At 44.3% G+C, this 72,089-nt stretch overlaps 2 protein-coding genes across 2 annotated transcripts; both read right to left on the minus strand.

The window, feature by feature from the left end:
• Window positions 1–12,027: 12,027 nt before the first annotated feature.
• On the minus strand, window positions 12,028–28,506 carry c8h5orf15 (chromosome 8 C5orf15 homolog). Its single transcript, XM_056284801.1, has 3 exons — window positions 28,393–28,506; window positions 16,784–17,751; window positions 12,028–14,423 (listed from the first exon to the last, which is right to left on the minus strand). The coding sequence occupies exons 1-3, from the start codon at window positions 28,499–28,501 to the stop codon at window positions 14,289–14,291; spliced, it is 1,212 nt and encodes a 403-aa protein (XP_056140776.1). The 5' UTR covers window positions 28,502–28,506; the 3' UTR covers window positions 12,028–14,288.
• Window positions 28,507–30,049: 1,543 nt separating this feature from the next.
• On the minus strand, window positions 30,050–58,542 carry vdac1 (voltage-dependent anion channel 1). The gene is made up of 9 exons (XM_056284376.1): window positions 58,458–58,542; window positions 50,865–50,934; window positions 44,435–44,484; window positions 43,555–43,707; window positions 43,033–43,085; window positions 42,206–42,433; window positions 35,089–35,239; window positions 33,175–33,232; window positions 30,050–31,214 (listed from the first exon to the last, which is right to left on the minus strand). Exons 2-9 carry the CDS (start codon window positions 50,929–50,931, stop codon window positions 31,123–31,125), a joined length of 852 nt encoding a protein of 283 aa, XP_056140351.1. The 5' UTR covers window positions 50,932–50,934; window positions 58,458–58,542; the 3' UTR covers window positions 30,050–31,122.
• Between the last annotated feature and the right edge of the window lie 13,547 nt (window positions 58,543–72,089).

Below are 72,089 nucleotides of genomic sequence, written 5' to 3' on the forward strand. Positions count from 1 at the left end.
ATAACCGGTTACACTGGTTAATGTAAAACGCATCACCATGCATCACTTCCGGTTAGGGTGAACAGATTTTCTAAATCCCAAACCTAAAAAGTGTACCGCACGTTCGCGCAAGCGCACACGTGTATGCACGCGCTCAAGCTTGTCTGTCTCGCCGGACATGATACATTGAAGGATTTTTATCCCCTCCCACCAAAAAAAGACAGGCTAGAGTAACCAGGACTCGGGACACCCAGCTTGAAACCGAGACAATCCCGGACAAACCGGGACGTCTGGTCACCCTACTTCCGGTACGCCAGCGCGGGAATGTCGCCCAGACACCAGATTTAAAACTCCGGTATACTGCGAAAAACGGAAAGATTTACCTGGTAGTGATAGGCTTAATCATCGTTTTGTGAACTCGTTTGGCAAGGACTTGAATGTCACGGGCATTAATTTATATGTATAAGTCCTACACTCTAGCTTTAATGTTGACACTCTTGGCCTTTCTGCGTGACTCATTTCCACTTGACCTTTCCTCTCAATTTATCGATTCATGATTGTATGACACTCTGACTCTATCACTCTTCCTTTTGTCTCTTACTTTTCTTTCTGCTTTTCTGTCTCTCTCTCACACACTCTCCGTGACTCTTTCGGTCTCTCTACCAACCCACATCCTCTCAAGCATTGAGAACTACTAGTGCCAGATGTCCCCCCACCCCCCAAATAGAGTTGATCACCACAGATCTACATTACTTCTGCCTATCTACCTGAGGATTTAATACCAGGGCAGTTGAGCTTTGTCAACACAGACACGAAATTCGGTATGATGATAGAAAAAAAGACAAATATTCACACTGTACAACAGACAATGTTCTGCGCTTGGATAACACCAGGCACTAACACTGAGACAGGAAATGAAAGTCTTATTCCCTGAAATTCTGTAATCCATATGCATTTCAGAAGACAATTTCTTCGGACATTCTTGACTCAAAATTTCAAATGGGTATCCCATCCACCTCTGGGAAGTTACTGGAGTTTTGTTTGTTTTGTCTTTTATAGATCTCCAAAAAGCTATAAAACTAAGGTAATAAACCACATGGTGGTTTGTTTTCTTGCCAGCAGTCATTTTGTACCAATAGATAGCATATTGCCCAGATGGTTATCTCATTTTGAAACAGAGCATCTCATTTCAAAAAAGCAATCAGATGGTAAAGAGTACTTAAACATGCATTCAGATTATATGATTTTCTCTTCTTTTTTTTCACTTAGCCTTTTCCTTGTCTCTTATGCACATAGAAGGATATAGCTGCCGAGCTTGGGGAATAGCAGAGCAGCCAATTAGACAAGCTAATATCTCAGAACAGGTACATATTTTGGCAAGTCAAAAAAGTACTTTTCATGATAGTCAGAATTAGTTTTGCTCACACAGTTAGTTTTGACATACCAGGAATTTGACCTGGTGTGTTGCTCGCTGTCACATATATAGACATAACACAGAAAGTCAAGAAAAGTAAAATAAAATACATGAAGTTATATATATATATATATATATATATATATATATATATATATATATATATATATATATATATATATATATATATATATATATATATATATATACTATATCCCTCACCTTCACATTGTGGAGGGGTTTTGTGTCCCAGTAATCCTGGGAGCTGTGTTGTCAGGGGTAATAGCCCCTGGTAGGGTCTCCCAAGGCAAATTGGTCCCAGGGGAGGGGCCAGACTAAGAGCGATTCCCAAGAAACCCAATGAAATTACAACAGGAGAATTAGAGCACCTCGCCCGGAAAAGGAAATACGGGGCCCCCCTCCTGGAGCCAGACATGGGAAGGGAACTCGCCAGTGAGCGTCTGGTGGACGGGCCTTGGCCAATGGGGCCCGATCTGGCCCAGCCCGAAAAAACAACAAGGAGCCACCACCCTATGGACCCACACACATGGGAATGAGCATTGGGGTAGGGTGCAATATAGGCCAGGCAGCAGGCAAAAGAGGGGACCTGGGCATGCCAACTTCCAGCAGAGCAGATTGGTCCTCGGTACGTGGAATGTCACCTCTCTGGCAGGGAAGGAGCGGTACCAACTAGATAGGGCGGCACAGTGGTTAGTGCTGTCGCCTCACAGCAAGAAGGTCCTGGGTTCGAAACTCGGGCTTGTCCAACCTTGGGGGGTCGTCCCGGGTCCTTTCTGTGTGGAGTTTGCATGTTCTCCCCATGTCTGCGTGGGTTTTCTCCAGGTGCTCCGGTTTCCCCCACCATCAAAAAGTCATGCAAGTTAGGGTTAATACTCCTGTCTGTGCCCCTGACTGAGGCATGGCAAGACGAACTGGAGTTGGTCCCCTGGCGCTGCACAGCAGCTGCCCACTGCTCCTAGCTACACAGCTAGGATGGGTTAAATGCAGAGGAAGAATTTCCCCACGGGGATCAATAAAGTAATAAAATAAATGAAAAGATATAGTTGGGCTCACCTCCACACATAGCATGGGCTCTGGTACCAAATTCTTGGAGAAAGGCTGGACTCATTACTTTTCTGGAGTTGGCCAAGGTGAAAGGCACCAGGCGGGTGTGGGAATACTCACAAGTCCCCAGTTGAGCACCGCCATGTTGGAGTTCTCCCCGGGGAATGAGAGGGTTGCCTCTATATGACTGTGAGTCGCTGGGGGGAAGGCTCTGACTGTTGTGTGTGCTTATACACCAAATAGCATTTTGGCACATCCAGCCTTCTTGGAGTCTCTGGGTGGTTGCCTGGATAGGGCTCCGCCTTGGGACTTCATAGTTCTGCTGGGGGACTTCAACGCTGACGTGGGCAATGATGGAGAGAACCTGGAAGGGTGTGATTGGGAGGAATGGCCTCCCCGATCTGAATCCAAGCGGTGCCTTGTTATTGGAGTTCTGTGCGAGTCATGGATTGGCCATAACAAACACCATGTTCAAACAAAAAGTAGTTCATAAGTGTACTTGGTACCAGAAGACCTTAGGCTGAAGATCGATGATGGACTTTGTGGTCGTATCATCAGATCTGCAGCCGTATGTTGTGGACACTCAGGTGAAGAGAAGAGCAGAGCTGTCAACTGATCACCACCTGGTGGTGAGTTAGATCAGATGGCGGGGAAGGCCACCGGACAGACCTGGCAAACCCAAACGTGTTGTGAGAGTGAACTGGAAACGTCTGGTGGAGGCCCCTGTCTGTGAGGTGTTCATTTCCCACCTCCAGAAGAAGTTCTCGTGTATCCCGAGGGAGGCTGCGGACATGGAGTCTGAGTGGGCCATGTTCAAATCCTCTATTGCAGATGAGGCAGGGAGGAGCTGTGGTCATAAGGTCATTTATGCCTGCCGAGGTGGCAACCTAAGAACCCACTGATGGCCACCGGCGGTGAGGTAAGCCATCAGGCTGACAAAAGAGGCCTTTCGGACTTGGTTGGACCAGGGTTCCCCTGAAGCAGCAGACAGGTACCGGGAGACCAGAAGGGCTGCGGCTTAGGCGGTTGTGGAAGCCAAAAATTGGGTGTAGGAGAAGTTCAGCAAGGCTATTGAGGAGGACTTTCAGTTGGCCTCAAGGAATTTCTGGCAAACCATCTGGTGACTCAGGAAAGGGAAGCAGGGCTTAACTCAGGCTGTGTTCAGCCGGGGAGGGGAACTGTTGACCCGGACTGGGGATGTTGTCAAGCAGTAGAAAGAACACTTAGAGGAGTTCCTGAACCTGGATAACACGTCCTCAGTGGAAGACGTAGAGTCTGAAGACTCAGGGAGAGCCCCACCCATATCCCTGGCAGAGGTCTCTGAGGTAGTTAAGAAGCTCCTCGGTGGCAAGGCGCCGGGTGTGGATGAGATTCACCCTGAAATGCTGAAGGCTCTGGACATAGTTGGGTTGTCTTGGCTGACATGCCTCTTCAGTGTCGCGTGGAGTTCGGGGACAGTACCTGTGGAGTGGTAGACTGGGGTGGTGGTTCCCATATTTAAAAAGGGGAATTGGAGGGTGTGCTCCAATTATCGAGGCATCACATTGCTCAGCCTCCTGGGAAAGTCTATTCTAGGGTGCTGGAAAAGAGGCTCCGACCGACTGTTGAACCTCCGATCCAGGAGGAACAATTCTGATTCCGTCCTGGCCATGGAACAATGGACCAACTCTTTACCCTTGCGGAAGTGCTGAGGGGGGCATGGGAGTTTGACCAGCCAGTCTGCATGTGTTTTGTGGACTTGGAGAAGGCTTATGGTCGTGTATCCCGGGGCACTCTGTGGGAGGTACAGCGAAAGTATGGGGTACTGGGGCAGTTGCTACAAGCCATCTGGTCCTTGTATAACAAAAGTGAGAGCTGTGTCCATATTCTCGGCACAAAGTCAAACTCGTTTTCGGTGGATGTCGGACTCTGCCAATGTTGTCCCTTTTCTCCGATTCTGTTTGTGATATTCATGGAGAGGCTCTCAATGCACAGCCAAGGTGAGGAGTGTGCCCGTTTTGGGAACCTCAGAATTGCATCTCTGCTCTTTGCAGATGATGTAGTTTTGTTGGCTTCATCAGAAAGCGACATCCGCCGTGCACTGGGCAGTTTGCAGCTGAGTGTGAAATGGCCGGGATGAGTGTCAGCACCTCCAAGTCTGAGACCATGGTTCTCTAACAGAAAATGGTGGAATCCTCCCTCCGGGTTGGAGATGAGTTGTTGCGTCAAGTGAAGGAGTTCAAGTATCTTGGGATCTTGTTCTTGAGTGGGGGTAGGATGGAGCGGGAGATTGACGAGCAGATTGGTGCGTCATCAGCAGTAATGTGAACGTTGTGCCGGACCATTGTGATGAAGAGGGAGCTGAGTTGGAAGGCAAAGCTCTCAATTTACCAGTCAATCTTTGTTCCAACCCTCACCTATGGTCATGAGCTTTGGGTAGTGACCAAAAAGGTGAGATCGCGGATACAAGCAGCTGAAATGAGTTTCCTCCGTAGGGTGTCTGGGGTCAGTCTTAGAGAGGAGGAGGAGCTCGGACTTCCGGGGGGAGCTCAGAGTAGAGCCGCTGCTCCTTCGCATCGAAAGGAGCCATTTGAGCTGGTTCGGGCATCTGATTAGAATGCCTCCTGGGCGCCTTCCTTTGGAGGTTTACCGGGCACGGCCAACTGGGAGGAGACCCCAGGATAGACCCAGAACTCACTGAGGGACTACATGTCCAATCTGGCCTGGGAACGCCTTGGGATCCCCCAGGAGGAGCTGGAGTGCATCGCTGGGGAGAGGGACATCTGGAGTGCCCTACTTAGCTTGCTGCCACTGCGACCTGGCCCTGGAGAAGCGGCTGAACATGAATGAATGAATGAAAAAAGTTATATTAAAACTAAAAACAAAATGTCTCATCATGTTTGCATGAATTTCCCCCACATTCCAAAGTCATACATGTTTGTTGAAGTGAGGACTCAAAATTGTCCATTGTTGGACATGAATGGACTGATGACCTGTTCAGGGTAGCTCCCTGCCATCCACCCAATGCCTGCTGGGATAGACTCCAGGCCCCCGTCACCCTGAATTGGATTAAGCAGGTAAGATAACTGAAGGATGGATGGATGAATGGATGGATGGATGGATGCATGGATATTACTGCAGGGGAAAGCAAGCCCAGTTTCTACAGTGGGTTACTGAGCACGAACTAAGACTAACTGATTTACTTGTGCTACTTTAATTTTCATGTTTGTTTTTTTTTTATTTTCAGCATCACGAAGATGAGCTCTTTCACAGTTTCACTATTTACACTCATTTGAAACCAGTATACATTACACTGTCAAGCAATATTTCTAAAAAATATATATATACATTTTTTCCCAGATGCAATTCCTTAGCTAATGGGAATAGTGCAGCCCTATACAAAGGAAAGTCTACTTTGGCTTCTAAGTGACAATTCATTAACTTTGATGCTTTGTGAGTTGAGGGGAGTCGATCTGGAGTCACCTCACTTCAATCAAATCAGACATTGACGCTACCATTCACTGAGCGTGGATGGAACCTTTACATTGAGTCATTTCTTTATAGACAAAAAAAGATATGAATGCTTAGTTTTTCTGATACCACACTGTAGGTATCCTCCTGGATTAGATGTAAGAACATTTTATTTTCATAGAAAAAGTATCACTATCCTAAATTGTGTGAGTCACAGAGCCGTGATCAAAGTGTTTCCAGTCCTCTCGATGAAGGATGTGCCTGGCCACACCTCCGCCAAAATATGAACATTCTGCCGCGAGCATCTCCTAAATCATGAGTAAAAAGACTTTTAGTCTTTATCACAGCTTTTATTTCTTCCCTGAATGAGCCCAGTTACACTGACCCTAATGTTGAATGATCCATATCAATTTTGTCTCACTGTTTTAGGATGTGTCTACCGGGCAGAGGGCTGTTTCTTCCTTTTTCAGTCTGCAATTGAAAAACACTAACAGCGAAATCCGAGCCAATAAACTAAACTGCTCAGGGATTCCCTTTTCAAACAGGGCATTAGCCACTGAGGCTTGTCAATGAGAGACATATCCTTGACCCCTGCGCTTTTGATGAGGTAGGTCACACAGGCCGGGCCGTATGAATTGGACGGCTACAGTAGGCCTATATGCTTTGATAAGCCCTGACGGTAACCCTGTTGTTTTATCTGCACACTCTCACCCCTGACGTCTCCAACCACTCGATATATTGATGTGCCTGTGAAACACCATCACCCGTTGTTAAGAGGTTACGCAGATGTTATACCAGAAGCCTAAATGCTTGATATTTTCTCTGTGTTGTCCTTGTCCTGAGATCAATTCCTTTTATCCATGGGCAGTTTCTGAAAACCAATCAGAATATGGCTAAAACTGTGTTGAGGATTCCCACAAGGCAGGACTAGCTGTACTTCATCGCTTTGCTAAGTCTTGTGTTAATGTGGGAGCTAGAACAAGTTCCTGTTCTCTTGTTGTGATGTATGCATACTACTTAAAAGACGACTTATCAGTCAGCAAGCTTGCATTTGTGACGGTTGAATAAAAGCCAAAGTGCCCTTGACCCTTCTCAAGGCAGAATTTCCCACCAGTGGTAAGCTAAATTCAGCCATATGCATCAATGCTGGTGTGTAGAAACATGAGAAGCACAGTATGGACAAGAGACAAGCACATCCCCGCCTGTCACCAACTCAGCTTTCTACCTCTGATATCACAATCATAATTTCATTTGTTGTGCACCATGTCTTCAAAATAGACATTATTGTTTGTTTCAGTTTGTCTTATTTTAATGGTAGCATGGGTTTTACACCCAACATTCATACAAGTAATTAGAAGGGTGTTTGACTGGGGCACCCCGGTGGCTTACCTGGTAGAGTGCGTATCACATAAGGCTGAGTTCTAACCCTTTGCTGTATGTCATCCCTTTTCTCTTCCCTGTCTCTCTCTCTACTATCGCTATCAAATAAAGGCGGGAATGCCAAAAAAAAAGAAAGGTGTTTGATCTCATAATGCCCAGATGTTTACACTCCGGAATCACTTCTGTTTAACTTGACACTCATAGCAATAGGCAGCTAGTTGCTGCACATGGAAGCATCCCAGCCGGAGATCCATTTGAAATAAAGTTGCCTATGCTTTTATGTCAGCACCTTCTCTACCACTAAAATGGTTAGCCTAGATATGGCTGAACCGAGTTTTAGCCGGTGTTGTTGTGGTCTCTCTTAGTAAGGGTGGGTGTTCATGAGCTTTTCCGCCACACACTTCTATTCACCAAAACAACTTCTTCTTCAAATTGGGAGCTACTGTTATAGAATTTTCTGACTCCCCTGCAGAATTGGACTCCCCTTGGCATGCACGGGTTACCATTAGGGTTAGGGGGTGAGGGTTGGGGGGGGGTTATGGTTGGGGGTAGGTTTGGGGGGTGGGGGTTAGAGTTGAGGGGTAGGGGGTTAGGTGAAGGGGTGGGCAATCTTATCCAGAATGGGCGGGTGTGGGTGCAGGTCTTTGTTCCAACCAAGCAGTTACACACCTGTGTCTCCTAATCAAGTTCCTCAGCAAAGACTCTAATGGTTGATTAGTGGGATCAGGTGTGCAACTGCTTGGTTGGAACAAAAACCTAAACTCACACTGGCCCTTTCTGGATAAGATTGCCCACCCCTGGTTTAGGGGGTTGGGGGCAGGGTTGGGGGGTTAGGGTTGGGGCGTTAAGGGGTTAGGGTTGGGGGGAGTAGGGGATTAGGTTTAGGGTTAGGGGTAAGATTTGGGAGGTTAGAGGGTTAGGGTTGGGGGTAGGGGGTTAAGTTTAGGGGGTTAGGGTTGGGGGCAAGATTGGGGTTTCGGGTTGGGGGGGTTAGGGGTTAGCCTAACCTAACCTAGCCTCACACCAAGGGGATACAGTTTCTGCGGGGGAGTCGGTTAATTCTATAAAACTACCCACTTTCTTCTGTATCTGTATGCCATACTGGAATCATCAAATATTCTTTTTTTCCTATCCCACAGACACCAATAAGATTAAGCGCATTACTACCAAAGCGTTCATGATTTGGAGGTTTTGGGGATAAGTTATTGACATATTAAAATATGTCAGGAATGGAATCGATGTGTCAAACAGGACATTTGTTTACACGTAAATCCTCAAGATTGTAGCTTTGAGTTATAAATAACTTAAACAAACTGAAAGGTCATGGTTATTTTCTCTAGTTAAGAGTGCAAAACCCAAATGATACATTCGATAATGAATTTTGAATAGCCCTATTTGTCACTTACTTAATTTACTCAACTTGCTTACTAAACTCGTTTGTTTGTTTGTTTGTTTGTTTGTTTGTTTGTTTGTTTGTTTGTTTGTTTGTTTGTTTGTTTGTCTGAAACGTGTATTCAGAGCTACTTAAGTGGCCTATGTAGGGCATCAGGATCTTGGAAAAAACAGAACATGTTAGTTTGTCTTTGTAAGTAAACCAGTTGACTTTGAGAGAGGCTGATCGGCCAGTCCTCCTGTCCCTGGCCAGTTATATTATCTATAAATCAAAGTACTAAGCCATTGAATAATACCTGACTACCACAATATGGTGGTCAGATTGATTTTTTTAAATATTATTTTCTTTGGTAAGCCTATACAAAAAAAATCTGTCACTAATTGAACAAGGAGTTATTATAATTCTTTGCTATCACCATTTGAAATCCTTGACAAACTCCCATTAATTTCTGTGTTGTGTTTGAAGAGTTTACATTCATAAAATGATGCTTGCTGTGAATTGCTGGGAAATAACGACTAACACTGTTGAGTGTAGCTTTAATTTGCTTTTCCTTAATAAGTGGGGTTTTTTCCCGAGAAAACTCGTTATAGTTTTAAGAGATGAATTGCATATGTGCAATTAGACGTTATAACTGGAAGATTCTCCACCAACATCCTCATAGCAAAATTACATTGATTTTAACAGCCAGCTAAAATCTTTCCTTGAGCAAGTCCTCCAAGGAACAGGCAGGTGTTGAAATTGGCAGGTTTTAATGTGGAAAAAGTGTGAAATTGCAAATAAAGTGTAAATTAATGAATAAATGAGATCATATTTTTGTACATTCATTTTCTCATTGATTCTCAGGAACAAGAAACCATCAGAGGAAGTGTATATGGCAGGTAGTGCACTTGATAGAATTCAGTTACTGGCCTCAAACAACAGTATGACATTCTCTTAACTTCAGACGTGAACTTACTAATTATAACACCATCTTATATATAAGAGGGGTCGGAGCAGATAGCGAGGTGTTATTTCCAAATAATGTCAATTCCTGACGGTTGGCTCGATGGAGCGAAGCGCCCTCTGCTTTCACAATAAGAGTCCCAATCCGATAGTATTTTGATCACCTCTAATGGTCTGAATCTGAGTCGCATAAAAATATATTTTTTTAAAAATCTCTCTCTCTCACCCCCCCCCCCCACACACACACACACACGGTAAAATGGAAACAACACAAGTTCAACAGTTTTTAATCAGTAGTCTTGTTACGCAGATATGTCAAGTGTTGGTCATACACGTAGGAAATAAAATGATGAAGCAATGCCTTAAAGTTATGGCGGTATAATTTTCCATTAGTAATCCATTACTAATTCAGTGGCACATCCACACCTTGAACACTTCACGTCACCGGTGAAGGAAGGAAGGACGTCCGTTAGTGAACACGAGAGACACTCCAGCGCGTCTCCCAGTGTCCGATTCATCTATTGGTGTATACTGCCATCTAGTGGTCAGAACGAACGACGGCATTCACTGCTTCCCATCGCACATCTCTTTAAATAACACATTTCCCATTTTATTTTCTATCACTTCCTCCAGGTTACACATCAAATTTTACATAGGTGCTTCATGTTAAACGTTACGTAAAATGACTACGTCTTTTTGGCAATAAGTAAAGGATTAAGGTTATACAATTTGGGTTTAATATTATTATATTCTTGTATGAAATTTCCATGCTTGAATCGTCACGCTGTTTTGATTTTATTTGGAGAAAGTGAGTCCGCTATTCTTACCTGTCAAATGTAACTGCTATTTCTAGCTTGGGAATCAAACATTCACACGGTTTAACAGCCCTATTGGTGGGCTATAAAGCTACTCATGTGACAGCTTGTAAAAAACAAAAGGAAATGAGAAAACACTATCAAAACAAAGCCTTACACTACAATAACATGACATTATATACACTATGGCCAAAAATATGTGGACACCTCTTCTAGTGAGTAGGTTTGGTTATTTCAGCCACATCCATTCTTCTATGCATAAAGTCAAGCACACATCCATGCAGTCTCCATCGACAACCATCAGTGGTAGAATGGGTGGTACTACACAGTTCAGCGACTTTCAACATGGCTCTGTCACAAGATGCCGCCTTTCCAACAAGTCAGTCGGTCAAATGTTGGGCCCTGCTAGATCTGCCCCCCGGTCAGCCGGGAAACTCTTATTGTGAAGTGGAAACGTCTCAGCTCATCAGCAGCTCAGCCATGAAACAGTAGATCACAGAACAAGACTGCCGAAGCGCGTAAAACCCGCCTGTCCTCCTTCCGTACTCACTACTGAGATCCAAACTCCCTGTGGAAGCAACGCCACCACACGAACTATTCGTCGGGAGCTTCATGAAATGGGTTTCCATGGCCGAGCAGCCGCATACAAGCCCAACATCACCATGTGCAAAGCCAAGCGTCAAGCTGGAGTGGTGTACAGCACGCCGCCATTAGACTCCGGAGTGATGAATCATGCTTCACTATCTGGCAGTCTGATGGACCAATCTGCGTTTTGGAGGATGTCAGGAGAACGCTACCTGCCCAAATGCATAGTGCCAGCTGTAAAGTTTGGTGGAGGAGGTGTAATGGTCTGGGGCTAGGTCCCCTGGTGCCAGTGAAGGGAAGTCTTAATTCTACAGCATACAGTGATATTCTAGAGAATTGTGTTTCCCCCCATTATGGCAACTGTTGGGGGGGGGGGGCTTTCCAGTATCAGCATGACAATCATGCCCGTGTACAAGGCGAGGTCCATGAAGACATGGTTTGCAGATTTTGGTGTGGAAGAACCTGACTGGCCTGTACAGAGCCCTGGCCTCAACCCCATCCAACATGCTGACTGAGCCAGACCTTCTCCCAACATCAGTGCCCAACCTCACTAATACGCTTGTGGCTGAATTGGAGTGAAACCCTACAACCATCTTCCAAAATCTAGTGGAAAGTCTTCCCAGTAGAGTGGAGGCTGTTATGGCAGCAAAGGGGGGGACCACCTGCATATTAATGCCCATGGTTTTGGAATGAGATGTTCAACAAGCACGTGTGTGATGTTCGGCTGTCCACGTACTTTTGGCCATGTAATGTACGTCAACAAAAATGTTCACCCCTTTGGTCACAATATGAATGAGTGATCTTTACATTGTTTTTCTTTTTTTTCAGCTTCAGCCCTGCAATTAAAATATTTTGGCAAAATCATATCGGACTGCACTGCAATGTAACGTTGAAAAGTAAACTCCCTCAAAAAGGTACCAAAATCAAATTCATCTTCATCACATTCACCATTTTAGGGAAACAGAAGAAAAAAACCAATAATTGTAAATGAGAAATAATTAGTGGGCTCCACACATAATTGTGCTTTATTGACAAAAAAAAAGATTGTACAATGTATATATCGTTTATTCCAAAAGCAGTTTCCTTGCGCAAGAGCTTTGCAGAAAACACCACGTATCCAACAGTACGCTAGCTAGTCTTATTACATGGCACAGCGCACCTCCATACAATCTGTCTGTGTGCAGGTTTTCATTACAACAAAACATGACAAATTCAGCCAGCTGAGTGTTTGGTTGGAGGAGAAACACCTGCAAGCAAATGGCTCTCTGTGTCTCACGGCTGGAGACGAATGAGCTGTCAACACACTGTTCACTTTGTACCTGGACAAGACCAGATGAGAACTGCATGGGATGGATAAGATTATAGATTCCTTTCATTGATGGCATTACAAGGGAACACATGATACCATAATGGAAAAGAAAATGAACAGTTGTGACTAATGAGGAGAGGTAAACTTGTCTTTCCCAAGTAGAACAGAGAGCTACAAATGAATGACAATGATACAGTATAGATTTCAGTGATTATGTGCATGTTAGGCCACATTGAGAGTGCAAAATTTCCATTGAGCAGACAACAGTGTGCCCAGAGTCTATACTGACAGAAGGTAACTGGGTGATTGTATAGAAAAGGAAAAAAAAAATCTCAAGGACAGGAGTCATAGCCTTAAACCTGTACCAGTGAAGACCATACACGATGGCTAAAGACTTCATCGAAGTCATAAAACAAAGAGGGCCAGCCCTGGGACTTGTGCATAGCAAAATCTGGGCAGTGATGGGAGGTGTGTGTGTGTGGGGGGCGGGCTACAGTGTTAGAAACATCAAAATTATATGTGAAGGACCAAGGTAAAAATTCTGGCATCTGAACCTTCTTCCAAAACAATGTTAGGTTTGCGAGCTCTAACCATGTCAATTTATCCGTCTCCACTTAAAAGGCCATGGCTTTTATTTCACCAGAGAATCAAAAGTATTCATCCTCCTTGACTTTACACTTGCTCTGTTGTTTCCATAGTAAATCTTGTTCTATTTAAGATCGCCACAAAATATTGATTAAATTCTAGCAATTTAGCAAAATGTCTGATGGCAGGGACAGAACTGGAAATTTATAGACGAGAGTGTGATCAAACAATTTCTTTTGAGCTACACATCATATCAGGCAGACTTTTACTCCTGGTTTCCCATCCTGGATCCCCAAGACTTGAAGTCTAACATATACAGTTTTGGGTTTGAGCGAATATTTACTCTTAAACTAGTTTTCAATAGCAATGGGAAAAAAAGACCTAAATTTGTGCAAAGATGAAGAATGGGCAACATGACATGACATATTCGAACAAAACGTGAATTAGTGCTCTTTACATACACCTTTTTAAGTTTTCAGCTTGAGCCCTTCATTTATATATATATATATATATATATATATATATATATATATATATATATAGATATATAGATAGATATATAGATAGATAGATATAGATAGAGATATATATGAATGGGATTCTGTATTTTTCAGAATTTTGGACAACCTTAACTGCATCATGACTCACTTTGTAGCACAATTCAATGAGCTAAAAATCAAGGACGGTGAATAGTTCTTGGGGTGACTGCACAGGCGTCGGCCGTCTCTGGATTGCTACTTTAAATGCATTCCTGGACTTAAATGCAAACCATACAAAAGTAAGCAATCTTTAATTGCTGTATGAAGCAAATGCTTTGTGCATATTTTCATATGTTGATTAACTGCCACAGAGAGCAGTGTATTAAGCTTGGGGTACATTACAAACTGTGTAAGTGTTATATCTCTAAGTTATATTCACATGAAATTGTTCCTATTTTTAAAGTGAGCATTGGGCACAATACGATCAAGTGTGCAAAAACAACAGATGTGAATAAGGACCATAAGGCGGAAACCCATTAAGACACAAATCAATATATTATATCATAAATCATTAATTTAGAAATATTTCTCTCATAGATAACAATTATGACAAAGAAGAGCATTACAAAAATTGTATAACGCACTGTAGCAACAAAAGCGTAAAAAAAGAAAACCATTTCCATACAACATGGACCAAAAAGAACAAATATCTTTTTAAGAAAAACAAAATTCACCCCATCAACATTTCAGCTCCAAGTTTGCCTTTACGACAAGCAGAGGTGTAAAATCAAACTTCAAGCCAAAGCAAAGCATCTCAACAAAATAAAACTGACAGAAAGGAAGGCTACCCGGCTCTGTTTAGTCTGTATGTGTAGATTATCTTAAGCATTGATCAAAAAATGTAGTCTCGCGTCATCTTGAGCGAAGGCATGGCCTCGTTGACATTTTGGTCCAGGCGGTGGTACTCCACAGTGTTTCGGGAGCAGAGACTCTCTCTCCAGCGACGACTCTGAACCAAGAGGAAGATCTGATCGAGGGAACAGCAAAGAAAGAGAGGGAGAGACAATGGTAAGATTTCCGGTTGTTTTGATTGTGGTCCGGATTGTGTGCTTAACCGTTAAACGCTCTCTGTGTAGGCGTCACCTCCTTTTGTTTACATGACTTATCTGGATGAATGGATTAGGAAAAACTACTATTAATGTTGGTTTAAGGAGTGTTAGAGGGATAATCCTGAGGACTGTCATTTTTGATCGAATTGCAGACACCCATGGTGATCTTGCTAACCATGTTGGTGTCCATCCATCCATTACCCAAGCCGCTTATCCGAATTCGGGTCACGGGATGCTGGAGCCTATCCCAGCAGGCACTGGGCGACAGCCGGGGAGACACCCTGGACAGGCCGCCAGGCCATCACAGGGCCGACACATTCACACCTAGGGACAATTTAGTACGGCCGATTCACCTGACCTACATGTCTTTGGACTGTGGGAGGAAACCGAAGCACCCGGAGGAAACCCACACAGGGAGAACATGCAAACCCCACACAGAGGATGATCTGGGATGACCCCCCCCCCCCCCAAGGCTGGTCAACCCCGGGGTTCGAACCCAGGACCCTCTTGCTGCGACGCGACCGCGCTAACCCCTGCGCCACCGTACTGTCCCCATGATGGTGTTTGACCGCTAACTCCGAGAAATACACTCAAAATAAAACAGCGACGCTAATGTTGTTGTGTCACCACCTTCACCACCACTGAACAAATGGTTGAACCTCAATTTTAGTTACTGATGTTGTTGCATCTGTTGATAAAGGTCTTCTATGAGCTTGGTCTGCCATATCTGCTTGTTGAGCATCAAAGTGGTCCAAATCAGGGGCTAATTGTTGAAGTTGCCAATGAGTTCAGTTTCATTTCATGCAATATCTCTAAGCCAGACAGAATTTGTAAACAAGCAAAACAATTATTCTAATGGCAGCTGGTCCAGGGTGCCTCCCCGCCTGCTTCCCAATGACTGCTGGGATAGGCTCCAGCAACCCGCAACCCGACTTCGGATAAAGGGCTTGGACAATAGATGGATGGATGGACGGTCAAAATTTTTGTTGCAGGAATTTGATCATCTTCCCCAATAAACACAAGCAGTCTATTTTCATTAGTTAGCAGCAGTTTTCCCCTTTTGACAGACTGACTGTAAAATGGAGCATCAGCGCCAGCTGTGTCAGTGGATCATTGCCTTTGCGGTTATCATCTGGTTTACATTTCAAGAGTTTTGTATACAAGCAACATACATGTGAATCAAGGCAGTGTGTTGAAAACACTGTTGTGTAGCTGCATTTCATTTGACCGGTATGTCCGCAGGAGGCGGCTCTAATGAACACCCTACCATTTCACAGCGAGGTGATTATATTTTGTATAGCGATTTCATGAGCTGGGTCAGATTTCAATATCACTGCAGAAAAGAGGTATGACAATTCCCTTAGCCACTACAAATTTGTTTCTTCTTCTTCCAACCTCAACCACATGACTTTTTTTTTTTCACGTTTTGCTGCTGTGGTGAAGACATGAAATGCCATGCACCATCCTACTGTTCACAGGAAAATCCTCCCAGACAGTAACCATTAAAATGAGCAGCTATATAAGGATTTAGAATTTGGATGTTTATGGATTAGTTACATTTATATATATATATATATATATATATATATATACACACATACACACACACACACACACACACACACACACATACATACATACATACACACAGTGAAGGCAAACAGGAAATGGGGCATGAAAGAGAGGGGTAAGACATGCAACAAAGGTTGCTGGCTGGATTCAAACCAGCGACGGTTACGACCATGTGGTATGCCCGCTAACCATTCGGCTACAGAGGCACCCTAGGATTAGTTACATTCATAAAATAAGTGATAAAGCATTAAAACACAAACATGCACACATGTAAATGTGCAGGATCTTAGCTTTGTTTCCAAATGTAAATTGAAGGTATATACACGTATGTGTATCCATGGTTGTTGAAGTTCAAGAATAATGGATAAATAATTTTAATTTACCCATAGTATCTTTTTTTCTAGTGTGTATGAATTGATTTTTTTATGCATTTCTAGATTGTTTTTGTGCATGTGTGTGTACATGTGCCCACCTAATAAGTTCCTGTAGATTCGCCCATTGCCATTTTCTCGGGTTCTGAGAACATGTATATCTGCCTACATACACATGTATGTGTGTATGTCGGTTCTACGCTATGTGACAGAGAGAACTGGGGGAAGAGTGTGTGTGTGTGTGTGTGTGTGTGTGTGTCTCCAAGTGCCTTCTGGCGGTCCGCCTGCCTTTCTAAAAGGATACACGTCACTGACCTCAAAACCCCTGCACTCACCTTCCTCTTGTTGTGGTAGGTAATGTAGACTATGGCCACCAAGAAAGCCAGGACAACAAGATGAAAGAAGAAGTGTGAGTCCTCATCCTCCATGTTGTAGACATCAGAAGCTTTATACTGTGTCACCTCCATCCTTCCGGTATCCTGCTGGCTGATGGCTGCCAGATCTTTGCTCAGGTCGTTCCGGATCGGATCCAAGTTAAACTCGCCACCATCACCAATATCATCTGTATTTGCAAAGTTACCATCGAGGCTGTCGTAGCTTTCATCGTCTCCATCGTTGTTGTCTTCTTCATCATCTTCCTCTATGTCGCTGGCGTAGTCGTCTAAGCCGATATGACGTTCCAACGGCATGTTGGTAGCCTCAGGAAGTTGGGGAGCGGTGTCCTGATTGGGGTATAGGTTCTGTGGGTTGGTGTTGAAGTCAGAAATTGGCATCGTTTGCTCTCCCTGGTCAGGTTTGGTAGGTTCTGGGGCTTTCACAGTGGTTGCAGTGGCAGAAGGGTTTGTGTTGGCTGCAGACTCTGTAGAGGTTGCTAAACTGTTGGTATTGCCAGGGAGCATGTTCATCGGCTCAACACTAGCGAATTGGCTTTTAATGTTTGATACCCCGCTCTCATTTTTCTTAGCCGTTTCCATCTGGGAAGGAGCTGATGTACCAATGACAACAGTGGAGCCATTGAGTGTTTGAATAACAACGCCCGGTTTGGAGTCTTTCTCAGGGGTTACTGTAAGAGGATCATTTCCATTTGATGACAAAGCAGGATTCTGAACAGGTGCCGTGAGCCTCTTCTTCCCTGTAGGGTCATTTGTCTGCAGGACTGCAATGGTTGGGTCCGTGGCTGATGGATCTCCAGATTTGCTTTGTTCTGCTGATGTTGTACCCTTAATTGGGAGCAGTGTGGTTACCTCATCTACAGGGGCTGCAGAAGTACTTGGAGATTTGCCCATCGCTGCGCTCTTGGCATCTGAGAATATGCATGATGCAGAAAACAAGCCAATATTCATTAGTAATATTCAGAGGTGGAAAGTAACGAAATACATTTACTCACGTTACTGTATTGAATACGTTTTTGTGTATTTTGTATTTTTTAAGTACAATTTAAAATCGGTATTTTGTATTTTACTTGAGTACGTTTTGACTCAAGTATTGTACTTAGTTACTTTATAAATCCTATCCGTTACTGAGTAAAAATAACAATTCAACCTACAGGGGAAAAATACGCACCAGAACCATAGACAGTAAACCAATGGCCAGAACCAACGGTGACAAATGATGATGTGATTAGCACTGGCGCGTGAACATAGAGGGCGCGCGCAGACAAGCTAGGTTAGTGGGCATTAAGTTTTTAGTTTCTAGTGCTAGAATGGAGGTTGACAAAGCAGGCACGGCCAGCGGTCGCGGTCCAGAAGACCCGGACCTAGAAATAATAGATGAAGCTCAAGCTGAAACATCGAAGTCTGTAGAACTAGATGCAGAAAAAAATCCTTGGCCACATTTGGAAGATTTCTTTTTGTTCAAGCGTAGGAAAGGCAACAGCATCACCATGCAGTGCAAGATGTGCCTCCCAGCAGTGAAGTACCTGTCTGCTTTCAACAACTCCACTTCAAATCTGCAGAAGCATGTTTTGGTAAGTATTTCTGCTGTCTCATTAGTAGTTTTATTTAATATAGCCAACCCAGGCTCACCCCATTTCGTGGGCATTTTTATGCTAGCACCTGCAACCACTGACAGTAGAAGAAACCCACAGCTAGCCAGCACATTCTAATTAGCTGCTATGCTAACATAATCAAACGTGACACATCATTAAGTACCAAATGAACTCGCTCCAGCCGACAATCCGCATGTTTATCGTACTTCAAACAGATACAAAACGCGTAATGTATATTTGCAGTCTGTTTAAGTCTTTAGGACATTGGCTAAATTTGCATAACAGCTAGCCCCTGGTACTTGAGTGTGTAAAGGCTAGCTGTTAGTTGCTAGTAGTCTTGAGTGGACTCGGGGAAATTAGCCTTGGTTAAATTTAGCTGCTATGAATAGTCGGTGTTACCCCGTCGAAATTGCCACGGGTTTCAATTTGATTGTGTCTTTGAATTTACAGTCAAATCAAATGTATCAACTGTGTTAACAGAGAGGGTTGTAGTGTGAGGCACTTTGCCTAACCAACATTACAGGGCACTCAGCGCTCCTCCACTATAGGCGGGGAGCTAAGGGGCCTTACCGTGCACCCTCCTTACAATCGAACGAAACCAACTTTTTTTAAAAAACGTCTGACCATGCTGAACATGTTAACAAATGTTAACATTGAAAATTTTGGGTTGCATTTCATGTTTCAGGTACTCAATGCATTTCAATGTATTTCCCTCCATTGGAAATGCATTACAATTACAGGAACATGACTCTCCATGAGCAAGGGGAAAGTGTGACATCTGTTTTTGCAAGTTTAATCACATCTAGTGATAAATGTATGGTTTTAGTGGTATTATTGGCTTTCTCTAAATAATAAAGGCCAAAATGTGAAGTCTTTCTACTCGATTTACAAGGCAAATCAAGTAGAAAGACTTTAAATTTTGGTCTCTACTATTATGGAAAGCCAATAATACCACTGAAACCATAAATTTTCCAAAAGCTTGTGTCCTCTAGATGTGATTAAACATGCAGAAACAGATGTCACACCTTCCCCTTGCTCGTGGAGAGCCAATGGAGGGAAATACATTGAAATGCATTGAGTACCTGAAACATGACGTGCAACCCAAAATTTTCAATGTTAACATGTTCAGCATGGTCAGACCTTTCAAAAAAAGTTGGTTTCGTTCCGATTGTAAGGAGGGTGCACGACTGCACGGTAAGGCCTCGTAGCTCCCCGCCTACTAGGCAGACCCAGAAAAGATTGTTTTGACTCCTTCATATCGACGACAAGGGATTAGATCACTAGTAGGCAATTGTTGCTCTGTGTGCATGCAAGCAGCTATGATGATTACACATGCATTGATATGTCTCCTTCCTCTGTATCATAATACTGGTAGGCTATAGAAACACATTGGCTTTTGATGTTGATTTGAAATCTCAATTTTAGCATTCAAATCCAAATCATTGATTTTGTTGGGAAGGGTGCAGCATTGTAATGCCCTCTGGATTGTGGCATATTGTGCTTAATACAATGTAATAGACAAAATGTGATGACTAAAGAAATAGAAAACTTTTATTTATCAAAGTTTTAATTTCAGTGTGTTTAATAAGCACCACATTGATTCCTCTACTGATAATACCCTTTTCTTTTTTTTCACAGAGAAAACATCCATCGAAACAGTTGGCCTTTAGCCGAGCAAAGCCAGGGAAGCGAACCCACCAAGCAAATCCACCAAGTCCAAGCAAGCAAACAAATATAAAAGATGCCATGACAGTGGGAGGCAACCGCCGTGGGCCACACGGCAAGATCGACAAGATCATCATTAGGCTAATATGTGAGGGCCTTCATACATTTAGTTTGGTTGAACAACCTGCGTTCAAAGAACTTTTGACAACGCTAAATCCACAATGCAAGGTCATTTCCAGGCCCACTGTCCGGACAAGATTAGAGGCATCTGCCATTCAGATGAAGAAGAATGTCATGTCCCATCTCAGTAAAGTGAGCTACGTTGCCACCACTACAGATTGTTGGACTGCACACCAGCAAAGTTTTATTGGGGTGACCGGTCATTGGGTGGATGAAGAAACCTTTGAGAGGAGATCAGCTGCGCTTGCATGTAAGAGGTTAAGAGGGTCCCACACCTTTGATGTCCTTGCAGGGGCACTTGACGACATACACTGTCAGTATAGAATTAGGGGCAAAGTGGTGAGAACCACAACAGACAGTGGCTCAAACTTCGTTAAAGCTTTTAGTGTCTTCGGAGAACAGAGCCAGTTTGAGGATGCAGAATCAGATGCTGAGTCGGACAGAGATTCAATTGATGATGAGCCCACAGCCAACTACCTGGACACATTCAGCATCCTGGAGCAAGACAATGGCCTGGAGTACCAACTTCCTATACACCAAAGGTGTGCATGCCATCTTCTCAACTTAGTTGCCACAACAGATGCTGAGATAGCAGAAAAGAAGATGGACACATACAAGAGACTATCACGTGCAGCCTTTGGGAAATGTCAAGCCATGTGGAACAATACGGGTCGTTCATACATGGCAGCAGAAGTTGTGGAAGATCATTGCCGACTCCAGCTCATCCGACCAAATCAAACGCGGTGGAATTCAACATTCATGGCTGTGGAGAGAATCATACGGATCATACAAGAGAAAGGGGAGGAGGCAATCAGGAATATTTGTGAAGAATTCAAATTGAAAACGTAAGTTTTAATTTGCATTTCAACAGTATGAAAGTGTGAATGTGTGTTTCCATACTTGAAACTTAACTTTTCCTGCTTGATTTCCTAACAATTGTTTGTATTCTATTTATGCCAGGCCTACTCAAGCAGAAATTGCTTTCCTGACTGATTACTGCTCGGTGATGAAACCTCTGGTAAAGGCCTTGAACATACTTCAGTCAGAGACCAACACACACCTAGGGTGGCTTCTTCCAGTGATATGTCAGCTACAAGCAAAACTCAAAAGGCAGGAGACCTCATCCAAGATGTGTCCACCACTCAACAAAGCCATTCAGGATGGTGTCCAAAGCGTTTTGGTGAGCTGATGATGGACCCAGAACTGATTGTGGCAGCAATACTTCTACCGAAGTTCAAGACCACCTGGACAGAGAGGCCTGATGTCATAGAAACAGGTATGATTGCATCTTATAATAAACTGCTTTTCAACAGTTTATTGGAGATCTACTTTGTTTTATACTCAATACAATGTGGTCAGTGCTATAAGGCATTATGCATTATGGTGCACTCTTGGTAAATTAATCAAGTCTTAATTGTCAGAAATGTGTTGTCACTCGACAGGTCTGGCTTATGTCAGACAACACCTTGACCAGATGGCAGAGGTGGAAGTGGAGCAAGTTGGACAACATTCCTCAGATGAAGATGATTTCTTCTCCTCAATGAAGTCCAGAAGGTCAGAAGGTACAGGGGAGTTGGAAGGGTACCTAGCCTGTATCCCAAATGATATGGATCTGCTAAACTCCTTTCCAAATTTAAAAAAACTCTCTCTGAAACTCAACACTGGCCTGCCTGCTTCAGCTGCCTGCGAGCGGCTTTTCAGTTGTGCTGGATTACTGTTCACTGCAAAGCGAGCAAGGATGGGCTCAACTAACTTTGAAAATCAGCTGCTGCTTAAACTGAACAAGAAGTTTGTAGACTAGGTTATAGGTGATTTAGGGTGTCACAAAACTAGTGGCCTTGATTTGCAATATTCCTCTCTGGAATATTGCTGCTCTTTTATGTTAGTTCCTTTAATTTTGTAACACTTGTGAGCATCATCATGTGGACATTACTTTGTAGTTTGTACCTCTCTGAGAGAGAGAGAGAGAGAGAGAAAGTAGGCATGCACAAGCCTGTTTAATGTTTTTTACCACTAAATGGATGAGCTCAATTAACTTTGAAAATCAGCAGCTGCTTAAACTGAACAAGAAGTTTGTAGACTAGGTTACAGGTGATTCAGGGTGTCACAGAACTAGCGGCCTTGATTTGCAGTATAACAGCTGTTGCTGTTGGTGTTGACATGTATGTTGTTGTAATTACACTTACATTTGTGTAGGTATTCTTTGTTGTTATCGCACTTACACACACATGCCCTCTATAGCGCTCTTGCAGCTATGGAGATGGCATTAACACATTCTCATTCTCTGACGGTTAACAAACACACACACACACACAAGCATGTCTCCTCTGGAATATTGCTGCTCCTTTGTCAGTTTGACTTTGTAGCAACACTTATGAGCGTCATCATGTGGGCATTACTTTGTACTTTTTACCTGTGTGTGTGAGAGAGAGAGAGAAAACATGTTTAATGTTGTACCACTAAATGGATGAGCTCAACTAACTTTAAGATGCTACTTAAACTGAACAAGAAGTTCAGTTGTTGTGAAGTTGTTGTTATTGCGCTTACAATTGTTACACTTGTTCTTTAATTAAAAACAAAATAGTTATGGATTTCTGACCCCTTGTCCTATTTTTACTACCCTCACACCCCACACAAAGAAAGTAACTAAGTAACTCTTACTTAAAGTACATTTCAAATGAACTACTTTTTACTTGAGTACATTTTCAGATGAGTACTTTTACTTCTACTTGAGTAATATTTCATCAAACTATTGGTACTTTTACTTGAGTACAACATTTTTGTACGTTTTCCACCTCTGGTAATATTATTATTATTATATTAGGTTATGATAAAACAAATCCTAAAGACTACTCACAGCAACGACATCAATGTTTTTTGGAATGACAGCTGCTGGTATTGAATGCTTTGTAAATGATGTCTTAGCATATTTAGAAACCATTTCTTCCACCCAAATGCATGACATAAGGGGCAGCTCTACTCACTTTTTTAAATAGGCCTTTTAATTAGACCTGATCAAGCTGGTTAGTAAAACCCCATACTAGTTCTGGTGCTGATTAATGTGTGAATAAAAACTGTTAAATCCTGTTTACCTTGTTTTATATGGGCTATTTTGAAAATGCAGCTAATATGATATGGGAACCTTAGTAAAACTTTGAAGAAAAGGAAGGGCTACTGTCAAATAACAGTAATTCAATTGACTCCAGAAAATGTTTTTTATTTTGTTCTAAAACATTCTCGTACCTGACCTCTTGCTAAAACTTCACGTTACAACATACTTCAGTCAAGTGAACTGGTTTAGGAATACCACTTCTACTCAACTCAAACAAAGGTGATATGACATAACTATCGGACTCTGGCTGAAAAAAAAACTGAATAGGAAAAGTGAGTGAGATGCACTCCACTCTTACTCTACAACTACTGTGTAAAAATAACTTTGAGCAAGAGATGTGCTTATTGCCAGGGGGAAAGTAGGGAGAACCTTAATCAAAAACAAAACCGAAACCCTCTTGACACGTCAACCCCAGTACTCTACTGACTCTGTACTCTTTCTGAACAAGTGTGAGATATTTTTGTGCAGTGAGACAAAACCTCACTAGAGCCGAGGAAAAACACATCAGTAATTTAGAGTCAATGACGGACATTTTTCATACCTTGACTTCATGTCAAGTTAAGAGGAAGCAGCACGGAACATACTGTGGCTAGGCCAACCACAGTGTGATTACTCTGCTTTCTTTATGCTGTAAAGAGTTTTTGAACACTTCTTTTAAGAAGTGCAACACAGGCGTCCAGGTAGCGTAGCGGTCTATTCCGTTGCCTACCAACACGGGGATCACCGGCTCGAATCCCCGTGTTACCACCGGCTTGGTCAGGCGTCTCTACAGACACAATTGGCTGTGTCTGCGGGTGGGAAGCCAGATGTGGGTATGTGTCCTGGTCGCTGCACTAGCGCCTCCTCTGGTCAGTCGGGGCGCCCATTGGGGGGGGGGGGAATTAGCGTGATCCTCCCATGCGCCATGTCCCCCTGGCAAAACTCCTCACTGTCGGGTGAAAAGAAGTGGCTGGCAACTCCACATTTATCGGAGGACGCATGTGGTAGTCTGCAGCCCCCCAGATCAGCAGAGGGGGTAGAGCAGCAACCGGGACAGCTCAGAGAGCAGGGTGACTGGCCAGGTACAATTGGGGAGAAAAGGCCCAAAATAAATAAATAAATAAATAAATAGGTGCATCAGAAATAAGGATAATCATTATAGATTATTAAATGGGCAGCAAATCAGATCAAACAACTACACAAACACATAGCCTAAGCCTATAATAACATACAGTCCTTCAAAACAGGATACCAACTTCTCATTTATTTGTTCACACTTGACAATTGATCTTAACACAACAATAAGCAATACAGGCCTATGAATGCATAAATAGTAAAATTGTATTCACTTGTTTAGTACTTTCTCATATACTGCAGCCAATGCCCCTTCCACACTAGCCAAAAAAAACCCACTAATGTCCGCCTTTGGTCAATGTAAAAAGGCAGATGTTAGCGGGTTTTTTTGGCCATTGTGAAAGGGGTATAACAGGCAGCTATTGCCATTGCTACACTGCTTGTTCTTCTGGTTGCATCACCAACATGTTTTTCAATGCACCCTCATCTTTTGGTGATGTCTAGTTGAGCCTGGAGGTTTAAAACGGGTCTGCCGGAACTGAGCTTTAAGGGAGGGGCTGTTTTACAATGCAGAAAAATAGAAACAATGAGCCAAAGGAAAAGGACATGAAACCATATGGGAAATGAAGAGATTAGAAATGTGTCCCTCCAAACTTGATACAAATACAAATGATTCCAGTCTTTAAGTGAACGTCTTACTTGGTCCGCTTTAAACCTTCCAACATCTCGAGTGAAGCCCCTCAGAGGGCAGTTGTGCAAAACACAGGGTTTACTGTGCAGCTCCCAGGTGGGAGTGTGTGAGGGTTTGTATGTGTAGAAACAACCCTCCACCCCCTCGCAACCATGCCCAGTCCTGAAGGCTTTGCTGTATTTGAAAATGTGCCCCATTAGACAAACTCCGTGGTTAATGACACTGTTAATACCACAGCTCACTTTGGTTGTATTTCTATTCATTAAATTGACGACCTTTTCCATTTTCGCCCATATATTTTCATCTATTTTGAGACAACAAAACAGACTGTGGTAAATTATGAATCAAGATACAGTCAGTCAGTCATACAGTCACAGTCATTTTGAAATTTCCAAAAACCTTAATATTCCAAGTTCACATCAAACTCTGGAAATCTTTGTGACTATACCCTGAAAATTCATGTGGCCAAATGAAACCCAGATTGCAGTTTTACATAAGCGTTGAAACCTGTATGACTCTTGGCCAGTCCTCTTGAATCAACAGAACATTCTAGTCAGCAAGAGACATTATTTTGATCCTATGGGACTGAAGAGTGTTGCTTGGACTGAGATGGGAGGAGAAACACCAGGGACTTGGGACCCTGACTAAGAAGCCCTTGTGAAAAGAAAGAGACTATTCATGCCAATAAGCTGCAGCCAGCAGTAATACTCAATGAACAGGAGAGCTCTGTGGCAAAAACACTTAGACTTTGCTGCATCAGTCTGCTATGAAATACAATGTGTGAAACCAACAGACTGGTGGATCACACATTTTAACATTTGTAAATCAAAAAGCAGAAATGTTTCATCAATTGCTTAACTCTGACAAGAGGACATCTTCCATGACTACATTTCTTTCACTTCATTTTATTTATTTTTCTCCAGTAGAAGTCATATGAAAGTCCTAAATGTAAGACTTGCAAAACATAAATTACTTTTCCCAGACAAATTCAGAGATTAACAGTGGCTACCAAACAAATGCAGTGATATAGTGGATGTGGCTGTCTCAAGCAATTTACGTAGCATTTTGGCTGGTAACCAACCATAATTTGACATTCCTATTCCATCTAACTAAATGCAGTGAGATAACAAAAGTGGCTGGAGAATATCAGGATGAACCAAGTACAATAGTCAGTGGTTTTCAAACACTGGGGTGGGTCGCAGGATGTCTACAATTTACACAATGTTAAACATTGGCATGCCTTGTCTGTGTCATTTGATTAGTAAGCTACGACTGAAGACTGAAAAGGGGAATACTGCACTGAGGCTACAACTGAAGACTGAAAAAGGGGAATACTGCATTGATGAACAAAATCGAGGCTTGTTAATTATCTGGCTGCTTGACAAGTAAGACAAATGTACAGCTTAATTTTACTGCACAAACATTTGATGGTCCCAGGCCAGAAAGTATCTCCACAGGTGGGTCTTGGCATGAAAAAGTCTGGAAACCCTTTCCATAGTAGGTGGACCAAAAAAAAAAAAATCCAACCCTTCAACCGGATTCTTTGTTCTGTAATTAAACACACAAGATGGATACAAAGAGCCCTTCTATGCTGTGACTCAGAGAGCCTCCCGGAACTGTTAGTGTCCACATCACTACAAGTTAGTCTTACTTCACGACGACAGCTCATTTGGAAACAATGTTATCATAAAGAGGATAATCTCAGAAGGTTAAATAACTAATTGCTTTTAGATTCCGCGCCAATTCAAGTGTACAAACAGGGCATTGGTATCAGAGTCCTCCTCTATTACTAGAATAAGACCACAACAGCAATGTGTAAGAAGTCAGGGACATGGCAAACATACTGATGCTACAATTACTTCACACGCTATGGATGGTGGAGATCGCTGGGAGTGAAAATGTCCGAATCAAGTCCAATGTTACATATTAAAGGCAAGAATTTAGGCTTACAATGTTTGGCAACACTGTTGAACAAGATTAATATTTAGCCAATACTAACCCACGTCTCTAGTGGCAACAGGTGCTTGCTATTTGAAACCATAACGTCAGTGTGATGGTCTAAGACAGAGATGGGCAACTTAGATGATAGAGAGGGCCACAAAAATTTTATCCTCACTACCAGAGGGCCAGATTGTGACCATCCACTTCCACCAGTGGGATATTGTAACCCCATCATTCAATTAACCAACTATAGCTATTAACTTAATGAAAATAATTAAATATATAGCAGTAATCAAAGTTGATTATACCAACATTTCGATTTACTGAGCTTACCACAGAAACACAACGTCCACATTCCTGAGTGATGTACCATTATTTCAGTGCAATGGGGTCTGGAAATTCAATAATGGTACAAAAGTTAACATTCACACTAAGTACAACTAATATTCATGTTTGTAGTGCATTTCTACTCTGCGCTCCCATTCCATGGCATGTTTCAAATAAACATGCATTTAGCTCAAAAACGTCACATCATAAAGAACTGTACTTCAGGCTTTACCTTTCCAGGTGAGGAAAAACGCTACAACATATTGAAAAAAGCACGTCTAGTCAATTACGAGCCAACGCTGGTATCTACCAATAAAGAATGCGCCTTGAAGCGGGTAGGCAACAGTAGATACACAAAGTCCAACAACTTGCTCACAAAAGGCCCATCGCTGAGACCTGTTTTACGGCCATCATCATGTTCCAAGCTCAGGGCCGCAGGTACTAACGGCCAACTTCAAAGGGGATGTACCGTTGGGCTGTGGTCACCGAGCTGACAGCCTGGTTATTACCACCTCAGATATATGACAGGGACCTCTGAACCGAGACACTTCTCTTTCATCCCCCGAAAATACTCGTTGGGAGACGCTCAAGGGGAATACCTGAACCAGTGGACCGGGCAGCTCTCTCACCGGCCAACGGCGCTACTTAGCCCTACCACCCCAACAGCTATTTACGGCCAATCGCTTCACTGTTACCGCTAGCTAACTCAGGAGCACTAAACGCTACGGTTTAGCGGCAGCTTACGGGGCAGGGTAGAAGAGTATTAAAAAGTTAAGGTAATGGAGGTTTTCGTACGAGGGGGAAATCCGACACAGGTCTGGCGGCTTGGTTTGTCGTCACGGCACTCGTCTCGACACTTGGACGTCGTTTGTTAACGTTACGCACTACCCTACGCCGCTAGCATTTCTGCCCAGCTGATGTCGATTTGCGTCAAATAAGCACCCAAGTTTATCGACAGGGAAATGTAATAACCACACACGTTACATACCGCCATGCACCGGAACCGCCACACAAACGTTGGTAAATAGCCGGAGTAGAATAAAAAAAAGAAGGTAGACGTTTCTGCTGCCGCTCCCCGTCATCTTGTATATCGCCATCTTGATGCGCGAGTAGCTGAAGAGGCGTGGTTACCAGCCGGGCCGGATACACCGTTTAACCATCGTGCGTGTGCGTGTGTGTTCGTGAGAGGCGCGCATGCATACACACACACACACACACACACACACACACACACACACAAAGAAAACACGGTATGCTAGGTGAATTCACAATAGCTTGCAACCAGCTCTAGATAGCCGGCTTTAAATTGGCACAACTGAATAAGTGATTCAGTCATCAAGTCTCCTTTTCCTTTACAATGCAGGGATATCTGTTCATTTGTAGTGGTCTAAGTCATGGCGTTTCCCAAGTTTACACAATTTACTTACAACAAAACTGAAAAAGTAAAGACGGGCAGCGTGAGAGTGTATGACGCACATCTGTTATTCTGTGTAAACCACTGGTCATGTTGCTTCTGACCTATGTAAACGTCACCCTTCCTTTGTTTGCAGAGGTGTACCTGAAATCTTTGCCTTGGCTCAAATAAAAAGTTGTTAATCACGTTAGACAGGATGGACAACATGGTCCAGCAAGGGCCGGTGTGGGTGCAGGTCTTCGTTCCAACCAAGCAGTTACACACCTGAGTCTACTAGTCAACCAATAGTCTTGTTGCAACCAAGCAGTTACACACCTGATTCTATGAGTCAACCAATAGTCTTTGCGAAGGATCTTGATTAGTAGAGCCAGGTGTGTAACTGCTTGGTTGGAACAAAGACCAGCACCCACACCGGCCCTTTCTGGATCGTGTTGCCCATCCGTGTGTGCGTTGAGTGGCTGTTGCAGCTAGAAAAGCACTTTATAAAAAACAATCCATTTAACATCCATCCATTCCATTATCTGAACCGCTTATCCTGCTCTCAGGGTCACAGGGATGCTGGAGCCTATCCCAGCAGTCACTGGGTGACAGGCAGGGAGACACCCTGGACAGGCCGCCAGGCCATCACACAGGGCCGAGAGAGAGAGAGAGAGAGAGAGAGAGAGAGAGAGAGAGAGAGAGAGAGAGAGAGAGAGAGAGAGAGAGAGAGAGAGAGAGAGAGAGAGAGACACACACACACACATACCTAGGGACAATTTAGTAATGCCGATTCACCCGTCTTTGGACTGTGGGAGGAAACCGGAGCACCCGGAGGAAACCCACGCAGACACGGGGAGCACATGTAAACTCCACACAGAGCACGACCCAGGACGACCCCCAAGGTTGGACTACCCCGGGCCTCGAACCCAGGACCTTCTTGCTGTGAGGCAACTGCGCAAACCACTGCGTCACCAAACAATCCATTTACCATAAGGGAATTACTTCACATGTACACAGAAAAAATTTCCTCAAGTTTTAAGCCTGTTTGACTCAAAACAGTTGTTCCTGTGTCAATAAATTATCTGCTTCGAAACATGTGTTTTTATCTGTCATGAAATTAGCCTTTCAACATGGTGGTGAAAGCACTGTAAGCATCATGTACATTCAATTAATTTGGATAAACTTGAAAAATTCTCAACTCTAAATCTGGTTCAACATTGTCTGACAACTGACAAGAGCAAATAAAGACTGGTTCAAGTTGTTTATTTATATCAGGGCGTAACAATACTGTCAAGTACACCAAGTTCAGTTCAGATAACCATTTTTGGAAGACTACTATTTCCTTCAAACTTAATGATTTCTCTTCCATGTGCTCCAAAGCAACTCTTTTAAAAGAGGTTGAACAGTATGCGAGACAGATTTTCTTCCCTTTATTCAACCAGGAATGGTTGACACGTCTTAATTCTCTTCACAGGTAGGTAAAAGTATGCAAGACTGTCAGTAAAATAACATTTTTGCTATACGTAACAAAAGACATAATTCACACCAAATGCACAGACACAAAAGACGAGTGTGACAAAAACATAACATATACAACAGGGTTTAGTGTCTCTCTGAGCTAACCACAGCTGCTTACATCAAGGACAACTAACCCATCCCATTGTACAATTTCTTAAGACAGATGCTAGAATATAGCAGACTAGAACAGAATACAAGAACTCTCCAGTGTAGAAGAAGGGTTGGAAAGTTGGTCAACCACAGAATGCTGTGATCAAGGAGCGACGACTGGCATCCGCAACAGCAACATCGAGTGGTGCAAATTATGAACTGTGTGTTTAATTTGTTCGGCCTGTTCTGTGTCCCCACAATCCTGCTAAAATGTTAACCCATTTTATCTGCATCGCATGAGGAAAGATAAATAAATTAGAGCATTCTGCATGACTGTACTGGAATGAAAAAAAAAATCTATCAAAGTGAACTACAGGCTACTTTTCCTTTGTAAGCTACACACTTCAGACTTCCAGTTTTTTTTAGTTTTTTTTTTTTTAGCTTTGCTCTTAACTGGGTCCCATGTTTTTAGAATGTTTGTTCCCTTAACGTTGTCCTTTCAAGTAACAGATCATCATCTCATATATACTTCTGCTAAGTTGCTTCCTTTCAACGGCAGCACATCTAAGGGAAACAGGATTGTGGTTAGAAGAGGAGTTATTCAATAGCGGATTTGGAGGTTCTTTGGGTGTGGAGCATGGAGATGTGTGCACGTGTGTGTATGTGTCTGCATATGTGTTGGTGTAGAGGGGGTACAAGAGGTGTGCCTAAACTTTCCTATGCCTGGAACTCGAGGCCAAGGCCAAGCTTGTGGCCACCAGCGTTGATGTTCTTGCCATCAAGGAGGGCAGAGAGTGTTAGCTTGATTCCTACACAGAATGAGAGAGCAAGAGACGGACACACAATGACTGAATGATGCATATTGTTCTAAAAAAAAGGTCAAGGGTTTCAAAATCACCTATTTGTTCAAAATGGATTGCCAACAATACAAGAGAAATGACAGTCACTCTCACATAGGATTGCTTTTACTAAGCAATCCTATGTGAGAGTGACTAAAATGCTGAAGTTACAAATTTCTTGGAGCGTTTTACGAAAAAAAAAAATCCCAAAACTATTTAATAAAATCCTGAATAGACCAATGTTCTTTAGTAATTTCATTTCTTGATATATGTGTACCTTTTCTAATATTTAATATCAAACATCAACTCAATAACAACACCAATAGCATCACCATTGTAATGTAAATGAAATGACAGCACAGACAAATTTCTCTATTGTTTAACACAGTGAATAATTCCTTGCATAGTTTTAAAATTGGCATGATTTAAAACGTAATTACTGACAGAAGTAGAAAAGGAAAAGGCATAGCAAGGGATTTCAAATCTTAGGACCTAAGTTTGAGAAATTCATTTGTCCTTTTGCCATTCTGATAAAATCATTGTAATACACTTGTCCGATTAGAGACCAGCTACGTATGTTATATGGTTTGGAGATGGTGGCACTGACGAAAAGACAGGAGGTGGAGCTGGATGTGGCAGAGTTGAAGATGCTAAGATTTTCATGGGGAGTGATGAAGGACAGGATTAGGAACGATTATATTAGAGGGACAGCTCATGTTGGACAGTTTGGAGACAAAGCAAGACAGGCAAGATGGATATGGTTTGGACATGTGTGGAGGAGAGATGATGCTGGGTATATTGGGAGAAGAATGCTGAATATGGAGCTGCCAGGGAAAAGGAAAAGAGGAAGGCCAAACAGGAGGTTTATGGATGTGGTCAGGGAGGACATGCAGGTGGCTGGTGTGACAGATGAAGATGCAGAGGACAGGTAGAGATGGAAACAGATGATCCGCTGTAGTGACCCCTAACGGGAGCAGCCAAAAGTAGTAGTAGTAGACTTGTCTGATCAGAAAAAGCCCTACTGTGCATGTAAGGGCTTGAGCTAGTTTAAAAAAAAAAATCCATCCATTATCCAAGCCGCTTATCCCAATTGGGGTTGTGGGGATGCTGGAGCCTATCCCAGCAGGCATTGGGCGGCAGGCGGGGAGACACCCTAGTCAGGCTGCCAGTCCATCACAGGGCTGTGTCGACACTTTAAGGACAATTTAGTATGGCCGATTCACCTGACCTACATGTCTTTGTACTGTGGGAGGAAACCAGAGCACCTGGAGGAAACCCACACAGACACGGGGAGAACATGCAAACTCCACACAGAGGAAGACCCGGGATGACCCCCAAGGTTGGACGACCCCAGCGCACGAACCCAGGACCTTCTTGCGGTGAGGTGACCGCGCTAACCACCGCGCCACCATGCCAACCTATTTCATTTTGTTTTAAGTCAAAAATAAGGAAAACATATAAAATTGATTTGGTTTTAAATTCCTTTTTGAGTCCAGTTGAATGTTTTAATGATTTCTAATTTGATTTCCTTTCTCCTCAGTTTAATACAACCCTCGCTCACGTTCCTTATTTTTCTTCACTGTCAAATAGAAGTACAGTTGGAAAATGGCTTACAGGTTTCATTTTGTGCCGTTCTCTTTTTTTTTTTTCCTCTAAAAGGAAACAATCAAAAAAGGAATAATAAAGATTAAAAAAAAACAAAAAAACAAGAGAATCATAGTGGCCCCTTAACAGTCTACTAGTTAAGATGCAACTTAAGTCTCTGTGGTGCAACGAAACAAAGGTACAGCTTTAATTTCAAACTATCTAGTTTCACCATAGCCATTGGTGTGGACTTTACACCCAAACTAATGACAGAGGATACGTTCATAGCTGGTGCAACAGCTGAAAGAAAGAAAAAAAAATCAAAATCAGGCTACTAAATACTCACCTGGCTTCAGAGTTTGAGTGTAGCCCAAACCTACAAGGCTAGAGTTGTTCACCTTGGCCTGCATAGGAAAAGAGGAACAAATTTGGAGACCACAGTTAAAACCATGTTAAATGATCAAGTGGCCATTTGTTTATCCTCCACTGAGAGAACTATTTCAGGGTAGTAAGATTACATCGTGTCTTATTTTGCATTCTATGCATCTGTGCAAGCATGCATACACGCAAAAACACAAGTGGAAATTAAGGACTACGTTAGAGAGTGGACTATGTTAGCATAGCCTGTTTCCTTTAGGAGAGGACTACCCCTAATAACCAAGTCCTGCATTCGGACATTTTGTCCCACAGAAGTTTTTCTTGCCTATTTGTAAAGCAAGTGGCATTGCTATTGTACTTAAAAGTCAAAGAGCAGAGAGTGACAGGAAAATGGGAACAAACCATGGATATTGTGATTAAGTGGGCTACCTCTCGTCCCCTGAGACACCAGCAAACACATCCCCGAAGCAAAATCGCAGTTTTAGAAAGCTGCTATGCACAGAAGAGGCTGCAGTGACTAGAAGTTGAACATGGACAGTTTCTCATAGGCTTTAGCAAGAAATGGGTTACCCAACAATCTCAGATGCGCTCACCGTTCCCAGTCTGTACACAAAATATACTCTTACTGCAAGAAGTTGGACTTGGAGTGTGTTCCATATCTGTGTTAATTACTGAATTACATAATTCATGGATTTAGAAATGTTTACCCATAACATTTATGATGCACCTAAGGAACCAGTAGTATGCTGCCATGCTGCATTCACATGGAATCCAGGAGACGGTAAATGGCAGTTGGTAAAATGGAACGGGAAAAACCACAAACTTGGCGATGGAATGGCAGGACGGTTAAAAGAAAAGAAAAAAAATACAGGTTGCTATGTTGATGTATTGTTTGCAGAAAAAAATTAATTAAATTGTACAAATGTGTTTTGTGTTTGTTTTATTTGATTATATTCCGTATTTCTTTCAATTCATAGACCTATAAAATTAATCCGCCATCTTTTTTTGTTTTGTGATGTGCGACATAAAATCCGGTTGTAAATTCCATTGCTGAGGATGGCAAAAAGCTATAATATTTTAACTTTGGCAGAGCAGTCTGCCATTGCCGTTGTCGGCATAATTTGCTGGTGTAGTCTGATTTTACCATCCTGCTGTCATCCATAATAATGACTTCCGGTTTGCCGTTTACTGGATTCCATATCAAATGCAACATTAGACACACTCACTTGCTGTCTACACCTGTGCTTGGCTATGTAAAACTCTCCATTGACCTTCTATCCTACTCTACCTCATTTTTCTGTGACTGACACCTGTTGGTATGGTCTTTAACCGATTGTCATCTGCAGACTTTCTACTTTGACTAACTTCCAACCAGATCTGAGAATCAGAAATCTGATTCTGATTCTCAGAAACTCTTTATTGCCTAAAAAGCTGTATTATGCAAATTATAGGTAAAATTTTTAAAAAAAAACTGTATAAAAACCAACAAAATAGTTGTTTCTGTTTGGTGGTTGAGGCCAATTAATCTCTCTGTGGACATGGTGAAACAAGACTAGGCTATCCAAACCATTCAAGAGAAAAACAGAATGGTTGACAAGAATTACTGGATTGGAAAAATTCAAAAATGTACCTTTCCATCACACATAATCATTGCATATCACGTAATATCTATATACACGCCAACTGAATGTACTTTTTTCGGTATTCAGTAATTTTAGCAATATTTTGTCATTTGGATTCAGTTTTTTCCCTATGTGCAACTCGGAAATTTGAAAATGGAAATCGCTTTGTAGAAAGCAGCTATGTAGGTCCTGGAGCTTAAAGCCAATAGTATAACTGCACAGGGAGAGAACAGGTCTTCCTTTGATTAAGCTCTACTCACAGAGAAGGAAGCGTCGGGATCAATCTGGTATTTTGCCGCAATGCCAAAGCGGGTGTTGCTGTTTCCAGCTGTCCACGCCAGATTGACAGCTGTCTCCAACTGGTCATTCACCTTCTGGTAGATGGAGCCTCCAAACTCAGTGCCATCATTACTATGAGAAAATAGATAAACGAATAAATGTAAATTTTCCAGTGCTATTACCAAGCATATATGGCCTCCATCTGAAACTATCTTTAAAAGTTTTGCAATGCGCCTGTGTTCAACAGAAAAAAAGGGACGAGCTTAAAGAAAATAAGGGGGGGGGGGAATTATTGCAAACCCTCCACCGCTGTCTGAAATTCAAGTTGCTTGAGTGAATGTCCGTTTCCTCGTTTTTCCAGGTAGAATAAATATAACCTAAGTGAAATAGCCAGCACAGCTCTAAACTGTAATGCTGAAATCAACTGTTATAGTGGACATGTTCATTTTGCTAATGAAGAGAGTACCATTACTGTATGTTGCGCGGTATACCACAGAGGCTTAGTTCGGCATCCTGTCACAGGCGTAAAACCTACTTTACTCTTCACCTGACCTCGCATCACCACGTCAGGTGTTGACTGAAAGAGAAAGGCTCGGCCATAAGCTCAGCAGGAGACAACACGAACACGTACTCTGTGTGCCCTGTCTGTCTCTCTCTCTCGATTACTACCGCCATCTTCCTCCTCGCTGTCCACCCCCATCTTAATGCCTGCCAGCTACTCTTTCTACTTCACTCTCATTATGGTAAATCCCATCACTTGAGTGCAAAAATAACAGGCAGGTAGTCGTTAATGGGCAGGCAGCCAGCCCCACAACCGGATAGTAAGTAAAAAGACAAGCCAACAAGGACAAGCAAGGCTTCTTTTGAGTCAAACTCAAGAGGCTCTAATCTAGCTAGAGCGCACACAAAAAGGACTTTTGAATTTCTACCTAGTTTTTAAAATGCAGGACATCACACGTAACTGTGGACTGCCTGGATGTTTTGTCACTCAGACATTAATGCATTCACACTCAATAACTGGGCAAAAACAAGTTATTACACACTTAATGATAAAACCCATCTGAGATTATCCTGACGCGTCACTGACATCAAGGCACCCAGTCTCACCGGCTAACCTTTGCCAAACATTGGTCCCGACTAAGCCTGAGATCAGGAATATCCCCTTCGTTTGTATGGATCGGCTAATTAAGGGATACATCATCCTGATTATCCTGTAGCGTTTTCCCAGCCTTTCGGTCTGTGTTTGGATTTGTGCCCTACAAGTGAGACTCTATATCACTAAGTATGCCAACAACGCACAGCATCGTTTCCTAATATCTGTATGTGAATACACAAAAGTTTAGTGCAAAGTAGGGCTGTCAATAATATTCTAAATTCGAATATATAACCAAATTGTTAAAAAAAAAAAAACAGAAATTAAGAGTGTGAAAATTATTATTCGTTTGTGGAACAAAAAGCAGCACTACCAAATTCTTGCAAGGGCCTTGGCCGCTGCTCTGAATACACTGCACGATGGACAGGAGTCACACTACGTCACTTTCATTGGTTGAAAATTAAATTTAGGTCAAGCTGAAACGAGCGAATAATTCAACAGCAACCATGTGGTAAAGATGGCAGAGAGCTCACAACCCAACTTGGCCGCAGAGAGAGCAATTTTCACTCCGAACAATCTAAAAGGTCCCGTTCGGAAATACTTTGGATTTTGGTCAGAAAACAGAAAATTTGTGGAACCTTGAGATAAAGTCGTATGCAAACCATTTAAGCTACAGTTAACTTGATTAGTAAGATTCAGTTAACAGTAAGCTACAATTAGCTTCATTAGTAAGATTCAGTTAACAGTAAGCTTCATTTAGTGATCATTGAATACAACCAGCCTATATTTTGGGACAGGAGTCAGGACCTTTAATTCCTTTCGCACAAAACGCTTGCTCAGCAAAGATGGAAAAATACTATCAAATTGTTCATTTAAACCAGCATGAATATTATCTAATCTGTATAAAAGTTAGGCTTTTGAATAACACATAATGAATCATTCATCTCGCTCCAAGAGACAGCCGAACCTCAGCAGAGAAAGAGAGAGAGAGAGAGAGAGAGAGAGAGCGTGAGAGAGCGAGAGAGATCGATCTATGGTCTTTAAATGAAGTTTTACAGAATAGGACATTATTTCATTTTTTTGTATTTTGTAATGTGTACGTATGTAGATCTTTTAAGACATGTTTACATGTTTACACGTGTTTTATTTAGAAGAAATAATCGAACGTCACTTTTGGCCCATTTTGACAGCCCTAATACAAAGTGAGGTCAGCACAAAATGGAAAAAACCTGTGTGCAAAAAGGGCTGATGTCATCACAGTAGTTTATCAAGGACTGTTACTGATTTTCTTCTGGCACACCCATCTTAGGTCATTTGTCCACCAGAGAACAGTGCTAGCACTGGAGTTGAGTGCTTCGACAGAATGACGGTGAGTTGTTGCGCTACTCAAAAATATATATTTCATGCTAGGAATATTCCCCCATGCTGTAGCGGTTTGACTCCTTTTTATTAAGTATATGCTGGGGAGACAGTCAGGCCAAAGCCTGACAATATGTTTGTAAGTCCAGAAGAGTCACTGTCAAAATAAATAAATGTAAAAGTCAAACCCAACAAAGGGTGCAACATAAGCATTCATACAACCAGAACAATATCCGAATAAGGCAAAGAAACAAGCCAATACAACCTTTTAGACAAAGAAAAATTATAACCAAATGATTCAGAAAATATACAAGATTCTCGAGCTGCATACTGAACTGACAACCACAAACGTGGTTGTCAGTTCAGTAGGCAGCTGAAGAGTCTGTTGTATATTTTATTTTCTGTTCAAATAACACAAAATACCTAAATTAAATCAAGCAAATTTTAGTTAAATCAAGAATGATTCAACTCCTCACTGTCAGGTGAAAAGAAGTAGCTGGCGACTCCACATGTATCAGAGGAGACATCCCCCCCAGATTAGCAGAAGGGGTGGAGCAAAGACCGGGACGGCTCGGAAAAGTGGGGTAATTGGGGAGAAAAGGGGGGGGGGGTCCAAAAAAAAAAGAATGACTCAAGGTCATACCGGGATCTACCAGCGATTATAACAAAAACTCAAAACAAGGGAAGAAAACCAGCAATACGGCAGTTCCATATTAAACAATGAAACGGCACTCCAAAAACACCCTCGATTCAAACATGACTCATGGTACAGAAGTATCAGTCAGTATGTCCATCTGTGAGTCGGCCCACAGTCTGCATTAATTCCAAAGGAGTTTGCGCAAAATGCCAAAAAAATGCCTCTTTGTCCTGATTGTCCACCGAGGGAACCTCAACTCCATTACAGCTTAATGAAGGTGACTTTCCCTCGGGTTTGTTGAACACTGCCAATCAAAGCACCATCTCACCCGTGTTAGCTGCTCCTGATCTTTCTGGCAATCATAACCATTGAAATTAGAGAAGGGGACAGATTAAAACAGCATGGGAAAACTGGAACAGTGAGTTGATTCAGGGTTGAGTCTGGGTGGTGTGTTTATAGAACTTTAAACCGCATTTGACCCTGAATGAACGGCATTATTATAGGGAGATACAAGGGCAATTGCCATGCCATTGTTTTTTCTTTATGACAATCCAAAATTGCAATATCTAGGTTTAGTCTTGTTGACACTGCGTTGTTTTAATTTTGCTCAACTGTTTGCATTTCTCTACTCAGCTTTTTTTGTGGGTTTTTTCCCCCAGTTTTCTCCCCAATTCTCCCCAGCCAATTACCCCACTCTTCCAAGCCGTCCCGGTCACTGCGCCACCCCCTCTGCTGATCCGGGGAGGACTGCAGACTACCACATGCCTCCTCCGATACATGTGGAGTCGCCAGCCGCTTCTTTTCACCTGATAGTGAGGAGTTTCGCCAGGGGGACGTAGCGCGTGGGAGGATCGGGCTATTCCTCCAAGTTCCCCCTCCACCCTGAACAGGCGCCCAAACCGACCAGAGGAGGTGCTAGTGCCATGAGCAGGACACATACCCACATCCGGCTTCCCACCCACAGACACAGCCAATTGTGTCTGTAGGGATGCCCGACCAAGCCGGAGGTAACATGGGGATTCGAACCGGTGATCCCTGTGTTGTTAAACAATGGAATAGACCACCACGCTACCCAGATGCCCTCTCTACTCAGCTTTGAAAAAATAAATCTAGCTTGTACTTTCTCTCTGGTCCCACCTCTTCTTGATAATCATTGGAGGCAGAAGTGACATTGATGAGTTGTACGCTTCAGCAAAATTTGAAGTTATTTATTTAGTTAACTTTGGACAAAGGTAGAGAGAGCATAGATGGTGCTAGGCTCTAAAAAGAGGTCAGGTCTCTTCATTGGGTCAAAAGCACTCAAGGCAAGACCTTTACATCAGAAGCAATACAAAAATACAGGTGGTGTTTCTTTACGGTTTCCAGTCCACACACAGCCAAAGTCTGCGTATCCCGCAGATACTGCCGGACTTTAAAGGCGCTTTGTGAAATATCTGCTTGAATCCTGACCTCCATCATTCAGAGAAGAACAAACAAAGCAAGTAAAACATATTCCTAGAGAAAGGTAGCAGACACTCAGCACATTGCAGAATTCTGCCATTTTTGAAAGTCCTCTGTAGACACTGTGCGCTGGAATTGTTGTACAGTTTGCTGAGAACTGAGTGCGACTCGTGTCTTTGGGAAGCAGGGTGTCAAACAACACCAAAAAAATAACTCGGCTAACACGGCTCCCTGTCCTAATGCAGCAATCAAAGAGGCAGGGGGCTATGAGTCATTGGCTTTATTTTAATAAGTATCACTCAGCAACTCCTTATACTTACTAGTTGTATTATGCTTCAGGAAAGCCAAAATACTGCACATAGTAGGAAACTGAGTATTGGGTCCTGCCAGAGCGATAAACAACATTGCTGTCAAACTACACAAAACCATACAACTACTTATCACAACCTGTACCAAAATCGTTTCAGTAAAAAGACTTCAGTAAAAACAGGAGAGGCAATAATGTTTTGAGAGCACTTGAACGGCATCCATTGCCCACAGTGGAGATATGAGCTACATGCCAGTGAGTTCTTCTTGAATGTTAAGAGGCAGACCTAGGGTGGGGTCTACATTTTACTCCAAGTTAAATAACTAAAGACACTCTAAAACCAATTTTGTGAGATTTTAACAGGTATTTCTGGCTCACATCAAGGGGCACTTCGACATTCTTGCCATTTCTCCAGTTCCCACACCACGCAACCTTCCAGTTACGACACCACCTGCTCTACCTCTGAGCTACTGGCACCCTATTATATTTCAAGAACTACGAGGCTTGTGAAATATGAAACAAAAAGGCAATGGTCACACAGTCAATGTAATCGGTCATGTTAGATTGTTATGTACAGAAAACAACAGTAGTTCTCTCAAGACCCTAGCGTTTCTCCCCTCCTGTGTCGGAGGTGGGCTTCTCAACATGAGAAGCTCAGTTGGGAGAAGCTGCCCACTGACATCCATTTATTTTGGGTTGCCTTTAATAAAAAAATAAATAAAAGGTAATTTTGAAACGTTTTTGATTTCTTTCTTTTTTTATTTTGATATACTTTATTAATCCCCATGGGGAAATTATGCTCTGCATTTAACCCATCCTAGCTGTGTAGCTAGGAGCAGTGGGCAGCTGCCGTGCAGCGCCCGGGCACCAACTCCAGTTCGTCTTGCCATGCCTTGATCAGGGGCACAGACAGGAGTATTAACCCTAACATGCATGTCGTTCTGACGGAGGGGGAAACCGGAGCACCCAGAAAAAACCCATCGCAGACATGGGGAGAACATGAAAACTCCACACAGAGGACGATTTGGGGTGACCCCCAAGGTTGGATGACCCCGAGGTTCAAACCCAGGACCTTCTTGCTGTGAGGCGACAGCGTTAACCACTGGGCCACCATGCTGCCCATTTTATCTTGTCACATGCCCTTTTCTTCTAAAGAAAATTAGCAGTTTATCATTTTTATTTACAACCTTGAAAATCACTTTATAGCTTCAAAATAAGTCTTTTTCTGTGACAGCACAAATATCAACAACATCAACCTGCATGAGAGACCACGAGAGCTTTGGCTAATGAGCCTGTTAAGTTACGGCTCTTTAAATTCTGTCTCAGCTTGGGTGATGTGCTCCATATTCACATCATGTGAGCTTCACCATGTTAGATCACCATGTCCGATACTAATGTTCCCAAATCTCCATGCTTGATCTCCCAGTGCACTAAAGGAAGAATGGACTGCCATCTCTCCATCTTGGAACGAACAAACATGCAATTGACTTCAAATGCGAAGGTAAACAAAGACACCATATTTCACTTTCCCAAAAGTGGAAACCAGGACTAGATTTTTTAAACACACTGGTAGAATATACTTTGGCTGTCTCCAACAAGTGCAACTTTGAGACCTGTGCCATTTGGCAATGCCACGACTAAAAGGAGAGAGGGGAAAAAACGCAGCACTATCTTCCTACTACATCTCACCAGGCACAGCAATAACTGCTCACGACACAACCGTAGCATCCAAAATATATCTGAGCTCATGGTCTGTGATATTCTGACAGGTAAATATGATGAACTGACACTTAGTTTTGGCAAAAAAATTACTTTTTGGTGAGTTAAAACATTCACTCCTCGCTGGCTAACAACTCCATACCTGGTGAATGCAAATGCTAATTGAACTCTGTGATGAAGTCTCGATCTTAGTAATTTTCAAACAATGTAGGATTAGCTTCAGAGCGTTGGTGATTCACTCAACAGCAGCACACACTTTTAAGTAACTACTTTAAGTAATGACAGCCTGTTCTGCCTTAATTAAGATCACTAATGATGCTCTGTAAACAATGCCAATGGCTTCACACATCGCCGATTTATGGGGATTTACGTCGATTACAAGTCTAGTTGTGACAATGGGTGAGGGCTTTATGTCAGTGGTTCTAAATCTGGTCCTCAGGAATCCCCACTACTGCTGGTTTTTCCAGGCAGTTTTGGGATCTGGCACCACATGTGAACATAATCAATGTTTATCTTCACCACACAGTGTGATCACTGCCTTACACATTTGTGTGAAGCTGGAACTCATCGGTCTTGAAGCCCACAGCAAAGTTGCTCTGAGTGATCCTGTTCCTGCCAGCCTCAAAGGTCATCTGGTAGCCGGCTAGCCAGCCCTCATAGCCCACCACCGCTGCACCATGGATGGCTGTGCCATTGATATCATAGTCAACGTCGCAGCCAAGGTTGATGTGGTCACGCTTGTACGCTGTCTTGATCTTGCCACTCTTCTTGCTGAGATTGGCAAAGAGAGAGAGAGAGGTGTTGGGGGGGGGGGTGTACAGGTGAACATAAGAGGAACCTCACTTTTGTAGAGAAATGTTATTCAAAAAATGAAATGTTATTCTAAAAGAAGAATCCACAAAACTAATGAAACTAACTGAAAGTGCTTTGAAACGACCAACCACTGAACATTTACTATAAATAGACACTTTCCTGGTTTAAAAAAAAAAAAAAAACAAGAAAACACAGTGCTTGCTCTACATGAGTCTCAAATCAGGAAAAAATAAACTGCAGCTAAGAATGACTTGCTATGATCAGTTATATTGCGAAAGGGAGGGGGAACTAGCTGTCAACCACAGTCTGTTGCCTACGTTTATTTGACATGACAGGCGGAGTATTGCAACAACACAGACAGGGTTTTGGGCTCCATTTCTCATGGGTCAGCTAGAAATGTATGCAGCCATAAAATGATGAAAGACTCCTCCAAATGAAATACACAGACAAAAGATAATCAGTCCTTATTGGTAGAATGCCTTGATTATACATTTAATGTTCTTCTAACTCCCAACATTATTAGTGAACAGGGGTGGAGAAAAGCTGGCTGTTCTTACCCAGTGTTTGGCGAGAAGGAGGAATCGAACGTCAGCTTCAGGCCATTGGCCAACTGTGGGAAATGGGAGGAGAAAGATTTGTGTGGTGAAGCAGCTAATAGGACATCAGTGAGGACAAGGGTTTGGTCCATTTAAATCGATTTATTGATCCATTTTTCATCATAAAATCCAGTTTAAGACCGAGTACTTTGTTGACATAATGATTACTGGTCTGCTAGCTGGCTGGCTAAGAAAGAGAGTTGTGGCCCTGTTTCAAATCAAAATGTTAAAAGGCGTTATGTGTAACAGTTTGACTTTTCTGAAGCATTATGACTAGTTATGATTAGTTAATATCAGCAGGGGTCACTGACTGAAACAATGATCGTGATCATGTTCAACTACATATTAGCTTTTCATTGCTGATGACACACCTATCTCTGGGGATTAAAACATGACTCAATATATATTGACATATGCCTGTTTGCTGTCTCTTATCAGTCTGTCAGCACACACACACACACACACACACACACACACACACACCTGGTCCTCAAGGGTGATCTCAGTCCCCAGGGTGTTGTCGGTGTTCCACTTCTCGGTGAAGGTGAGGCCATGCTCTGTCCACTTATATTTGGTCTCCAGGGAGCCGGAGACCTTGCTGGTTTCTGTGTTAGCAGAGCCTGTGCTGGTGAACTCCTACAGGTGGGAAGGTGGGGGTCATACAGATATGTTAAAAAGGGCCAGAGAACAAGTAATTTGGCAAAATTTCATTTGTACCGTGTTAACCCCAATTCTCCATTTTCCATTGCAAAACAGATTTGCAGTACTTCACCAATTCATGCTGTCTGCTAGCTAGCAGATGCAATGGCTTTTAGAAGTGACACTGTAACCCAAAATATAAATAATACTTTTCACTAAAACTGTTTATAAGGTCTCATCAGGTGCATCAGGTATTAATGTTAGGCATCAGGTGCTCCTGCCAGTGCCTCTGATTGCCCTCTGCTCCTCTCAGTAAGACAGATCAAATGCAAAGAATACATTTCCCCACAGGGAATAATAAATTTCTTTTACTAAACATGTATTTTTCTGATTTTTCTCACTTTTAACTGCGATTCCTGGTCTGCTGTTTGACTTTGTTATTCTGCTGCTTAATATAACAACAATATCCCACTTTTTCAAGCACAGGATTGCTGCTTTTTCAACTAAGTTAACAATGGCAGCAAAGATGAGATTTTTCCACTTGATATCTTCACACACATCCTGTAAATGTGCACCAGTCAAACGTTGGGAGGACAATACATAACCAGCCACTTGACTATCAGTCTGACAGCACTCAGAGGTTAAGAGCCTCTTAGTCAGAGTAGATGGCAGGGGTCTGGAGTGGCGGCGCTGATAATCTCATAATGACTCAACGGAAACCTACCAGTCCGTTTTCCGACTTAGTTTTCAGGTCCAGCTTGATGAGACCAAAGCCTGAAACACAATGTTGAAAAAAGAATAGGTTTAAAATAAATGTTTAAAAATTAATAAGCTCAAACTGTCATTTGAGTTGTGATACCAACATTAACAAAAAGATGATAATCATCACATCAGAGACTGGGAGATATTTCGACCTTAATGACACCTCGTCTTTTTATTTCACACAACTATGCAAAGGCTTAGGCTTGCGTTGGATTCTTTTGCAAAGGGAACCTTTTTTTCTTTTTTTGAATGGATTTATCTACTGGCCTGAGCAAAGCCATTCATCTGAACACATATGACCTCAATTAGATAAGCTGAAAGACCCTCTAGAGATTGTAACGCACTTCATACACCCATGAAAACATTGTTAAATGCTGGTGAAGTATCAAACAGTCAGTCATTCAGTTCCCCGTCCATTCAAAATCAGGTGTATTCCAACTACTGAATATGTGTATTGATTTGACAAGGACTGAGAACATTTGGTCTGTTAAATGTGGGTAATGTCAGGGTGGCTGGTTACAGTTTCAAGGCTGAAACTCCTAGTACTGTTGCTAGCTCTTCCTGGCACATCCATCACAATGTCTGCCTATGCTTTGATCCATCTATTCATTCTACATAATGGATGAATCCTCTGATTAATCCATCGGTCCTCCATTATAAATATGTTGCATTCTAATCAAAATGCCGTCTTCTGTCCGTCTTGAGTCAAGGTGGAAAGCCCAAAAATGCCTGGATAAGACAAGGCTATCAGTCAAAGAGTGACTCTGTTCAAGCTTTTGTCAATTAAGCGAGCACTTCAATGCCCCTGATTCCTTGTCGTATCTCCCTCGTGTAAAAGATGTATGTTCCTAGCTTCTCTCATGGAATATGTCCCACGTTCCCACTCTCCAAGAGGTCACTGAGCAAAATTGGTTGTGCAAACAAATATGAGATAATTGTATATTCCCAGTTATATTCCCAGTGTATATTCCCAGTCCAAGACATGCAGGTCAGGTGAATTGGCCATACTAAATTGTCCCTAGGTGCGAATGTGTGTGTGTGTGTGTGTGTGTGTGTGTGTGTGTGTGTGTGTGTGTGTGTGTGTGTGTGTGTGTGTGTGTGTGTGTGTGTGTGTGTGTGTGTGTCGGCCCGGTGATGGACTGGCGGCCTGTCCAGGGTGTCTCCCCACCTGCCACTCAATGACTGCTGGGACAGGCTCCAGCATCCTGCGACCTGAGTAAGGATAAGCGGTTTGGATGATGAGTGAATGTATGTATATTCCTGGGAAGTTCATGTTCAATAATTAAGTGTCTACATCAACACTTTCTGGTTAGTCTTTTACAGACATATGATGTTCTGTCTCTGAGGCTTGTGTCACCATAAGCATAAGTTTAGGTGAGGGCATGTGCTTGTTTGGGGCTTTGCTATATCTTCACTGTCAACCATTTCTAAAATCCCTAACAGAACACCCTGCCCAAAAAGACCATGAAATAGATTTGACTAGTTAGTTTTCACTCACTTGGATTGTGTGTCAATTTTTGGTGGGTTCCAGAGGACAATCAAAGCAGTTTTGAATGATGAGGTAAAAGAGAAAGGGGAACAGCTTAGACATGATAGGACCAACCATATTGTAAATAATGTGTAATGCATTACTTACAGAGACACAAATAAGCTGACACACAATGTATTATGATAATTTATCTCGTAAAAATATGGTAGTAGGCACTACATTAACAAAAACGTTTGTGCTTGTATGTGTATAAGCGAGCAGGTGTGAACATGTACTGCATGTCATATAATATTCTGATGCGACAAGTTAAAGGATTTATGTACCAACCAAATTACTAAAACAACACCCAAAGTCCAGGATTGTGTTTTATATCATGTGTTGTCCTACTTGGGGTGTTCCACTGACAGCCATTTCTAATTGTGGCATCAAGGTACTACCAAGGTACTACCAGCAGCACTACCAAATGCCACCATGCCATTAGGAGTGCATAACTATGGGATGTATTTTAATGAGCTAAGTGCGCATGCCGCAAGTGCATTTAGAGTGTGTCCAAATCCACTTTTGCTTGTTTAAGGGTGGATAATCTAAACTCAAAGTAAGGCACAAGGCACAAAAGGATTGTACTTAGTCTCTTAATTAATGGTAGGTGTGTTTTGGACATAACATGAAATAAACCAGAATGGTGTCTCCCATTCTTTTAAAATCCGGGTGCGCTTGCACCTTGGCGGATTGCTAATGTAATTACACATTTGCCAAGTAGTCAGAAAAATATTGTGTGTTGTGCACCCGCTGATGTAAGCTCATATTACTATGTTAAGAATGTGCCATTAAAATAACAGGAAATTACTGCGCCATTGACTTAAGACCAGGTCTTAAGACCAGGTTTTTGTCGGTCAATCGTGCAATCGATTTCCGCTGCCTCACAGGCCACACCGCCTACCTGAGCAGCGACTGAGCGCCGTGGAACCTCTTGTTTTTCATTTTGGCGCCCAGCAGCCACACAGCCCGCGTGAGCAGCGTAGCTCAGGCGCGGCTCTAGCCACGCTGCAGTGACGCAACTCTAAAGAATAGACGTGACACCTATCTTTCTCTGCATGAGGCATACGGTTCAGCAAAACTAGTAAAAATTATATGGTGATAGTCATATTGACACGATACCAGCAACAGTACATAACTGACACCTTTCACTGTAGTTTCAATGTCTATATCTGTAGGATATGTCACAGAGATGAAAAAATATAAATATTACTTTTTTGAAGCTTACAATGAATATAATACTTCGGGGCGTCTGTGTAGCGTTGCAGTCTATTCTGTTGCCTACCAACACAGGGATCCTGGTTCGAATCCCTGTGTTACCTCCGGCTTGGTCGGGCGTCCCTACAGACACAATTGGACGTGTCTGCGGGTGGGAAGTCGGATGTGGGTATGTGTTCAGGTCGCTGCACTAGCGCCTCCTCTGGTTGGTCGGGGCACCTATTCGGGGGGGGGGGGGCTGGGGGGAATAGCATGATCCTCCCACGTGCTACGTCCCCCTTGGCGAAACACCTCACTGTCAGGTGAAAAGAAGCAGCTGGCGACTCCACATGTATTGGAGGAAGCATGTAGTAGTCTGCAGCCCTCCCCAGATTAGCAGAGGGGGTGGAGCAGCGACTGTGACAGTCCAGAAAAGTGGGGTAATTGGCTGGATACAATTGGGGAGGAAAAAAGAATAATATAATATTTTTTATAATAATAAAAATGTATAATGAAATGAAAATTCACTTATTGATGGCCATTATCCAAGGCAAACTCAATGCAAACTCAATGCAGAAAGATAGGTCTGGGCGTCCAGGTAGCATAGCGGTCTATTCTGTTGCACCAACACGGGGTTCATCAGTTCGAATCCCCGTGTTACCTCTGGCTGGTCAGGCGTCCCTACAGACACAATTGGCCATGTCTGCAGGTGGGAAGCTGGATGTGGGTATGTGTCCTGGTCGCTGCACTAGCACCTCCTCTGGCTGGTTGGGGCACCTGTTCAGGGGGGTGGGGGAACTGGGGGGAATAGCATGATATTCCCATGCACTACGTCCCCCTGGTTAAACTCCTCACTGTCAGGTGAAGAGAAGCGGCTGGTGACTCCACATGTATCGGAGGAGACGTGGTAGTTTGCAGCCCTCCCCGGATCAGAAGCGGGGGTGGAGCAGCAACCGGGGCAGCTCGAAGAGTGGGGTAGTTGGCCGGGCGCAATTGGGGATAAAAAGGGGGACAAATGAAAAAAAAAAGATAGGGCTGGCAGTAGCAGCCCTCCAGTAGCAATGCTGTCTGTGTGGGCACCACACGCATGCGAGTCACATCAGTTCAGCGAGGTAGCCATCAAACATATGAGTTAAGTGGTGCGGACCAAGATAGCAATGCGCCAATAATGCGCCTAAACACACTTCATTTTAAGACCAACATGCCCATGGGTGCCAAGATGGGTACAAGTACATTTGCTATTTAAACAGCGTGGGCAGTGGATGGGAAAATGACAACTGCATCGGTCGGAATTAACAAGGACATTTACAATGCATTTGGCGCTGCTTTGTGCTAGGAGTAAGATAGAGCCCTAGCTAGAGCCATAGAACTACATTATACATATTACATATTTGATTTTGTTATAATTTTAAATCCATTCTAACTGAAAGTTTAAATGTTCTTACACTTTTTTATCTTCTACAGATCACAGTAGTTGAAACGCGGACAAAATACACAAAAATGCACGACCCAATATACCTGCAGTCAGCTGAGATCAACAAAGCCACTAGTGATGGGAATTCTGGCTCTTCTTAGTGAGCCAGATCATTTCACTCAGCTCAGCAATAAGAGTCAGCCCTTTTGGCTCCCAAACGGCTCATCATTTCATGCCACTTCTGGCTTTTAAAATTCAGCCAAACTTATCAATGTTTTGACCTATGATTGGTATGTGTGCACATATAGCACTTAAATTAATCACTGTAATTATACTAATTACCTTATATTTTCCTGAATACCATAATTTTATGTTATCTTTGGTATAAAAACTGTAAATAATGTAAAAATATCAAACCAATTACACACATGTATTGAACATTTTATTTATATTGAACTAGCATATTTTGTATGTTGGTGACCGGCAAAAGTCTTACCATGCCTGGCTCTTAATGTTATTACCAAAGTGAGACGTTTCTGAATCGTATTTAACAAATACATTATAGGATAATCCTATTATTCTGTCTTGTATTAATTTGCAAAAAAACAAAAGAAAAAAATAGAGAAGTCAGCTGTCAGATGGGAGCTGGCTTCCATCGTTCACAGGAGCCGGCTCAGAGCCAACTCGTTCTCGACTAACATTACTAGAAGTCACTTAGGTAAGTGATGAAACGTTTCTCCCATTAAACTGTGTCCAGATGAACTGATACAACTTTCTGGGATTTCAACATGTGTCATGATGCACAACCCAATAAATCCTGTTTCTAATGTCATATAGAGTTGAATTAAGCATGCAAAATTCTTCATCTGGTATTTTTTTTTAATCTTTTTTAAGCAAGTCTTGCCGCAAGAGAAAATATAGCTCCACCTTGACCTGAGGCCCTAATGTGTAAACAATCTGTGTGGTAGAAGTAAAAGTTGGCACCACACTCCTAAGTAGAGAAGTTAGCATTCCTCAACACAGCACAGTAATCCATCAGAGCAGCACAGTTAGGCAGAGCAGGCCAATCATAAAAGTAAGTATATACATATATGTTATGAAAGTTAATCTCTGTGTTTTTGACATTTATCTATTTAATTTCAGTCCTTGAACCAACAACTTACTCTGCTCTAACAGATGCTAGTTTCCCACTGCAGTGACCCAGTCTCAATGCTATGCATGGGTTATGATCTCCAGCGACAAACTGGAATGCCCAACAGAATTACTGAACCACACAGCCCTCAGTGCAGCTGTGAGTGTGAATAAACAGTTTAAGGAAATCAAGTCCCACTGCATGATCCTTCCGGGGCATGTTTTCAGACATGTATCTAAAATAGGGGGGCAAAAGAGTCTGTTGCCTCCCAACATGGGGATCGCCAGTTCGAATCCCCATGTTGCCTCCGGCTTGGTCGGACGTCCCTACAGACACAATTGGCCATGTCTGCGGGTGGGAAGCCGGATGCGAGTATGTATCCTGGTCGCTGCACTAGCGCCTCCTCTGGTCGGTCGGGGCTCCTGTTCGGGGGGAGGGGGAACTGGGGGGAATAGTGTGATCCTCTCAAGCACTACATCCCCCTGGCGAAACTCCTCACTGTCAGGTGAAAATAAGCAGCTGGCAACTCCACATGTATCAGAGGAGGCATGTGGTACTCTGCAGCCTTCCTCGGATCGGCAGAGGGGGTGGAGCAGTGACCGGGATGGCTCGGAAGAGAGGGGTTGTTGGCCGGATACAATTGGGGAGAAAAAGGGGGAAACCCCCCCCCAAAAAAAGAGTCTGTTGGTTACTTTATCACTCTCTTCTTACCCTCTGGTTGGGTGCATGGTAATCTAGTGCCAATTATAAGGTTGGGGTGAACTATCTTATTGAAGGATACTATGACAGTTAGGCCACGCAGACTGGTAACCCCAGATCGTCCATTTGGTGGACAACCATTACACACAATGCCTTCCTGCCCCTGCAACAGGGATCACTGAACTGCTTCATTTGGATCATCAGTTATAATACCCCAGATGTGCATCTTAAACTAAAATCAAGGGGCTGTCCAGAGAAGTTAGATGTGACCTACTTAGATTTATGGCGTTTGTTCACAATAGGTTTTGGTCAAGTATGTACTTCATCAATAACCAAGGACCTAGACTGCTGTGAGGAATTAGCTGCTTTGGACCGCCAAAAATAAAGATGAAACAGGCAAATCTGGTTCTCTTCAAAGTGCTCACCGTATCCCTTAGTGAAGACATCCTTGGCAGACTTTCCAAGGTCAATGTAGGTGGGAGGTACAGCCATTTTCTGCAAACAGAAAAGAGGGGGGTTAGGGCTAGGACTACGAATACAATGAGGGAGGAAACAGAGCATGTGAGCAGTAATCTTCCCACAGAAATGATTAAAATTATTATTCCAAGCAGGGCTGTGATGATAACCGCATGACCGCAATGTCATGGTGATGCGGTTATCATTACCGCAACATTTTTTTTTTGTATTTCTTTTTTTTTTTGCTGGTGAAAGTTACAGGAGTGAGTAGTGTGTGGTGTAAATATAAACACAATTATAATTAAAGCTGCAAGCGGCGTTGGGAGGGGTCCAAGCATTGGCACTGTTGCGCCCCCCATGGAGCAATTTGAATGGTTTTGTCCTCATGATCATATACCTTCACCCAACGTAAATAATTAACGCTATGATACGTAGGGGCCTTTTATACACCTAGACTGTAATAGACTACCGTTTCAACATGAAACTAAACCGCAGTTGGCAATGTAATAAAGATTGAAGAATCTTGCTTCAGAAACAGTAGCCTACCCGAGTTTCCAACTAGATATGACAATGTCGGATTACTTGGGTCGCCTGTGTCCTAGACGATTACCGTAATTTTTTAAAATGTCGTAACGCTTCCATTGCTTCAGAAACATGTGCCAGAGTTTCCAAAACTGGACCAGACAGTGTCTGATTTCTTGCGCCCTAGCCGACTGCCGTAAAAAGAAAAAGTATGTCATTATACCCAGGTGTCCTGGCGTGTGGTATGTAGAGCTGCAGCGCTTCCACACCAAATAAGTCAAAATAGCGGGCAAACTATATGACTGACATAGGTGGTCCCATAAGTAAAGTTGTTGAGCACATTGAGATGCATGGGTCGATTAAGTTTTGTGTTGATCTGACTTATGTTGTGGGAGTTATGGCCTTTTAAGCATGACCCTTTGTTATAGCGCCACCATCTGGCTGACATGGGTGATTTGTAGTGCCAGAGTAGTGGGGGGCCGTATGAGTCCACCTACCAAATTTGGTTGGTCTAGGACTTATGGTTGCTGAGCCTCAGACACTTTTAGCTGAGAAACCGCGCCCAAACTAATACAAGTCAAAATGGCGGGCAAACTATATGGCTGACATATGTGGTCCCAATAACAAAGTTGTAGAGCACATTCAGATGCATAGGTCTGTGCAGTTTTGTGTTCATCTGACTTATGGTGTAGGAATTACGCATGACCCTTGGTTATAGCGCCACCATCTGGCTGACATAGGTGATTTGTGGTGCCTGAGTAGTGGGGGGCCATAGGAATCCACGTACCAAAGTTGGTTGGTCTAGGACTTACGGTTGCTGAGCCTCACACACTTTTAGCGGAGAAAAATAATAATAATCCTAACAAATACAATAGGGTTGCACCAGCTTCGCTGCTTGGACCCCTAAATATAGTTATCATTATTGAGTCTTCCATCCTATGTTCAACAGCTTCTGGAGAAACACAACCCAGTTGCCAGAATAAAATGTTGGCCTTTTACATTTCTGCAAACCACGGATACGTTAAATTGAAGTTGCTGAACCAAAAATACATTTCATGTCAACATTTCAACTTATAGTCAATGTTGGTGGAGCCTGCTTCATGTCATGTGACTGTCAATTTTCTGTCTGCATAAAGAAAATAAATGGCTGACCTTTCTTTTATTCATGGTAAAAAAAAAAACGCAAATATTTTGCAAATAGTTTTGGCATTAAAAGTTTTGATGAAATTTCTAGCGAGAAATTTAACAATTAGACATTTAAAATATGATCAGACAAATGTGTTTCCTATCCACTTAGACCCCTCAGTGTACACTCAAGATTCAAGATAGTTTATTTTCATTTCATGATGTACCTGCGTACATAAAATATGAAATGCCGTTTCTCCCAGCCCACAGCAGTGCAACAGAAAAGATAAAAATATATATCTAAATTTTCCCTAAATACGATGCCACTCAAATCATATTAAAACAGAGAGAACAAAACAAAAAAAAGCACTATTGACAACATAGCCCAATCCAATTTAGTATTTACAATGTGTGTGTTTGTGCGTGCGTGCGTGCGTGCGTGCGTGCGTGCGTGCGTGCGTGCGGGCCCTGTGATGGCCTGGCAGCCTGTCCAGGGTGTCACCCCTCCTGCCGCCCAATGACTGCTGGGATAGGCTCCAGCATCCCCATGACCCTGAGAGCAGGATAAGCGGTTTGGATAATGGATGGACGGACAATAATATATTTTTTTAAACTACAATTTCCTTGAGCCACGCCATACAGCTCGATACAAATCAGCACCAAATTCGCTAAATTAAAATTTAAAAATTATAATAAATAAATAAATAAAAACTTAAGTAAATTCACTACCTGTGACCCAATGTAGCATTATTCGCTACATTGGTGTCAGAAGTGAGATGGTGAGACCATGAGGATCAGAAGCATGTGCGCCCAGAGGCGTGAGGGAGCTGATATGCTGAAGCGCAGGGACACGCTTCCCGAAGGAGGAGGGTAATGTAACGACCAAGGAGGTGGAGACTCGCTAGCCCTTGGCTAACGGGTCGGACCCTTTAGCTGACTGGTTAGCACAGTCACCTGTGGTGCGGGCTATCCGGGTTCGATTCTAGTTGTTGTTCTTCTGGTTTGCAAAATAGGGTTCCAAATAGGGTCATAAAAAGATCTATCTACAGAGTATATCAAATATTTACCTCAACCGAAACATGAATTACACTGCATGTAGGTGGCTAACTTGAAAAAAGCATACAAATGTTGATTTATTTAGGATAATTTAGCAAGTATTAGCAATAATAATCCACCCATCTATCCATTATCTTAACCGCTTATCCTGCTCTCAGGATCGCGGGGATGCTAATCATAATAATAATAATAATAATTTAGCAAGTAGAAACGCGTTTTGGGGTTGTATTCAATGTCGGAAACATTGCATTCCAACAATTTCCTGGTGAGACCTGAAAGAATTTTTGTAATAACTCAAACTCAAGATCATATACAGTCACTGAAAGAAGATTATGAAAATAAAATTTACAATTCTTGCTCAAAATATTATCAAAATGCATTTTAATGCAGAAACTATCTTGAAATGTTGCATTTTCCACTGAGAATAAAAGGAATGTCAGCCATTTCTTTTCTTATCACAGACAGAAACCTGAGTCACATGATGTGATGCAGACTCCACTAACATTGGCTATAAAACATATTTTTGGTTCAGAAACATCGAGATTTAATGTATCTGTGGTTTGCAGAAATGTAAAATGCCAACATTTTATTCTGGCGACTGGATTGAGAAACAAAACTTTTCAGCTGTTAGTCACTTCAGCTTCGCAAGCGAGGGCAAGGGACAGTTCATCAAATATATAGGGGATTTCTTATGTGTGTGTCCGATTATTATTAATTATTTCTAGGCTTGAGCACTTGTGATATCCACAGATAATGTTCATCTGAATATATGAGGATAACTGATATACTTTATTAATCCCCGTGGGGAAATTATGCTCTGCAGTTAACCCATCCTAGCTGTGTAGTTGGAGCAGTGGGCAGCCGCCGTGCAGCGCCTGGGACCGACTCCAGTTCGTCTTGCCATGCCCCGGTCAGGGGCACAGACAGGAGTATTAACCCTAACATGCATGTCTTTTTGATGGTGGGAGAAACCGGAGCACCCAGAGAAAACCCACCACAGACACGGGGAGAACATGCCAACTCCACACAGACAGGACCTGGGATGACCCCCAAGGTTGGACAACCCCGGGGTTCGAACCCAGGACCTTCTTGCCGTGAGGTGACAGCGCTAACCACTGGGCCACCGTGCCACCTACACATTAGTGATGCACAGATTGCAGTTACTATATCCACAGGCACTGCAGTTAATCCGCGAATCGGGCGGGTTGAGTCAAGAATTAACCTTCTGATTAACAGCGAATGGCTTGTGGGTGGGTGAAACATGTCATTAATGAGGAAAATATTAAATACATTCTCTAAAATGTGAACAGATTTTAAGCTTAATTTTTCCATCAGGCATGAATAAACAGCCAATTGCAGCGTCCATTTGTCAATTGAGGCAAAAAAGATCTGAGATAAACTTAAAAAAGGAGAATTAAAACCAAAAAAGGGAACAGCAAAAAAGTTCCATGTGGGACAATTTTGGTGAAATACTTAACCATGATGAGTCAAGTGTTGGGTATGTCATATGCAGCAGCTGTGAAGCGCTGCATGTGTGCTCGGGTGCGGGTCTCTAGATTGGAGAAAATAATTCCTTTGGGTGGGTGGCGGGTGGATGATTTATGCATACATGCAGATCGAATGATGTCAGAGCTGATATGTACACCACTAATACACACACAATACACAGACATTAACGACAAAAGCATAAAGTAAACAGTTGGAGTTAGATTTTAATTGCAGGTGCTAATAGCAGACACACATCTGTTATGTGGTAACACCCATACAGTTGATGCTTAGCCGCTAGACATTATTCGATTCAACAATAGCGACAAATCTGGTTCCAAAGCCAAATATTACGTCGCCTATTTGGGCATGTCACCTATTTGGGTACATTTTGCCTTTGAGCCAGATGACAAGGGGCAGCCAGCAAATTTGGGCAAGGCAATATGCCGCATTTGTAGAAAAAAAAATCTATTTTTGGGGGGTATTGGTGATAAACCGCCAAACTTCAGGGACACGTTTCTTTTTCATCGCAATAAGCAAAAAAAAAATCATATAGTCACAGCCCTAATTCAAAGACAACTTGATACCCTTAAATAACCTGGAAGAAAAGGTCACATCACACATATTTTGCTTTTGCGCTTTGGGACAGTGAGACTTCACACTGACACAGCACCCCGTTACCATGGCAACACAACAAACTACCAGGTCTGATAAAATGGGCTTTGAGAGGAAGACATACTGCTGATATGTTAGAAGACTGAAGTGAGAGACCTGAGAAGTGAAAAATAGCATGGTTTTAAAATCTAAGGAAGTTAAAACACATACATACACACACTTCAGTAAGCTTCTTGGTTGAGTGCCTGTCACTGTCAGCCTTAGATATTATTTTGCAGTTTTTTGAAGAGAAAGATCAAACTTCAGATAAGTAAAAAGGCAAAGAGAAATAGTGCTGTAATCCAGTTAATTTTTCTAAGTATTCATCCGTATCTGCCTACTGTCTGAACTATCTTAGCAGCTAGGACCCCCCTGAAACTAAACAAGGAATAGTTACCATTTACAAACAGATTGGACCTGTTTAAACACCACAGGGCTACTGGGTTCAGTGTACATCTCCCTCCAAACACAAACAAATAAATAATTACAGTAATATTATTCTCCTCAGCCCATAGTTGGTATTCCAATTTCTTTTCATTTTACTGGTGTGCATTTCATGGCGGGCAAAATATGATTATTCTTAAACTGTGGTAATCTTTTGTGCAACAAACCATGCCTTTGTAACTGACGTGACACTTAAAAAAAATGCAGAGAAGAGGATGAGAGTGGGGACAAAGAAAAGTAGTGCCTGAGAGTGAAGTGCAGGCAGGAATGTCTATAACCCACAGGAATTATCTGCATTCATGCATGCATGTGCCAAACTCTGTCTTTCCATTTACCTATTTCAGCCTTTTGAAGAAAACGTATCTACTTTGTTTTTTTGGACTAGGTCTACGTGTGATTTAAGGTAGTTTTTAACAGCAGAAAACTGATAAAATTCATGTGCATATTTGATAGTTGATATGGCTGGAATTTGTCAAGTTTGCCCAATGAATAGAAGAACTCCTAGGCACAGCTCTTTCCCAACATAAAGGGCTTGGTACATGTGCAGAGCCCCGAGATGTTTCCAAGTAGTTCCTGGATTAATAATCAACCAAAAGACTGAATACAAAAGGCATGTATTGTCTCCAATGCATATCCATTAAGTGACATCTAGCAATATGGAATCAAACAATATTGTGCATCTGTCATCTTTTAGCGAGAACTTTGGGTAAACCTTTGAAATGGCCTAATTTGAATTACTTTGACTATGATCACATACTTGGCTCAGTCTACCCTGACATGAACTCACTAGTTGACAAGTTCTTTGAGCAGCCCTATCATTCACCAACGTGACAGAAAACACTTTTTCAGTGCATACTGTACTTAGTTCAGCTGTTTCATGTCCCAATCACAGCCTTCCTGTCTTTCATTCTTGTTTAAACAACCCCACCCTCTTACTCCATCTCTGACACAACTAACATGCATAGTGCATCCACGCAAGTACTGCAAACCAGTGTACATTAAATGTTTCATCATAAACTAGCTTGGGACCAGATTGCTTCACACTGCCCTCTAAAAGTTGTTGGTTCTCTGCAAACTTTCTTCAAACTGAGCATTTTAAATGACACTATAGAGTTGTGCAGGTTGTATAGGGTTGTACCTGACCCTGAGTAGGATATACGGTTTGGATAATGGATGGATGAATAGACTATAGGGTTGTAGGTGTAGAACAGCCCATATATCTTCTAAAGCCAAAGCTAGCACTCATAAAGAAGGACTTGGACAGGAAGTGGATCATCAGGCATTTGCAGTCCACTAAGCCATTCAACACATGCTCCATCCTTTCAGCCTGCAACTCTCACTCCCAGAGCGAGTTAGAATCTGCCCAGGAACCCCGCTGAGAATGAACGGCTTTATGGCTGCAGGCTGCAACGTCAAAGGCTCGTTTCGAGGATGTGAGGACATAACCAATGACAGTCTTGTAATTGAGGAGTCAGGGCTCCCAGGAAATACTACTGGTGGTTGAAAAGAGGGCTAAATTCCCCTTGCAAAAATGATTTCACAAAAACTGGGAACTAGCCTTCACAAACGATCTGCCGCAGAGCACATCATTCAACAACTACCGGCTCCATGGTTGATCATAAAACAATTAGCACTGACCTTGCAGTTCACAAACTTGGGTGTGGGTCGATCATTGCCTTAAGTTAAACTCAAGCTGCTGGTATATATTGAATTGTAGAATTGATTAAACTTGATCAAAAGTACCTGAAGCAGTCATTGGAGATTTCTTCAACTCTAATTGTCCTGCTACCCGCGCCAAACAAAGAGCACAGAACTAAAGTCAAGGTGGCAGCCAGCTGGAGCATCTCATCGCTACTGTCGTTAGCCTAGCCCGCTAACAGATTAATGTTGTCTGGCTATCTGTCTGGGATGAGAGTGTGAGGCTGGTTGGCATGGTGTTGACCCCCCCTCCCCCTAAACTCCAATTATATCGAGTTTGGGGGGAGGGACGGGGGGGGTCAATCTATTTCTTCCCGTGGAATTGCTGACCACCCCGTTGCATTGTTAAATGACCGCACGCAAGGTGGTTAAGCTAGCTATCAAGCTAAGACGAGCTATGGCTAGCTCCAGGCCCCTAGACCTAGAGCATCTCTCCTACACTGTCCGAAGCTGAAGACGGCTCAATATAACATCGTCGGGTCAGTCTGCTAAGCAAACGCACCGAAAGGGATAGAGGTCATTCGTTGACGGCAACGATGCGGCTGAAAATATAAAGACAGTGAAGCATTTTGACATACCTCTGCCTGTGGTTTAAAATCCTGCCCGAGAAGGATCCCGTCAGCGGCACAAAAGGAGGAGTGAGGAGAGGCGGCGTGGCGTCACAGACGCTGGGTATCACGCAAGCGACTGAAAAACGGCAGCCACTAGTTCACCAACCTACGTCTGACAGGAGCCCCGCCCCCTGCCCTGCGCTTTCAACAAATCACACTTTGTGCACAGTCAACCCAACGCCCATAGGGGGAGAGAGCCGAACAACTTTGCGTTGACCGCAATGACAAGAGGAAAAGGATGCAGTGCCATACTTTGAGCATTAAGGGCAGTGCTGAGCCTCAACACATGGACCAAACAGAAGTTGAATCGGGACCCCCGGTTCTTTTCAGTGTACTGAACCATTAGAATCGGTTCATTAAAAAGATTTGTTCAAGAGATTCGTTCACCGACTCGTTCAGCGCGTGACCAGAGCTCCGACTGCGTAGCCCCGCTGGAACACGGCCGAACGTTCAGTTCGGCTCGGTAACTAGGCAACTGAGAGCGGTAGTTGGTGAAGGGTAAGCCAGTGAGCTGAGAATTTAGCTGGATAAAGATACCGTTTGCACAATGAAACCTGCTATAACCAAGTCCTGTCGTATTATGTACAACACGTATATTTTCGTGACACCTAATTATTGTTGCGGGACAGCTCCCTGACAGATAGTGACAGACAGACAGTCTGACTAAAGTAACGCGAGACCCTGTTAGCCAATGAGAAGAGACTTAGGAATGCGTGCGTGCTGCCTATTGTTATCCATTGCACAGCACAGCGTGGGTTAGTTGTTATAGTGGTTTACAGACTGTCACACAGTGTTAGCTTAGCATAACGTGTTAGCGATCAGACGTAACATTCCTGACTCCTACACCTCGACTGAGCTGACGCTAGACAGTGACTAACCAGCGACGACCATAATAGAACCAGTAAGAGTGATTACCAGCCCCCAGAGAGAGATCAGAGTGTGCAGCCAGTGACAGTGCGAGTGTCTGCAGAGTGAGACCATCCCAGCCAGGCTAGCCAGCGTCCGTCATCGTCTGCAGACTGCAGGAGCAGTGCAAGGTGGGTTGCTAAACCCGTAGCCTAGCCCGGCTAATTAACGCCAGAGACTGTGTTGTCGCACCATAATTCCCAGCCTCCAACTACTTAATATAAGAACATCTAAACCCAGTCCCGCGACAAGTGGTGTTCAGAAGTGGTGAAATTGGATTGCATTCTGTCTCCATACAGAATAGCGGTGCTATTGCTATTTACGTTAGCGTCCTTGCTAACTAGCAACCGGCTAATTACGTGCAGTAGCACTTTATCAAGGCCATCGTTGCATGTGATCTAGATGATGTTGGAACCTACTGAGGAGATCGAGCACGTGGAGCACGGTGCTGTAGGGGGGGGAGAGGATAGCGCTGTGGAGAGCGAAATGGAAAAGCAGATGTGTCGTCTAGCCCAAATGTTTGAGCGGTCCCTCCTTAACCAAGAAAAGCAGGAACAATCAATGGAGGAGGTGAAGTGCATGCTTAAAGGGGTACTTGTCGGGCGAGTTGTGCCACATCCCCAACCTCCCGCTGTGCAGCAATTGAGCACGGGACTCCACCCGCTCCCTAGTTCCCCGCAGCCATTCAATGGCTATCAGGAGGGCTTTGATAGTGGCCATGGAGCCAGTCATAGCATTACAACATTGGAGGTGCAGGACATGGAGTTAACTACTCCACTGGTCCCCCGTCCAGACGGACCGGATGTGAGACCCCGTGAATATGCTTTGCCCCCGGGAATGGAGAATGTCGGCCCAGTAGCGGATGGCCGCAACAGAAGTCACCATCCCAAACCCCTTGTCACCAGTACTCCAGCGGAGCGGGGTGGTAGGAGCGCCAGAGCCCGGAACGCATTTCCGGAAGGGAGTCACCATTTCCTGAGAGCGCCCAGCCGGGGTGACGCGGCGCCGCCTACTGGTGGTACCGGAGGGCCGCCATCCGTCATAACAAATAGTCCAGTGGTAGGGAACGGTCGGGACCGGAGTAGTAGCTACAGGAGAGAAGTAGGACACGAAAGTGAAGTGAAGCTGCTAGCTACCTACGATGGGAAGGGCGACTGGGACTCCTTTATTGGCCCGTTTGAGAGGATGGCCCGGAAGCGGAATTGGAGCAAGGAAGTCTGCCTGGACATGCTCTACCTGCGACTGCGAGAAGGCGCTATGTCATTCGTTATGGCGCAACCGACTCCTATCCGCGAGGACTACGACAAGCTGGTGGAGCAGCTACGGCGCCGTTTCGGACGAGAAATACCCGAAAGTACTGCCCGCCGTAAACTGAGCGAGGTTCGGCAGGGGAAGGAGACTAGCCTGTCTGAATTTGGAGAGGAAGTACGGAAGCTGGTTACGCTAGCCTATCCAGGGGTCGACGTCGGACTGCAGGAGGAGTTCGCGGCCGAGGCGTTCCTGCGAGGCCTGCGCAACCAAAACATCGCCTACGAAGTCCTGGGCTCCGAACCTAAGACCCTGGCAGACGCCCTCAAGAAGGTAGAAGCCCGAGAATACGACTATCGAGCAACGCTTGGAAGGGAGAGCGAAGCTAAGGGGCGGATTCGCCGAGTGTCATGGGATGATGAGCGTAAAGGGGGAGCGCCAAACCCGACATCGACGGCCACCGGCGCGACGCAGTCCGACCTAAATGCTGACATCAAGGAGTTGAAAGCCGAGGTAGCGGCGCTGCTGCAGGAAATGCGGCGTTCCTGGAAACCGTCCCCCCCGCAGCTGACATCCGACACAGCCGAACAGAAGAAGGAGGAACGGGGCAGAACTCTAGAGCGGCCGGCGAGCAGCACTAATGGGCAGCGGCGTTACCAATCACCGAGTCCCGGCGCCACCCCTAGAGGCTCCTGTTACCAGTGTGGAGGCCAGGGCCACTTCAAACGAGACTGCACCTCCCGCTCACCGAGCCCTCACGTCAAGGAAAAGGCCGATAGCCAGCCAGCACCCCGCATAAACCGAGCAGCAGGAGATGGTCCTAGTCTGGTAGTGCCCATCACGGTCAACAAACTGGAACTCAAGTGCGTTGTGGACACCGGCGCGGAGGCGACCGTCATGTCTGAAGACACCTTCCGTCAGCTGGAGCTAGCTGGTCAGCCAAGTGTGGGGACTGCCGTCCTGAGGAACGCGGAGGAGGGGAAAGAAATGACCGAGACTCCGAAGTATAGAGTCACCATCCGCTTGGGCCGTAAGACCAAGGACTGGGACGTCTACGTCGCACCCATCCGCGACCCCATTCTCCTGGGTCTGGACTTTATGCTAGCCGCCAGAGTCACAGTTTCGGTCGGAGGACAAGTACACGTTGATGGAGAACCGATCGGCACTGTCGTCATAGGCAGGTCGCTAGGAGAGTACACGGTTTCCAGAGTACTGCTGGAGTGCCCCTCGACTTTACCAGCGGAGAGCGAACGCGACGTCTGGGGTCTAGTGGAAGGCCCAAAGCCAGGAATTTCTGCCGTCCTGGAGCCCACTGGCCTTGCAGAAGGAGTCTCTTCAGGCAGTGTAGTAGTCGACGTTGCCAAGAGAGTCCCTGTGCGACTATGCAACTTGTCGCCCCGCGAAGTGACCCTAAGGAGAGGTGTTTGCTTGGGCGTGTTGGTTGAGGCAGAGGAAACCCCGTCCCTAGAGCCGAACCCCACGAACCCGGCGGAGAAGGAACAAGTGTCAGTGCGACGGCTGGAGTCCGCAACAGCCTTGGATCTACCAGACCATCTGTCATCCCTGTATGCAGCCGCCAGTAAGGAGCTCGAAGAGGGGCAGCAGAGAGCCCTACTGCAGCTTCTGGTCAAGCACAAGGAGGTCTTTGCAGCAGCAAACGACGACCTGGGCTGTTTTGATGCTGTCCAGCACCGCATCGACACCGGAGAGGGACGCCCAGTACACCAGGCAGCCCGCCGCACACCGCTGGGGTTCCAGCAAGAGGAGGAACAGCACCTCCAGGAAATGCTGAAGGCTGGAGTGATAACGCCATCGACGTCTGAGTGGGCTTCACCTGTGGTCCTGGTGAGGAAGAAAGATGGAGGCGTTCGATGGTGTATCGACTACCGAAGACTCAATGAACTGACGCTGAAGGACGCGTACCCGCTTCCAAGGATTGAAGAGTGTCTGGACACCCTGGAAGGCGCAACCGTGTTCTCCACGTTAGACATGCAGAGTGGATACTGGCAAATTGGAGTCCATCCTGCTGACCGATGCAAGACGGCCTTCATTACTCGCTATGGCCTGTACGAGTACGCCCGAATGCCTTTCGGACTCTGCAACGCGCCAGGCACCTTCCAGAGGGCCATGGAGGTTGTCCTGCGCGGGTTGCAGTGGAAGAGCCTCCTCGTGTACCTGGATGACGTCATCGTCATTGGCCGCAGTGTTGAAGATGGGTTGAAGAACCTGGCCATCGTCCTCGAGCGGGTCCAAGCCAGCGGGCTCAAGCTCAAGCCCTCAAAGTGTCATCTCCTGCGCAGCGAAGTGCTTTTCCTGGGCCACATAGTGAGCGGACAGGGGATCGCTCCCAACCCCGAGCTGGTGAAGGCAGTGGAAGACTGGAGTCCACCCTCCAACATCACGGAGCTCCAGGCCTTTCTTGGGCTGTGCAACTACTACCGACGCTTCGTCCGCAACTTCTCTCTCATCTGCAACCCGCTGTACGAGCTTCAGAGTAAAGGAACAGAGTTCCACTGGACCGATCGCCAGCAGGAGGCGTTCGAGGAGATGAAGAAGAGACTCACATCCACTCCGGTGCTAGCCTACCCCACCAAAGATGGCGAGTTCATCCTCGACACTGACGCCTCAAACACCTGTATAGGCGCGGTGCTCTCGCAGGTCCAAGAGGGGGAGGAAAGGGTTGTCTCCTATGCCAGCGCCCACCTCCAAAAAGTCCAACAACGGTACTGCGTAACTCGCCGGGAGTTGCTGGCCGTAGTCCGGTTCGCCAGACAGTTCCGGCACTACCTGCTCGGACGGCACTTCACCTTGAGAACTGATCACAACAGCCTGACCTGGCTCTTCCGCTTTAAAAGTCCCGAAGGCCAGCTAGCAAGGTGGATTGAGGAGCTTAGCCAGTTCCACTTCAAAATAGAGCATCGAGCAGGAGTCAAGCATGGCAACGCGGATGCACTTTCAAGGGCGCCAGCGCCAACTTGTGACTGCTACCGGGCAGGAGAAAGCCCCGACTCACTGCCCTGCCAAGGCTGCCCGTACTGCCGACGTGAACACCAGAGATGGGCAAGGTTCGACGAGGATGTCGACGACGTGGTCCCCCTGGCGATCCGTAGGACGACGAGGACCCCGGCGACTACGGATCCGGCGTCAAGACCTTCGACACCCGACCAGAACCCGGTGGACACTGCCGAGCCACCAGTGGACGAGAACTCAAACACTGGGATCCAGTCATCGCCACCCACTGTTAACTGGCTGCCCCAGTATACCGAGAAGGAGCTGGCAGAGTACCAGCGCAGTGACCCTTTGCTGAGGAAGCTTCACGCCTGGAAGGATGGAGGCCAGCTACCGTCTCAAGATGAAGTAGCCCTGGAGGGTCCGGCCGTGCGCAAGTTCTGGTTGTGCTGGGACCATGTGGAACGCCGTGGAGACGTTCTCTATTACTGCTGGGATGAGGGAACCGGCCAAGTCCCTGTCTACCGCCTGATAGTTCCAGCAGCCCTCCAACAAGAAGTCCTGCGTTCTTGCCACTGCCCTCCGCAGTCAGGCCACCTGGGAAGAGAAAAGACGTGCCACCGAGTCAAGCGGGAGTTCTTCTGGGTGGGACTGGCGGACAGCGTCCAACAATTTGTCCGCCGGTGCCCACAGTGCCAAGCCTGCAAGTCTTCCGGGAGGGTCGGCAGAGCTCAGATGCAACTGTTCCAGGCCGGTGCTCCCATGGACAGGGTCCACATAGATGTCGTCGGGCCGTTCCCTATCTCGGCATCCGGGAACAAGTACGTCCTTGTCATGGTGGACCAGTTCACCCGGTGGGTGGAGGTCGCAGCTATCCCTGAACAAACCGCGGAAGTGACTGCGACGAAGCTTCTACAGGAGTTCATCTCCCGGTTCGGGTCGCCCCTAGAAATCCACACAGATCAGGGACGCAACTTTGAAAGCAGCCTGTTCCGTGACCTCTGTGAGCTTCTCCAAATAGCCAAAACCAGAACGACTCCTTACCATCCTGCGTCGAATGGCCAAGTTGAGAGGTTTAATCGGACGCTTCTCCAAATGATCCGCTGCTACGTAGAGAAAAACCAGCGTGAGTGGGACAAGAACCTCCACCTCCTCGCCAGCGCATACCGCAGCTCACCCCATGCCCTTACAGGGTATACGCCGAACCGGATGATGCTTGGCCGTGAAGTCCACCAGCCCCAAGGACTCACTCTACGGGTGCAGGAGGCCAACGCCCATCGTAGTCCCCCAGCCGAATATGTTGCTGACCTGGAAGCCAACATGCTAGACATCCACGAACTGGCACGTGAGCGTCTCCGTACATCTCAACTCCGGAGCAAGAAAGACCACGATCTGCGGGCCCGTCAACGCACATTCCACCCCGGAGATCTGGTGTATGTCGAAGCCACGGTGGAGAGGCCCAGCACTCATAACAGAGAAGATGGGAAACGTCCTGTACCGTGTCCAAGAGGGCAGGAAGGAGAGAGTCCTCCACCATGACCGACTGTTGCCCTACCTCGCCGAGGAAGTACCCATCTGGATTCAGCGGAGGCGGCACGCACTGCTGCAGATTCCGGCGTCAGGAGAGAACCTGCCGAGTACACCAGGAGAAGACCTCGAGGATCCGGAAACAGAGGCAGCGGACGACAAAGAGATTGAGCGACAGGAGGATATCGGTGGACTGGCGGAGGATCAGGGGTTCGAGAGCGATGACGACCTCGACCTACGTCTGGAAGACGTGTTCCCCGATGAGGAAGATGACACATCGGGCCCCCCCACGGAAGCCCCACGAAAGCCCCATGAAAGCCCCACGAAAGCCCCACGAAAGCCCCATGAAAGCCCCACGAGCGCCCAGGTGTCTCCCTCCTTGTCTCCGCCCTTGGCTGCCAGCAGTTCTCCAGGGGAGCCGACCACTACTCGACGCCGAGAGGCCGCAGCCCGTGTTCCAGGCGGGCAGTCTTCCGCCCCTGACCCAGAGGGAGCCGAAGCAGACGTTGCTGAGCCCCTGCCCCTCCCCACCACTAGACGGGGCAGACCAGTCCGGCCGCCTGCCTGGCTCCGGGACTCTGTTCGAGACTGATCTTGACGGACGTGACTAGTTGACTTAGGGGGTTACTAGGCTAGTCACAGGAGTCCTACTTTAATAGTGACCACCCAACAAGTTTATTTTGACGCCCTTAGTTCCGGGCCTAGTTGTGTGCCGGGTGTTTTGTCCCGGGTGTAATTCCGACTCTAGTTCCCAGAGTTATTTTATCTTTATGTTGAAGGGACTCAACAATCTAAAGGGGGGGTAGTGTTGCGGGACAGCTCCCTGACAGATAGTGACAGACAGACAGTCTGACTAAAGTAACGCGAGACCCTGTTAGCCAATGAGAAGAGACTTAGGAATGCGTGCGTGCTGCCTATTGTTATCCATTGCACAGCACAGCGTGGGTTAGTTGTTATAGTGGTTTACAGACTGTCACACAGTGTTAGCTTAGCATAACGTGTTAGCGATCAGACGTAACATTCCTGACTCCTACACCTCGACTGAGCTGACGCTAGACAGTGACTAACCAGCGACGACCATAATAGAACCAGTAAGAGTGATTACCAGCCCCCAGAGAGAGATCAGAGTGTGCAGCCAGTGACAGTGCGAGTGTCTGCAGAGTGAGACCATCCCAGCCAGGCTAGCCAGCGTCCATCATCGTCTGCAGACTGCAGGAGCAGTGCAAGGTGGGTTGCTAAACCCGTAGCCTAGCCCGGCTAATTAACGCCAGAGACTGTGTTGTCGCACCATAATTCCCAGCCTCCAACTACTTAATATAAGAACATCTAAACCCAGTCCCGCGACATTATTAAATAAAATACTTGATAAAACGTCCTACTTTGAGACGAGAGCAGAGGGACAGGCTTGAAGAGACGGTCCTCGCCGCGGAACGCGGAATTTGGCGGGTTCGGATAAAGTTGGGTGTCCGCCCCCCCCCTCCTCCGTGTAACTGCTCTGATTAGATTGCCTTTCCCTTCCCATTTTCGTTCTTTTGTCAGCCTAAAAGTTGTGACAGTTGAAAGTGAAGGCAATCTTCAATCATTAGGGAACGACCGAAGGTGAGATACATAGTGTAACGTACATGGATAAGTAGATACGTTGGTCCCTGACTTACAGGTAGGACCCTTTAGTCGACTGGTTAACGTTGTCGCTTGCGGAGTGAAAAACACGGGTTCGCATCTCAGCTGTGACGCTTCCCGGACTGCCCCCCGAATTCGGTATAATATATTTATTATGGACTGTTGTTGCTGAGCAGCAATCAGGGTCATTAGACTACCCTGTTATATTTCAGAGGTGTAACGATCCATCCATTGCCTTGATGTGTTGATTCTTACAAACCAATCTCCTTAAAGAAATAACAGGAACGATTGTAACCTTGATCTAAATCAATATGAAATGCATTAACTCGAAATGTAGTCAACTAACTTCTTAAAAACTACTTTACATTACTTATTTTGTGTCAGAGTGGCTTTCTTTTGTAACGGTTGCAGCATGGAGACCATTTTCACTGTTATCCCAAAATCATATCATCTCCAGCCGATCCAGTTGGTAAATGGGACAGTGCCCGTCAGTGGCGGGGGCAGAGTAATTTTTGGCTAAACTATGATACAGCTAATCCATACAGTGGTGGAGCCCAACATTTCCATGTGAACACATACACAATATAATACCCCCCCCCAACAGCTAGAAATACCACGCATTACAATGGGTTAGATCGCACTAACTCCTTTTTCACACGCAAATTACACCGAGAGCAACAGACGTGGATGGTCACTACTACTGAGATTAGACAATATTATTCATGCTAGTTCAACTCGTTCAATTTGTCAGTTACACCCGTCCGCTACAAACCCATGCATTGTACATCATGTGTCACACTCCTTAAACACACACACACACACACACAAACACAGAGCACAATAGGTGGCTGCCGAGGCCACACAAAATGCCACAAAGTCAGCACAGTTTCCAAATCGACCCTATTATCAAAAATATATTCAGACTCACCACTGACATTTTCAAAGGAGCACAATCCACCGGCTGTTGTAGTTGGAGGCAAACGTATCATCGACGCGCTGGACATCCAAAGCTTTTGTTGATGGCCAACAGGGCCAGGTTGCTGTTTCAAGCATCCCCGGTGCTGTTCTGTAGATAATTCTTGATACGACAGAGGCAAGTGAAGCTGTTTTCGCACGAAGCAGAGGTCACTGGCAGGGTCAGATGAGTTGTGTAATTCCGTAAAAGCATCCTGGTAGGGTCGCATATAGCGAGAAATTCTGTTGTGTCATTCACATCATGTCTCTGTTTTTACTTTTTTTCCCCCCGCAGATGCTTAAGCTGGTGTAGCTCTGCGGTCAGGTTCGCTTCTGTTACTCCATAGAACTGGGCCATGGGCTGCAGACATTCTTGTCTAGGAAAGACGCATGTTTGGGGCTGAGCACTGAAACTCCGGTTAGGACACCTCCAGCCTCGGTTGAGAAACGTCTTTTCATTTCACCCACAAGTCTGTCAATTACTGGGTAGAAACAATGCGTGTGCAGCTCATCTGGGGATGTAACAGGTGTATGCTCAATTGGGGCCTCGACAATAGACTCCTGTAGATGTCGAGGAGGCTGTGCCTGTCTCATTTCGGGTCTCCCACTGGTTTACACCAGCTTTGGTGCACAACTCTGTTGCTCTTTCCCGAATTTCCCTCCCCGAGTCCTCTGCGTGTTTGTCTGACAATGTTGCTATGACTGAGTCTGCTAAGTCCATTGTAGAGGAAAGCTCAATACTGGGAGATTAGAGCTGGTCAGACCATAGCCGGATTAACCCACCAGGGGGCCCCGGGGCATGCACATCCATTGCCCCCCCACCCTCGCCTCCTCAGATAGGCTACGCAAACAATACTGAACATTGTTAAATGTAAAACTAATGCAAATACCCAACGTGGTAGTCGACGCTATGCCAATCTGCATGGGATTTGGATGGCAACTACAAAGTACAACACAATTTTGAATCACAAAACAAACGGAGATGAGAATAGCAGCTCACAGCATCGCAAACATATTGCGAAGCCTTCTTCCCACTTACAATGGCTTACCAACAGGAAATAAATGTTTGTTTCAGAGCAAATAATTTAGCGAAATATGGGCATATTTTAGTAAAAACTATCTGTTTAATTATTTTTCAGTATGGGCATTCTAGCTAGCACATTTGTTTAACTATACACAATGAAACAATGAATTTGATCGTAAGCATGGAGTTTGCGCTATGTCAGACTTTGTTGCACTCTCAATGCTACAATGTAAACACGAGGCACGTGTTGCACTCTTAATTGCTACAATGTAAACATAAGGCGCAAACTCTTCAAACCGGCATTGTGATATATTTAGAATTCTCACTTTGAGCGGCTTTACACATACAGAACCTGAGCTCTCAGAATTATAAGGTTACCTATGCATCTCAAATCCCATTTCTAAATCTTCCGGGATCAACAGAAACTATAGCTTGAGCCACACATCAATAGAGACTGTAGCTTGGGGCCCCGCATCAATAGAGACTTTGTAGCTTGGGGCCCTGCATCAGTAGAGACTGTAGCTTGGGGCCCCCGCATCAATAGAGACTAGCTTAGGCCCTGCATCGCGACACAGGGTTGAAACAAACATCCCTTGTAGGGTATGATTGGGGATCCCTACTATACGTGAACACAATACCTCTGATCTTTTGGGGCCCCTCGTGGTCCAGGGCCCCGAAGCACTCGCCCGGCATCCACCCTTGTAATCCACCCTTGGGTCAGACATGAATTTCGTAACCCAGAATAGATCCTCAAAAAGCGTGAGAGGCAAGACAAACTGTTTGTCAATAAGTCCATTCACAGCTCTGGCCTTTGTTTCCTCTGCACATTAGACTGAGACATGATACACAGAAGTGTTGCCCGTGTTGCAGGTAGTGCGTTCCGGATAGCCACCAAAGCCGCATAATGACATGCCCAGCATGTGTCAGATAGGTTCTTGAGTTCGACTGGCTGTGGAGTTGATTCCATTTCTCTCTTTCTTAATGAACAGATCATGGGTAACTGAGTTAGAGAAGAAAGTGTACAACATTTGTATAGTTTCAAAAAATCCTGCTGCTGCTTCAACGTTGCTAACCACATCAACCAAAACAAGGTTTAATCTGTGTCCATTGCAGCGAATGTACAATGCATGTGGCACCTCCTTTTTAATTTCTGCTGTTTTACCCCGTTCGTGCACCCTGACATGACAGCAGCCCCATCATAACATTGTCCCACACATATGTTTTTGTCAATGTTGCACTGGCAGAGGGTCTGTTCTATGCTTCTCAGGAGTGAGTCAGCATCCAGGCATGTGTGAAATCCAGGAATTCCTCACGCACCTCTTCTCCTCTTAAATACCGTACAACAATGGAAATTTGTTCACTTTAACTGATATCTTCGCTTTCGTCAACTATTAGGGCAAAATATTCAGCCTCCCTAATTTTTGCACTTATTTCACTTCTGACCATATCTGCCATTATTTGGAAAATCTCGTTTAGAATTTCTTTATGTGTATATTTGGCATTTCTAGGATTGTCCATCAGTTTCCTTGCTACGGTCTTGTCGAATTCGCCTAATTAAGTTTAGAAGCTCCACAAAGTTCCCTTTATTTCCTGACAGCTCATCCTCGTGGTGACCTCGCTGAGCAATGCCTTGGCATGCAATATAACATAGGGACATTACCACAGCTCTCATGTACTCACTGTTGTCTTGCAAAATTCTTGAATGACCAGCGGTCAATCATGTTTCCCAATCTTAAGCCATCTGTCATTGCCAGTTTAAATTCAGTCCATGCCTCCATGGTGAACCTGTGTGCCACAGTCCCATTGTGTTCTTCAAAAGCTGTTGTTGCGTCCTCTCTCTGCCTGCTGCCCAGTGACTGCTGGGATAGGCTCCAGCCTCCCTGTGACCCTGACAGCAGGATAAGCGGTTTGGATAATGGATGGATGGACAGAAAAGACAGGCTCAAAATGGAACTGCTGCCCACTACCTGTAATTTTTCTGTTTTGTACTTATGCACCAGATGGACGACTTCTTACTGAACAACAATGTGCTTAATAACATGGTTATACACCGTTCGCTCTGGTTCGTGAATGACCACCTGCCCTTCTTCTCCACGTCCACCTGGTAGCGTAGTTTCATTGTTAACAACACCGTTTATGCTGTGAATATCACATTGCCCTGTTTTTTTGCCATCACACTATAGGCCTGAACACACAACTCATAGGATAAAATGTATAATAATAAAGATGTATTACAACTGTTTTTATAACGGAACATCACTTACTCTCTCAAACATGACTCAATCAGCCCCTTTTGAGATCACAACATTTCACGTTGGTGTCCGTACCTCTAAACACATGTATTATATAGCGTTAAGAGATTGTCCACATGTTTACTAGATATAGTCCTGTAGGTAAGCGGGGGGACATCTGTTGTGCCTTAAGGGATACCTTGGCATTGGTGTGATTGTAGAAGCATCACTGTAATTACAATCATCATCATCAGGATCTGGTGGGATGTCCAATAGCTCTGGAGCCATCTTCTTGAATAATAATAATAATAAATTATTATTATTACTATTATTATCATTATTGTTATTATTAATTATATCGCGCTTTTCTAACGCTCAAAGTCGCTTTACAATAAACGGGGTGAAACAAGACGACAGATAAACATAACACAGACATACAGAGGTGGATGGGAAGGGGGGCTACGAGAGGGAGAAGCGGCAGCCACACATGACGCCAGCAGTACTCTCCCACTTAAACACATACAAAAGGGCAAGAAAAACAACAACACTGTGGACGTTGATTTTCTGTAGGGGTTTCCTCCCGTAGCCTATTCCTCTCCCGTGGTATACACTAGGCAGTGGCACTATTTAACGATAAAGTGTCCATTTCCGGCCGCTGTAACCACGGAGCATTTGGTTTTGGTCACAGTGTATGGTTTGCAGTTATATGATGTGGTGAGCCTATTATGCCTTGGCTGACGATGAAGCACAGTGTCACCTGGAGTGCGTGTGGTGTAGCATGACGATGGGAGTCTGTATGAGATTTCATCTTGGCTTTAGCCTTATATCCATAACAGTCGACAACTCACAAAGTGTGGCAGCCAAATATCTTGGTGTTACGTTTGATCCCAGCCTTTCCTTTGATAAGCACATTAAAGAAATCAGCAAGACCGCCTTTTTTCACTTACGTAACATAGCTAAAATTCGGTCTTTCCTGTCCATGGCTGACGCAGAGACTCTAATACATGCATCTGTTTCTTCCAGACTTGATTACTGTAATGTTCTGTTTTCAGGTCTGCCACATGCTTGCACTAAAAGTCTTCAGATGGTTCAGAATGCTGCTGCTAGAATCCTAAATAAATATAGGAAATTTGACCATAT

Source organism: Lampris incognitus, chromosome 8 (assembly GCF_029633865.1).
Source record: "Lampris incognitus isolate fLamInc1 chromosome 8, fLamInc1.hap2, whole genome shotgun sequence".
NCBI lineage: Eukaryota > Metazoa > Chordata > Actinopteri > Lampriformes > Lampridae > Lampris > Lampris incognitus.

Coding starts and splice junctions, on each gene's coding strand:
- c8h5orf15 (XM_056284801.1), bottom strand. CDS start 28,501: ATGGCGATATACAAGATGACGGGGAGCGGCAGCAGAAACGTCTACCTT. Junction 17,752..28,392: donor GGCGGTTCCGGTGCATGGCG/GTATGTAACGTG, acceptor GCATATTCTCAG/ATGCCAAGAGCGCAGCGATG. Junction 14,424..16,783: donor CCTACCACAACAAGAGGAAG/GTGAGTGCAGGG, acceptor TCCCTCGATCAG/ATCTTCCTCTTGGTTCAGAG.
- vdac1 (XM_056284376.1), bottom strand. CDS start 50,931: ATGGCTGTACCTCCCACCTACATTGACCTTGGAAAGTCTGCCAAGGAT. Junction 43,708..44,434: donor CTAAGTCGGAAAACGGACTG/GTAGGTTTCCGT, acceptor TCCCACCTGTAG/GAGTTCACCAGCACAGGCTC. Junction 43,086..43,554: donor AGATCACCCTTGAGGACCAG/GTGTGTGTGTGT, acceptor CATTTCCCACAG/TTGGCCAATGGCCTGAAGCT.